Source organism: Aulonocara stuartgranti (genome assembly GCF_965226115.1).
Source record: "Aulonocara stuartgranti genome assembly, chromosome: 2".
Taxonomy (NCBI): domain Eukaryota; kingdom Metazoa; phylum Chordata; class Actinopteri; order Cichliformes; family Cichlidae; genus Aulonocara; species Aulonocara stuartgranti.
In genome coordinates this window covers 35,280,969-35,341,720 of record NC_138940.1, presented here as the reverse complement: position 1 = coordinate 35,341,720, position 60,752 = coordinate 35,280,969, and the positions used below count along the sequence as shown (strand labels likewise).

The window sequence follows — 60,752 nt, the reverse complement described above, 5'->3', positions numbered from 1 at the left end:
GTTTGAGCACCAGCTTCCAAAATAAATCATTTTAAATCCACCCCTCTCAGCTTGTAACTTCCAGCAATTGTTCATCAGGAGACTTATCTGTTGCACTGCTAGCCCAAAGGGAATGTCTCCCTTTTTAAAAGCTTAAATATGGAAACAAACTAAGAAAATTAGAGTTGCAATTTTATACACTTTACAAGTTATTGCTCTCTTACAATGCATGAGCTAATAGTTTATCATCTAATAATAAAATGTTCAATTCTTGCTTCCCAAATTTCCCAAAGTGAAATTCCCACAGTCATAATCTAAAAATTGGTAGAAATAAATCAGTGCAGCCTTCAATATGATGTTTCCTTTTCGAAAGAAATCACGAGAGAGAGCAATAACTTGTCTGTAGCTTCTCTTTCTTTGGCTGTTTGTGACTTAAAGTACTGATAGTGGGCAGGAAATTGCTGAATTCTTTAGTTGTGACAGTGTGGTCTCAAACTCCCAGTTAGCATAAGGATTACCAGCATTGGAATGGCCAAGTTTCCCATGCTCTCATGTGCCACATCACAGTTCTCCTGCTATAGGTCGGAAAATTGGTTTACATTACATTTCAATTTGCCTCGTGTATCACCTTTAGCACACAACACTACTTCCGATCCAGAGCCAAAATGGTAGCTGTGGATTCCTGTTGTGGGCGGAAAGGTGAGGGCAGGATGTTCTTATTTACAATGCCTGCTAGTATGACCTGCAACAGCAAAGTGATTGTTGTTGTGATAAAAAGAAAACAGTCTGCAGCATATCCACACACTGCAGGGTACGGCCGGACAAAAGAAGATTATTTACATTGATATAAAAAGAAGTGCATCCTGTTTCTGACGTTAAAAATAAATCCAACAAATGTTTATTCTGCAAACCTGGGCAGATAGATTCAAGCTGATATCACAGTGATTGTTTGCACTGCATTGTTTTGTTTTTCTCTCCAGTCAAGATAAATGCAATTACCTTTAACCTCAGGTACACAGGTTGATTTTTATCAGTGTTGCACACAAAGGTCAGTTAAGTAAATAAATACATAGCGTGCTAATTTATTTTATAATTAAAAATTGCAAAAATATGTAATGAATCAATGTTAACAAGAGCTTTAACTAAAGCAGACTGCTTTTAATCAACAACATTTGGGCACAACAGCCTTTCAGTTATGGCAGTTGGGATGTGGAAAATTCCTTAACACTAAGAGAGTACAGTGTGATAGTGGATAAAAAGTCAAAGATAAGAGACTTCGTGCACCAGAAGATTTTATTTCAGAAAGAAATTGAGACGGTTTATGCTTCTGAAGAGCATCTGCTCCCTACTAATAGGTGATTGAAGAACTCCCTTTATAGGTTTGTGAATTTAATTTGAAAACATACTCATTAAGACTCTAAGGTAGCTCAGTATCTCTAGTGTCTAAGGGAGCTTCTGCCAGGTATGAAAAACTGAGTGGAGTTTCCTAAATGATAAGATACGTGCAATGACTGCGTTTCTGTTCCATCTTTTTTCCCCCCTGCACAGTTATAGTGGGAATAACTCAGAACAATGACTTACTGTTCCCCCTCAGTAGCTAAAATGAAGAAGTCGTCCCCTCCTCCCCCATCCTCCCCCTCCTCAACAAAAGTGACGTCGCGTCCTCCGTCTGTGTGTGGCTCCATTAAACGTGTCACGTCTGGACGGCACTGTAAGTGTTGCACAGAGGCGATAGGGAGGAGATACAGTGGGTACAAGGCGCAGGAGCTCATTCATCTCGTTCTTGAGTCCAAACACAGCACCAGAGCTGAAGTACTTTTCACTTCAACTTTTTTATTTTTTACCGCCGATTTAATTTCCTTTATTTAACTTTTTTTTTCTCCTTTTACTACTTTTGCACCTGCCCAGAGGATAGTGCGCCGGTGCCGGGAGTTGGACTGCCGAGCAGCGCAGGAGAGCTCCCCCGCGAATCGCGTGCAGGCATATGGGGAAATTACTGCTGCTTTGTCCTTGCGCACCTGAACCTTTTGGGGATTCATGAAAGGCGTTTTATAGGCCAATTAAGACTCGCAGTCAGCCGGAATTTAAAGAGACAAACAGGGACTCGATTGCATTTATTTTTATCACAAGGTTTGCACTTTGGGGAAGTTCGCAGCATGGCACCACCTGACTGCTTCAACCGGGTCGCAGTCATCTTGTGTTTTTTATCTCTAACATTAGGTGAGTCATTCATGTTTACATACACTATATATTTACGAGTGAAAGAACAGACTTTCTGATTGATTGTTAATTCCCTTCAGTGAATGAAAGACTGATTGCATAATATTTAAAAACACGAGATATGGTAAATGGCCTGCATTTGTATAGCGCTTTTCTAGTCCCTAAGGACCCCAAAGCGCTACACTACATTCAGTCATTCACCCATTCACACACTGGCGATGGCAAGCTACGTTGTAGCCACAGCTGCCCTGGGGCGCACTGACAGAGGCGAGGCTGCCGGACACCACCAGTAGGCAAACATGGGGTTAGTATCTTGCCCAAGGATATTTGGCATGCAGCTAGGAGGCAGCCTGGGATCGAACCACCGACCTTCTGATTACTGGCTGACCTGCTCTGCCACCTGAGCTGCCAATTTTTACAATAATTTTTTTTTAGCATTATTTTTCTTTTTCTTTTTTATAGTAATTTAAATTTCTCCGGTGTTTAATTGACCTGCAACCAAGAGCTGATTTTGTTGGCGGGTTATTCTTTGATCCCAGCTGCGGTGTAAAATGATTTCTGTGTATGGATATGACCGCAGATTATTTGCACATTTTCGAAGATCATGCGCCAACAGAAAAAAATCATCATTCTGCTATTGAGTTTGCAATTTTCACACAAGCCCCTAGAGGTCGTCTGTCATTGGGAGATTGTTAGTACGGTAAAATGCGTTGATTCATAACAGGCGATTAGTCGGGCTCTATATTTTAATATGACTGGATTTACTGAGATGAGTCTGTCAGAATGGTCTATTTTTGTGTGCTTTCTTAGATACTTTGAATATTTTGCATGTCAGTACTTTGTTATAAATTATGAAAGGAAAGGTTCCTGCAATTGGTATGTGTGCGTGGACAGGATTAAACATTGTGTCATGTTTTATCTGACAGTCCTGTCAACTCCATTGTCTCAGTCTCACGCCACAAAACCTGAGTAAATCTGGCATGTTCCTTCACCTTGTGCCAGGTCCAGTCCAGTGTGTAACAGAGATACAAACTGAGGCTTCCTCACCACTTCAAAACAAACAGCCCATCCAAACAAAGGAAATAGTGTTCACATTCAACCTCTTTTACTGAACACACACACACACTGTTTTTTTGAGTAGGTTTCCTTCACTGTCCACTCACAAAGCGTGGGAAAGACGCAAAGAGGAGGAAGCGGATGTAGGGACAAGAGAGGCAGCCTGGAATTGTTCTGGCTAGTAAAGGTCACGGAAATGTGACACGCTACCTGAGCAAAGGTTTCTTCCCGGAGCTCCTTGTGCTCACGTTCAACTATGTCAAACTTCATCCACAAGACAATAGCAAGGAGGAAAGGGGCTATTGTTTCAGTACAGGAGCCACTGACTGGTAGAGACATTAGTTACTGATGGTCGTCAAGGTGTCTCTGTTTATTCAGAGATGTGTAAGATGTTTTTTTCTGGTGAATAGTTGTGAGAATGTCACGGTGTCATCCTTAACTAAGCAAAGTTATAAGTCACTGAGTGATGCGCAAGCATTCGACTGGGTTATTGTTACACAACAGCCACCTATATCCCAGTAATTTTAAAGATGGCTTAGAGTGAAAAGGGAAAAAAACTGTATTTGCTGATTTCTTAATTTTTGACTTGCAGCTGCTTCTTATTCAAAATGAGCACAGGTTACATATGTTCGTTCTGACCTTTTGACACCAATTTAACTGAAGCGCAACAGCTCACACAAATGTCAGCAAGATAATCTTTTTTCAGTGGACCCTTCTGGATGTCACTTGAGATATGATGCCTGTAGGAATACTCATACAATGGAGTTTTCCTTTAAATGTAATGATATATATATATAATTGAAATGATCACTTGTGTTGGACTGATTCTTTTATTCTGGGTTCTGAGTTACATTTAGTCAGATGACACCCCTGAGTTTAGGAAAGAAAATTGCCATGAAAGTTATAACTGACACATCAGTGACTAAGGAGATGGGTGAAATGGAAAGTGGAAGCTGTCCTTTTATTGTTGCTTATCATATACAACACTCTCTTTGTCAGTTCTTTCTTTTTCCTGCAGTGTAGACAGTCTTGTGATGAGAGGGGTTGATGTTGTGTCCAGAGTATTTTTTTGTTTCCTGTGTGGACACTTGAAGACTGGAAAATGGGAGTGATGACGTGTCAGCCAAGTGCAGTGGGGGCTCATTGCTCACTGGCAGTACATCTGGCTCCATGCAGGCAGCACAAGAAAAACACATCCTAAACACACAAACACACTAACCTGGAGTGAGAGATTTACCAGCAGAGCAGAAAACGTCATTCCCCTACACTGGGAAATTCAGCTTTACAAATTGAACTGTGTTGCTTTTCTGGATTATTCCAGCATCTGTTCCATGCTAGACCTATCCACCTCGAACCAGCAATATATTTTCTTTGAATCCTGCATGGGATTTCGATTTCAAGGAGCTTCTGTCTGCCTCTTAGTCTTAATCATACATTATAAAACAGGAATCCTCTGGGTTTACTATTTAGGAGTCTCATGCAGGAGAACCCTCTTTGTTGGCTCTACACAGCTTCATATAACCTAGAGTGGCCGCCCATCACGGCCAGATGTTCCTTTATTTTGTTTTGTTTTTTGTTTTTTTTAGAGGAGTCTGGGGCATTTTGCCTCCAAACCTCTAAAGGCTTATACACGGCTAATAAAAAAGGCTTTCTCTGTAACTGTTGTCTTAACCTTGCAGTTGGCAAAGTGTAGGGTTTTTGTAGGACTCTGCATGTGAGAATGTTCCAGGACACAAGTAGCACAGCCAGAGCACTGTTAGCTGGTTCTTATTATGGCAGGTGGTCAAGTCTTGTCAAAGGTTTGATAAAGTTTGTCTTGAATATTTTGTCAGTCTAACTTGCAGTGAACTGTCACGGACACTTTTGCAGCAGGACAGCAGCGTGACCCCGAGAAGGTGCGATGTTTAGACCGCCCAAACTCAGATTTGAAGGATACAGATCAAGCTTAGCTTTTAAGTCTAGCTTCTTAACAGATGACAGTAGGATCGTATCCCCCTGGAAGGTAATTTCAGTATATTGTTGAGAGAAAATGCAAAAACGGGTTATAGTGAGTGGTGTATTGCATTTGTTTTACAATAGCTACCATAGCACTATCCATGACAGACTATTCACTACTGTTTCACTCTGTTTGCCAGGGTCACAGTATGGCAAAGCTGTACTCTAGCGGTAAATCCGTCCTCTCCCCCTTCCACTTTTTGTTTGGATATTGATCAGGTTTAGCCTTTTAGTCTGGCTTCATAGCAGATGACAGAGTAGTATCATATACCATTTAAAGTACTTTTAACATATAATTGAGAGAAAATATAAAAATAAGTTAGTGTGTAGTACGTTTGTTTACATAAACTACCAGTGCGCTATCGTGAAATCTCATCGCAGAGACTGTTCACTATTGTTTCAGTCCATCGTCAAGGTCACAGTACAGCAAAGCTGGCTCATTTACTTCGTAATTCTCACTTCTCCCCCCATCTAATTTTGTGACAGCAGAAGAGCAAAGGATAAAGTGGCAATGATACGCAAAGGAATCGTTGGGCCCTATTCCCAAAAATGATTTTCTCCCTCGACTCTCAAGACATTCGTGCCGTCTGATGATGGGAGGGGAAGTACAGGGAGGTGAAGTGTGCCCTCTGCAAAAGAGAAGGGAATTCCGCACATTATTCCTTGCGCTTTAGGGGCCGTGACTTGGAGTTTCCTTTTCGGTTCAGTGACAGTACAGTCATCTGATACAGTAATTTTTTTTTTTAAATTATTACACAACATCACCAATGAGCTACTGGCAGCATGCTGGTGGCATTTATATCACTTTTCTATTTAGCTTTATGTATTTTTTTTTAAATTTATAGTTATGTAGTGTTTTAAGGTGTTTGTAGTCACTGAATTTTTTTAGGAGTTGTGCTCAAAGTATCTTCTTAAACACAAAGAGTATATGCTTTCTCTCAGGTCAGGAACATAACTAACAAGTATTATTCAAGATCCTTTGACAAAATATGGCTAAGCAGAGCATACATAGGCCATTATTTTCCATTGCAATGCTGAAAATCTGAATCATTTAGTCTCAGTCTCAGCCATTGTTTGGCCGTTCTTCCAGACTAAATATTTAATTATTTTCTTGACCACAGACATTTCTATTGAAAAAATCCTGAAATCCATGCTGTTCAAAATTTTTGTCTGTATTTCCTGACCATTTGTCTTTTCCAAACACAGTGTCCTGTGCCATTTCCTCTAATCAATGCCAACCGAGGACAAAGACACAAAAATGTGATTCTGGTCTAATCTTAGCTAACATGGCTCTGTGTCAGCAACCAGCTTGATGCTGTGTGAGTCAATTGAGATCATGCAAGTGAAAAAAGCAGAAGTCAGTCGGCCTCTCGCACCCTCCCTGACTCCCTCTCTGTTTGTTCCATGCCTGTCCTCTTTGTAATGCCTTTTAATGAGAACCAGCTTTGGGGCTCTTTGAACCAACTCAATATGAACAATTTCTGGCATTTTTCAGGCGATCTCCTGAAGGAACGCAGGGCACAGCTGTTGCAGGGGGTTAGGGTTGTCAGGATGCCAGCTAAGGTCAGTTCTGGGCAGATGGGAGTTTTGAGGATGGGTGTGTAGACAAGACAATGTTTTTTTCCTCTCTTCTCTTGTCTTTTTTTAATGGGCTGCTGGGGGCCCCTGCTGGTTCACCCATCTGTAGTGCATTACTGAAGAGAAGGACATAAAAAATGTGCTAGTTTTAAAAGATAAGCGTTTTGCCCGTGCAATTCAAGGTCAAGATGATGATTCTGGGTATGCTGTGGGACTTAAGCATTTATGCATGGGATGTATTTGTAACCGAGTCAAAGATTCAAGAAGTTGAAAATGCCATAATTAGTCTCAGTGGACTCTTTTAATCTGGACGAAGTGTTTTCATTGGGGTAAAACGTCTCATTACTCATCCAAGTCTTCAGTCTCTGCCCTGATTTAGACTTTTGCGGTGAACCTTTGCGGTGAGCCTTCGACACAACCGACGCAAGTGGCCGATGTTGCTGGCACTTATGCTTGTGGAGGTGCATATGTGTTCATTATTATGTGGTTGTGTCCTGCCTTTTTATATGCATGCCAGCTGATAGAAACAAAATGTTGACTCTTTGTTGTGGTCATTTTTGGGAGGTGGCAAGCATATTTGTCCCCCAGGTTTTTCCACTTCTTTGGAAATTCCCTCATTGGAATTTCCAATAGGTTTAGCAAGCTCTTTCCAGGAATTTTCAGCGATTTTAAGTCCTCATCTTAAGCCAATGATTGTTCTTCTCTCACTGATCTTTTTTTTTTTTTTTAATAACTGCAAAGGCACAGGAGGACTTAACGGTAATGATCAGACCAATCACAATATTTGTAGCCTGCATTGATTCAATGTGCAGTTACATTTCTTGGCAGGTTATGCATAACAACAGTGCAGTATATGCAGTATAGTTGCATAATGACCGAAACTGGCACCATTGCCTAACAATAGCCCAGAAGCTCAGTTTCGTTATTGTTCATTGTCATGACCTCTGGACAATGGACATGCCCATATGGAAAAGAAATAGTAAAAACTTATATGTGATTACTCATGAAAGTGGCCACTTTCATGAGTAAGTCATGTAAGGCTTACATGACTTACTCATGAAAGTGGCCACTTTCTCATTACTTTCATATATTGTTTTAGTAAGTATCCAAAACATACAAGTTTCATTATATAATTTTTCAAGGGATCTTGTATCTGTTTTCACTCTTATATGCTTTTCATACAAGTTTCACACAAGACAGATACAAATTTTATAAGATTTATATATATCTTTTCCATATGGGTGAGCACGTTTCACAGAAAGTTGCATTATAAGCATTATAAGTCTGTGAAAGATGGCAGTGGTTGTTCTTCTGTCCTGGATCACCTCTGACAAATGTCCAGGTGCAATAATTGCATTTACTCAGGGAATTCCCTGACTACAGTGGGGATAGTACTACCTCTGTGTTGCAGATTCCTGACAGCCATGAACTTGTCACATAGTGGTGCTAATTTTGGACATTTTGAAACTGGAAGAAACCTATTGTCAGCTGAGACTGAAGAAGTCAGTTGACTTAGTAATGAAGCATTTCTCCCACTGAAAACGCTGCATCTAGATGAACTGAGTCAACTTTATGGGATTTTCTTACCTGAATTCATGAGCATGTGTCAAGGCAGTAATAAGTATGGCTGAAAAAACATGATACATAGTGGGTTTGTTTATATTTGTTTTATTTGTCTTTGATTGATTACATTGCGATTGATGGTATTCTTGTTTCTTGTTATGTATCAAGGCATAAAAAATGCAAAGTAGAATGCCCTTAAGAAATTTGTCTGGCAGCTATAAATAAAAGCCATACAATTATGAACTGCAGATTATGTGGTTGTTTATTGAGGCCAGGGCTCTTGATTTGTGTTCACATGCAGCCAAAAGTGTGTGGTTTTACGACATGAAAGAGTGCAAGCCACAACCCTTCCCCTCTGCTTAACCTTGGACAATAAAACAATGATGTTATAACATTTTGTGAGGAAGTGAATATTGAGTCCCCCTGCCAACACTGGCAGCGTCAGCTCATTCTTGCCACAACAGCTGTTCTGAATAATACACAAATGCTAGGAGAACGTGTGTGAGTGATTGTTTTTCTGTATTTCTGTGTGTAAATGCAGGTTTCCAGGTGTGTGGTTAACACATAAAATAGGCCATTATCGCCCCTTAAGCCAGTATATGCATCAAACACATAAACCAACATTATCCTTAACAACAGATCAAGGGTAAACTTAATATACTTGTTTTGTGTCCACAGTGACAGGCTGTTTAGGGATCTTAGTGAAAAGAAAGAAACAACATCTGGGACTGGGACTCTTTCTGGACAGCAGGCAGAACTACACTGTTTCCTATGTTAACTGTTGTTAGAGAGACCTCTCAACAGATTCTGCTGGCTCCACACGAGATATGTCCACCTCTGAATCAAACATCTCCACCCTCTTGATATTATAAGCACAGCATTCAGAGTAAAAAGTCACTAGTAAATGAACAAAAAAAAGTATTTGGTTCCTGCTAAATCGGACTGTGTTGACCTTTTTGGCATCGAGGCACAGCTGCTCCATGTATCATCCTCTTCCTCCCTTTATTCTATCTTTGATCACCTAGGACCCCGATCCATTCAACAACCTGCTCTCCAGCTCCCAAAAGTCCCCACAGTGTGCTCTCAGTGGACAATCACTTACACAAGAGGCAGGAGTAGAACTGGACAAAGTGAACCCACGCGCACAGCACTAAAGGCACATTACACAGCAGTTGTGCAATGGGGACTTCCCGCTGTGCTTTTCATTTTGTTTAGCATAACAATGATGAAAACATACCATTGAAGAGTTGGTGTAAATGTCTCTGTGTGTGTGTGTTTTGCAGGACATTTGGAGAGCGCAAACTCGCCTAGGATTCATCCCTCCGACAATCCAATCGTTCTTCATAAAGGCAATTTGTTAAACCTCACCTGCAGGTATGCAGTTGAAAGCACCTACTTTTGTTGGTTTCACTTGAAATGTAATCAAACATTTATGATGGTGGTGTATAACTCTTCTTAACCACTTTGCATTACAATACAACTTCATTTACTTTACCTTTGCTCTTCTAATTGCTGGACTTCAGACTCTGCGCTCACTATATGGCAGAAATTTTAAGGGAGAATTAGCAGGACGTCCCTGGTTCTGTGGACTCTTACTAGCTACAAAGAAGCTGGGACAGTCCCTGACCGGAACCAGCGATAGTGGTCAACGTTTATCAGTCTTCTGCCACTTCCTTTATGGAATTTAGAACCCAAGTACATTCACATTTCTTAGGAATTTAGGGTATTGCATCATTTTTTAGGCCTTCAAAGAATGCTTAGGAACTCATGTTGGTTTAATGTAATGCTTCCTTACAAGGCCACATTGTAAGAAGCCTGATGCGTAGAGCACTGTCTTGTTTTTTGGATGTGGATGAGAACTAGAGGTTCTGCTTGACCCAAAATTCTGCAGGCAAAGGGAAAGGAATGTGAGAAATGCTAGATGTTCCTCTGGGATCTCTTTAATGAGCATTTTAAACTGAATTCTGCGTGGAAAGAATGTGTTAGTTAAGCACATCATTGAAGAGAAACATGTTCCCATGTGAAAGTTCAAACTTTTGGATGACTCAAGATGAACTTGAAATAAACTTAAAATGGAAATGAAGCCCAAAAGCCCCCAGGGATAAGCTACTAAATTTAGTAGCTTTTGTGGTTACTGCCAGATGTGACACCTTCTCTAAAAATAGATCCACTTTTAATAGAATTAATGGTTTGCTTTTTCTAATACCATTTGCCTCGCCCAAGATCTAATCTCATTTAACATTCTCTCTCATTTTCAATAATGTCAGAGGTCACGGTGTCTTCAGCTGGACACTTGCCAAGCGGTCGATCTCATCGCAGGGAGTGAAGGTGGAGAAGTGTGATTCAAGACCTCACCGTCAGTCTCACTGCAGCAGACTGATAGTCACACACCTGATTGCCAATGACACTGGGACTTACACCTGTAAATACACCAAGGATGGTTCAGACCAAATCAAATCCACCTATGTGTATGTAAAAGGTGAGAGCTAGAAACCGTTTTGGATGTATAATGCTCAAATTATGAGGTTCATAATTTAAGAAATTACCCAATGGTAGAAAAACTGAACTCTAAAACTGAAAATTGTTCTTACATTTTGAACCAAATGTTTTTTTTCATTCAGAAATTTAAAATGCACGGAAGATTTGTGTTTAAAAAAAGATTTCAAAGGATAATTGTTATCTCCTGATGGCAGCTGCAGGATTTAATATTGAACTGATCTCACAGACGGTGATATTGACAGTATTGAACTGACAAAGAACAGTGTGGTATTTGCAAGACATAAGACACAAGACACATCCTTTATAGAAGGAAGAAAGAGTGAGTTAGGCAGAAGGATGTAAAGGACCATGGTGTTCAGGGTGTACCCTACCTTTTTCACTATGTCAGCTCCAAAAGGCAGGATTTTTTTAATGACATGGGAAGAATGTGCAAAAAAGAAAACAAGCAAGACCTGCTTACTAAAATCTGTAGTTGTATGCATTAGATATAAATATAGAGGCGGTTATTGCTACCTTTTTTTCAACTGGAATCCTGACTGAGGTGCCACAGGTCTCCATCTGAGAGAAAAAAATAGAGAAAGGAAGTGGTTTCTGTGGTGCCGCTTATCCTCTCACCTCTTCTGGAGGTGAGAGGATAAGCTAATTGCTCGGGAAACCCTGGTCATTGACCATTTCCTGCTTCTGCTACTGTTTTCCTTGTAACAACGCTTCCCTAAACCTCACATGGCACTACATACACTTATATGACTGGATATTGTACTGGGAAGCAGAGAGTAAATTCCAATATCAGCCAATGTGACCAAAGTGGTTTTATATTTTGAAAAATGTTGGTATAAAGTTGCTTAATATTGGTCTACAACTATTATAAATATAAAGCTAGCTTTAATTCTTCTTGTGCTTTTTAAATGACTTCCACAGTTTACCTTCTGTGTCCTATTTCAAAAATCTTCAGCTGTTTGTTAATTTTTGTAACTTTTTCACACCACTAATGTTCGACCTTCCTTCAATCACAGACTATTTATGTAGCCACAGCGTTCCCACAGACTGACTGTCCTTATATGGCCAGAATTAACCAATCTGAGATTTGATCTCTTTTCTGGATCTCTGTTGAATACCCTGACATGCTCTTTTTCACTTGGTAAACCTCCTTTTCCTAGTGGGTCAAAGGTTCTGGAGCCTGTCTCAGCAGACGTAAGGGGTGGGGTACACCCTGGTTATGTTGCAAGTGAATCACAGTGACAGAGAGCCAGAGACTGGGAGAAAACACATGCACTTCTAAAACAAAATATGCACAAACCACACTGGAGGATCACAGCCAGCTGGCAGCTATGAACCCATTATCCTCCTGCTGTGATGCAACAATGCTAACCACTGCACTTTTAAATTAAGTTGGCTTATTTTACCAGAATCTGAATAATTTTACTAGAAAACATGGTTTCCCCAAAAAACAACTTGTGATGGGCCACATTTAATTTGAAATGGTGTTTCTGCCTGACTTGTGTTTAAGATGTTGAATTCTTTTTTTCAGATCCCGACCAGCCATTTGTGGAGCCTGTTAAAAATTATGTTCTTGGCATCTACAGGCACGAGACCAGCCTTGTTGTCCCGTGTCGGACATCCTCACCTGATATTGATGTAACACTGACAGGGGTAGGGTCTTAAGCACCATCATGCTTTTATAAATGCCTTCATAGTACTGCATATTATAGTAATACACAGTATTCTATAGACACTGCTTAACATGAACTTCCAGGAAACTCACACAGCACGTCTCCTGAGAGCAAGATTACTATTAATACCACAGCAGGGTATCCTTACCTGTTTTGAAAAAAATGTCCTTCCACTCCTTGCATAGGGCATCACAGTGGTTCTCACACCCTCTGTGTGTTAAATCATTCCAGCACACAGAAGCAGACCGGGGACAGTGGCTTAGCTATGGGAAGCTCAGGGGCGGCAAAGCGAGTCATCCTGTCTGCTTCCTCTAAGAGCAGGAAGGTGTTCCAAGAGTGCTTTTCTCAGAATAGATCATCAGGCTAAATTTAGTCTCTCTGCTCTTACAAACATCAGGAAACAGCAGAAAAGTTGTGTCCAGTCTTAGAAAACAACAGGTAACAGCATAAGACTGTTTGATCTTAGTAGGCAGCGGTTGAGTACTCCCTTGTTTTCCAGTGCACTTATCTATACAACTTAAGACCCTGTTAGTACTTGATGATGTGCCTTTGTGGCCTTTTTGTGCTTTTTTGTGACATTTTGTTTCATTGTTTGCGATTAATATATGACTGTGTCATAGTGCCAACTGTGCATAATCACTTCTGACTCTAATGCCACAGATAGTACTGGTGTGACCTTCCTGTTATTAATAAATGCACGACACTCCTCCTTCCTCTTCACCTTCCTTCCTTCTCTTCCATTGCCTCCAATCCCAGTCCTTCTTCTGCTATGAGAACAAACAGCAGCAGGCAAGGACATCCTTTCCAAATGTTATTTCCCTAATTGCATAAATTAATGCAGCAGTCACATTCACAGTGCTTGTTACTGGGAATACTGGTTAAAACGGCAGGATACATGACTGACAGTTCACTGCACTGTTACCTGTGCTATTAAGCAGGTGCAAAACATCACACAGACTTTGTACCCTGGAGCTCTCATTAACACTGCTTAATGTCATATCTGATTGCACTGGACATTTACGTTCTTCTACATTCATCTCCTTCTGGTAATGTCTAGAAAAGTTCAGGGCTGTCATGCATGTGTTATAAAACAGCTTAACAGATGTGTCCCCAGCTGAGCCCGGTGGAGCATGAGTTACGTGTTAAATGAAGTCATGCAGCTTCCTCTTTAGTCAGTCTGGCTCAGTGACCTATATTTGGCATCACAAGTGTCATCAAATTAGTTTTGCCTTTTTCATTACAGGCGCCAAGTTTAACTGAGAAGGTTACAAAGGAAATGGTGTGGGATCCAATGGTTGGGTTCAGGATCCCCTACGGTGCCTACGATTCATACAACATGCTGGCATGTCATGCCAAAGTCAACAGTCAAGTGTTCAAGTCAGAATACCTTCCAAGTAGACTGAGTGAGTCTGTTGCTTTCCTGGTGACATGACTTTTAATTGTTTTTAACTTTCTGATTGTTTAAGGTTTCATAACATTTCATTATGTTTGTTCCAATTTTACAGCTGATGTCCTTAAAAATGTGAGGATTACTCCAGATAACAACCGTGTTAAAATCTTGGCTGGAGACACCCTCATCCTCAACTGTAGTGGGGAGACCACCTATAATGGAAGAATCAATTTCACCTGGCATTTTCCAAAGGACAAAGTAAGTTAATGGTTTATCATTGATTTTACAATATTATGGAACAGCCTGCATAAGTAGGACTGGAATTTATGGTGCTTTCTTTGTCTTCAGGAAAAACGGCATAGTATAATCAAGTCCCTACTCAAACCTTCTAAGGTCCTTATAATGAGTAACACTTTAGTGTTGCCAAACATTACCATGGAGGATAAGGGAATCTATCATTGCAAAGCTGAGCTGAATCCCAGAGTAAATGATACTGTCACGGCAAAAGTTGTTGTCTATGGTGAGAATGCTTTTAATGCTTTATTATTACAAGTGAAATTAAAAGAATTTTAGGCTGTGAATTATTGTAATATTGGGGCGATCCTGTAAAGTAATAATGATAACCTTATTTAATCTATACTCTTTGGTTGCAGAGCATCCATTTCTTAACATTTCCTCTAAGAATGGACAGCATAGAACAGTCACTGAAGGTGTAAGGAAGATTGTGTTTGAACCCAGGGTCATCGCTTTGCCACCACCAGACGTGATAGCATGGTAGGCAATGGTTTCGAGCCACTATAAATAAACCTTTTGTTATGAGTGTTGGGCACCTCTATTATTGCATATGCACAACAAACAAACTTTTATGTGCCTCTAATATTCAGGTACAAGGATGGGGTTCCTATCCAGAAGAATTCCACTTGCTACAGGATGTCTGATTTTAGCTTGGCCATCACTGATGTGCAGGAGAAGAATTCTGGCGTGTTCACCATAAGCCTGGGCAACAGAGCAAAGGGGCTGTACAGGAATCTCAGCTACGTTCTGGAAGTCACAGGTAAGCCATTACCACAAACCTGATAATCTTCACTGATCCTGACGAAATGAAGCAGCGCCTTGGCTGTGGACAGAGGCTGCCCCCAGCACGTCTGCTGCTGCTCTCAGTCTAGATCACTGGACGGCAGGTAGCAGCTCTAGTGTGAGAGGAACTTGGGAGCTTGTTGATTCCAGGGCTGGATTGACGTAGCAGGAGCAGCTGTTGTTGATTATTGGGGCTCTTTGAAAGGGGCTTGGTGGAGTGTGTAAAAGGCCCGAGTTCTATTCTGCACACGGGCTCCAGCTGCCCCAGACCCCTCCAATCCTTACACCCTGTGTGCATACAGTACGGCTCATATAACCAGCATGTTCTATACATTATGTATTTAGCTGGAGAAAGATCAGCTTGCAATTCATTGTTATGACAACTCTTTTAATATACTGATAAGTGTCAACACTAGGATATAAATATTTTAGCATGTTGAGTAGATACATGAATGGAGTCTGCTTGCTATAAAGAACAAAAAGGAGACTGTATATCCCTTACTTCACACTTAGCATGTGGCGGGAACACATGCTAAGTGTGAAGTAGCATTCTTTAAACATTTTTCAGGAATCCCAGTAGTGTGCCAAAAAGTGTAAAAATCAGGCCCCTCTAGCCTCTTATAAACTTTATTTATGATCCTTGACCGGCCCACTTCACAAAACTTTTATTTATTGGAATGAATTTTTTTTTACAAACACAACAAAGTGGAGAGAAAATCCTGGCACCAGTTAGAGAACTATTTTAAATCTTGTTCATATGTTGTTTACAGTCGTCAGAGTGCTCTGGATTACTACGTGATGTGCAGGTGTGCATGAGCTGGGGCACTGAATGCAACACAACTATTTCTGTTGTCCAAAATTCAGATAGTGCTGAGATAAGTACATCTCCCGAGGTGGGAGAAGCATTTTTGTCTGTTGTTCATTGCAGCACAAATGGTTGACTCAGTGACCCAGGCATGGACTGCGGTGAGATTGTTCTTTGACCTAGAGCCCTGGGCTAGGCAGGCATCCCCCCACTCTTCTCCCTACACAGTCTAAAGGAGAGCTAATGTCGACGGCCCGCCTTTCATAGCTGCACATCAAGACTGTCTTTCTTTTTGAGACATTTTGAGATTCCACAGCAGGCGGGGCCGGTACGGTCGATTCTTTTAGCTAACCCAGTGGGACAGAGAGTGGGGTGTGGACAGCCAGGGTGAACATAAGGTGCAAAACTAAGCTGAATGAATACGATTCAGAAAAAAAATAATGAAAGGAGAAATTCCTGATCCTATCATGGTGAATGCTGCTTCCCTAAAAAATATCTTGAATTCTTTTTTTATTTGCTCATAATTGATTTTTTTAAAAAAATGTGTAATGTGGGAGTGGGAGCTTTTTTTTGGCTTCTTAAAGGAGGCAATCATGACCTCTGATCTAACATGTTGTCTTTCTCTTCCAATTTCTCTCCATGTTTGTGCGTGTATGTGGTTACTGTGTACTTGTGTGTGTATGTAGTGAAGCCAAGTATTTCAGAGGCGGAGATTGCTACTGTGGACGTGCAACCTTACATGTCGGGCAAACAGCATCATCTAACCTGCACTGCTTTTGGCCTGCCGTTGCCAACCATCACTTGGCACTGGCAACCATTTCACTCAGAACCGAAGTTTAAAAAGTGAGTCACCCTCATGTTATGCTCAGTCTGTCACGGTTGAGCAATACCATAAGAAATTCAAAGTATTTCAACAGTGTAAGTAACTAATTTCAAGCAGGCCACTTAACCTAAGTGTAGGCTCAAAAACAATTCCATGCTTTGAATTGTTTGAATTGAATTATAAAGTTACCAAGTCATGAGCTCTATCTGTATACCAGTTTCAGTTTTGGTTTTCCAGAAAGTTACCGCCTGATGTTTCTCTCTGCATAAAAAACTGTCGCATTTTCTCAGCCTGAATAACTGTTGCAATGATGCAATTGAGTCCACCTGCTGTGGATATAATCTCCATGTTTTGGAAACCATGCACAGGGTGTCTATGGAATCATACAAAGTCTTAAAAGGTTCACAATTAATGGTTAATCATATAATTTTTAGACACTTATGTTTTTGGAATTTTTAAGGACAAAATTGCTATTCCCACATCTGTTAAGCTGTTTCAAACTTGGGACAATGGGATACTAACATCAGTTATATCATTTTCTGGTCACATTAATAAACATATGACTAAATACTTTCTTGTTCATTCTGAACATCTGAAAGAGGATATTTCACCTTTTTCTGTCTCTCTTTTGTATGTTTAGTCTAAAATCTGTTTTTAAGTTGGTATTAAAAAGTCTTTAACTAGTTTGTACCTTTAGACGGAAACTCCACAATACTGAATCAAAATCACCAACAGCAACACGCAGTGAAGAGATACCTTCGCAGGATTCAGAGCCACCAGTCCGACCCGGAGATCCCTCTATAAAGCAGACCTACTTTGATTCAATTGACTCTGTCCCAGAACATGACCCATTAATCAAAGGAACAAAGCCGCGGAGAGCTGCCCTCTCATTAGTGGTCAGTGGTTCTGTAGGCTAAGAGGGAGACACGGGGGAGTTAAATCTCAGATTCCCCGAGTTATTGCAGCGCTGAAGAGAACTGAGAGTGCTGTATATGTGTGACTGTGCATGGATACCAGCCTGGCGGTGAACCCGTACACAAAATGAACGTTTGAACAGTCACTCAGATCGTGGTTTGGAGGGCCTGTGAATTGTAAGATCAGGAAAACAATAGGCCATTAGCTGCGTGTTATCAGTCTCCACATCCAGTGGCAAAGAAAACAATGCAGACTGAAAGCGACTAATTATGTTACATACTAGATGGTGTTAAACCACCAGTTTCCCATTGGTTTCTTCACTAAATTATCGCATAAAACCAGCTGCTGCTTACCAGATTCGTGATAAAATATTGCAGAGGTTTAGTAAGGTCAAAGCAACTCTTTCTGCTGGGCCAAAGATAATCAGGGCTGGCACCAGGAACTGTGGCTGGGCTGTGGCAGGCGGCTAATGAGACAGAGGAACAGCTATAGCCTGGTGGGAAGCCAATTGTGCAAAATGTTTGTTTTATAGTGCCCTGAGCCTGCAGAGTAGCTGTCACTGTAAATCCAACTTGCATCCCTTAATCTTTTGGGAGCAAAGGAAATGTCACTTTTGGGGAGGGTTTGAATTTGAGAGAAGCTTTTTAAGAAGGCAGAAATATAGGGTTGTCTTTATCACCAGGTTGAGAAGTTATCAGCTGTCCTTTGCTGACCACCAAGGTCTCAGGATCTGCCTTATCTCCTCTGGCCAGAACGTGGAGGGGTGTTCCTGTATGAGGTGACGCACAGCACAACCCTTCCTGTTGCTGCTGCTGTTTCCTTCAGTGCCTCTCCACTCATCAAACTAATTGTTCACCACCAGCGGGGCCTAAATCAAGGCTTTCTCTGGGTTTAAGAAGTAGGACACCCCATGCTAGAGGGTTCAGAGAACCCTCAGGAGAGGGCCTTCACAATGAGATAGCAGGGTATACATTATTATCGTGTGATCTGGACAGGGTGTGTTTTGATATTACACTAAAGTTCTCAAATACAAAAGACTGTTACATTGTTCGTTGTTCAGAATGATTGATTTTATTGCATTTTCTCCCTCCTGTAGTGATTTGGAGCCTGTCTTTGTCAGAGTGGATGAAAGGAAAAATGATTCCTACAACTGGATTAAAAACATAAACACGAATTCTCAACTAGTTAAAGGAAAAAACAAGGTATGTAGATTAAAGTTATATGTAGTATATGTTTTTAAACAATGGATGCACTTTATAATATGCATTTCCTCATGAATTGAGTCTAATAAATAGCTGTCGCCAGTATAAAGAACTGGAAGAGAGATGGTATGGAGAAATGTGCGATAAGAGATGGGATTTGTTCCTGGAATTAAGCTACCTGGGAATTAGGGACAAATAACTTGGTTTTATTACACATTTAATGAGCCGCATCTGAAAAGAAAGGATTTATATTTACAAGAAAAAAATAGCGGTAAAGACACTGCTTTACCTACACTGGCTTTCCTCTTGTACAAAAGCTTTTGCTCTTTGAGGCCCGCAGTTTGGAAATGGTGCAACCACAACTGACAGACATAGTTCCTTTCCCATTACTAAAGTGAAATACACCCCAGGTTTTCAGAGTCTTTGTAGTAGATGTAAGCACATGAAACAGCTACACTATGAAGGCAGGCTTAGGTTTAGCTTTAAGGCAGACATATTAATTTAGAGAGATTTTATTTCCTAAAAAATCAACGCTTAAGGCATCAATAGTTAGATAGTTTGAAGGTAAGAATCCCTTAGTTTTCCTTAAAAGACATCAAAGACGTATTGCCATGCAAACCCCAAACATCCCACACAGACTTTGGTTCAAATCTCCCGTGGAAGCTTGATGCTAAAATTGTTCATGCCATACCTAACTGAGAACAGGCCTTCGCTGCCATGCCCCTTGTCTGTATAGGATTTGGTTCAAGAAATCCATTACAGCTGTTTTAGGGCAGGAGAAAGCATCATTGACCTTTCTGAATCGATTCTTTGTTTTGAGCTGAATTTGTAGTCCATAAATTGCTGGTGCGCTCATTAATTGTGAAACGGATGTCGATGCCATGTAAATGCGAATGACTAAGTGACTGTTTACCATTACTAACTGTGAAATACATGACAACAAGAACTATCCAGTCATTTGCACACCACGTAACTGTAAATTTGGCCTTCTTTACAGGTCATCGATTTTTATACGTGTCTGACATAGATATTGAGGCACCTCTTATTTACAAGTACCTGTGGCCAGTCGCCGGTGCTTTATGAGGGTCAGGGCTAAGGTTCAACGATAACAAGCAGCAGTTTAAACGAAGAGGGATTTGGTGGAGGTAAATTCCTCTCTGTCACCTCATATAAATCGTTTTGGCCCGTGAATGAGAACACAGTCATGACTGGGCCTCCTCAGAAAGCCCAGCAAAAAAGGAGAGTCATAATATAAGGAAACACTAAGGGAAGACTTTGGCACAGAGGTCATAGTGTGTTTGGTCAGGTCACGTCTTCGGGACAGGCACAATCGTCTCAGTGAGTGCTTTCAATCTCATGTTACATAATGGTAAGTAATAGGTGTAACATAATATCATAAGGTCACTCAGTGTTTTGACAAATGTTCTATCAGCAAGGTTTGGACGTTATGATACTTAATTTTGATGCCTGTATGTTTGTAAAGTGAACAGTTTAAGTAAAGGCACGCTGATGTGGTTTTGTAGCTGCAGCTGGGTCTCTCACAGCCAACACAATAGTTCCTACCAGCCCAGGAAGTTTAGGCCAGCATACCCCAGACAATGTACCCACATCATTCACTCTCTTTGATGTAGCCGACTGACCCCAAAAACAGATGTCCCCATGAACACTAAACAGAACCCCATGCAGTCTGGCCTTCACCCAAGTGTCTCACTTATTATTTTGTCTATTTAAGCCATTAAAATATTGTGCTAACCTTAAAATCGAGCATGGCGTTGGAGGTGCTCTCCAGGAAATGGACATGGAGGCCCAGGTCTAGATCTATAGCACCAGTATGAAGGAGACTCTTTGGCCTTTATAACTCCAGCTGTATCCTTTCATTAATGTCAAGCACTGCAGACTATAAAGCACACCAGGCTGTGTCTAGACCTCCCACTTGTTTATTAAGAGCGACTCGGTGCTCTGATGGTGATTGAAACCGCTAGAATCGATCACACTGACAGCAGAAAGTGAATTATGATATCAAGCATTTGTGTCTGTTATTATTATATTTATTATGTTTTATCTGATTTTAAGAATTAATCACAATCGCTTTATTGATTCCAATCAGACTGTGAGTACCCTGGTGATCGGAGATGCACGAGTTTCAGGACAATTTTACTGTAAGGCTGAGAACGACATTGGCAGCGCCCACATTACAGTGCCTTTCTATGTTGATGGTAAGTAGGTCACCAGAATACAACAAGTAAAATGTAATAAAAACAAAACAAAACATTATAATCACACAGCTGCATGCAGAAACACATTAGTTCAATTACAAAGCACACTATACCATGAGCTCTATGCTTTACAAATGATCTGTGTGCACATCGCACGCTGTAATGAACTGCAAGAACAGGAAAGGAATTCACAGATTGCATTGTGCAATAAAGAAACCAGAGGGGGGCATTAATTAAAAACATCTTCCACTGTAGTTGAACAGCTTCGGGGCGGAAGAGAGGCAAACAAGTCCTGAGGCATATGGAGTGCTGTACATGGCATGCATTTAAAAACATCATTGAATAACCGCATTCCTGCTCCTGCACCAGCAGGTCATTGCTCTTTCTTCATGAGCCTGTGTGTGCAATAAGGATTTACTTTTTATGTGCATGTGAGCAGTTCCAAATGTTCCCAAAATGAAAATCAACTGAGACAGGTATGTAATAACAGTGGGGACGAGGTGTCACCGTGCACAAGCAGAGCTCACTTTGCAATAAAGTGCATCAAATTTCCTAAAAAGTTGCATGAATCACATGTCCTGAAGGGTGGAGGACTTCTTTTGGAGTGGATGCCAAGTACCAAAAAATTATTCTCCCAGGGTGGGAGAATTCCCAAGAGGAATCCCACTCTCTTTCAAAGGTGAGGAAAGCAGAGAATGATGGAATGCTGCTAAAAAAAGAGGACAGGATTGTAAAAACAGCTGTCTTCTCTTACGGAACAGAGAATGCTTCCCAGCAAACTGAATAAACAAGCGCATTCTGTATCCCCTGGGGCACATAGTCAGCCTCGCTCGAGTTGGATCACTGCAGAAGCACCATCAACATGCTTCTAATTAATAGTGATGAAACAGGAAATAACAGGGAATTTGACATTCTGGGTCTTCTGATAAGTACCTTTGTGTCAAAAACTGTTGTCCTAATTAGTTTCTCTGGCAATTTGGATAATTGCACGCATGTAAACGGATGTAGATGCCATGTAAATGTAAATGACTAAATATGTTGTTTTCCATGTTCCTTGTCACACTAGATCAACCTGAGAAAATAACCACTGAACCTCAGAAAGCGATTGAAGGGAACAACGTCAACCTGACCTGTCGGGCAACCCGTTATCTCTACACAGATCTACAGTGGTTGGATTCCAGGAATCAAACAGTCACTTCCAGCGTGTCTAGCCTCCAGTTCAGTCGCTACTCCATTTCCCTTTCTCTCTATTTGCACAATGTGTCTCAAAACAGCACTGCAGGTTACAAGTGCCGAGCCTACAAGCTCAACAAGAAGGCTGAACTCAAGGAGGCTGTACTTATTTTGGATGGTAAGTTAGAGCTATATATGATTCCACTTTTTCCTCTACGAAACAGTGATAGCGCCAATAATCCAAACTTTTTTTTATTTTCCTACAGCCAGGAGAAGACCGTGGCTGAATCAAAATCTGACTAGCCAAGATGTGAACAATACCAGCACCCTGAGGCTGGTTTGTAACGCTTCAGCAGTTCCTCCTCCAAAAATCATGTGGCTGAAAAATGGTGTTCCACTAGAAGAAAATCCAGGTACCACTGAGAAAAGTATCTCATATGTTATGGCTTTCATAAAGAATCTTTTTGTTGTTGTTTTTACAGTTTTTGTGACCGGGTTGACATATTAGAAGAAGATGAATTAAGTGCAGTCTACTGACAAATTAAAGGTTTTATCCTGTTAAAATTGTGTAGTCATTAAACTTGCCTTTGCACTGCCACGAGTTTTCAAAAAACTTCCAAAGTTAAAATTCTGCACTTCTTTTCAGCTGTTTAACTAATAGTTTGTGCGTTTCAGGTATCACACTGGGCGAGGACGGTACCCTGATCATTGAGAGGGTCAAGAAAGATGATGAGGGTCTGTACGAGTGTATAGCCAGCAACACTGAGGGTGTCCTGAAAACAAGCGCTGTGGTTACTGTGTTTGGTGAGTCAGTCATGGAATATTAACAATTAAACATAAAGAAATTTCCAAACAATCTGACCTGCTATGTTTACAGCACTGGATTGTCAGCATAAAATGAAACTTGCAGATCAAAATAAGAGCATTGCTCATCAGGGGAGTCAAGCATTTTCTGCATGCCCTGTCAAAACATCTCTGAGACCCTCTTGGCCTCTTGTTTTCTTGTCATCACTACAAATAGCTCTGGTCAGACTTTAGTGAGAGAATTCTCCCCTGACAGAAAATCTGTGGCTGCGAGGAATGCCAAATGAATTCCTTCTTGAGTTTTATGATCATAGCTTTGGCTTGGAGCCATCATGTAGAGGACACAACCCTTGTAAAGTGTTAAGAGGGCCACTAATGAGTTGAAAATGATTGACTGCTACAACCACCAAGGCACTGGAAACACGTAGTAGATAATTGGAGTAGAAGGTCATTAGAAAATGTAAAAAAGTGGGCCATCATGCAAGTCATTCCATCCATATCTGTGCACTTTAGAATTAGCTTAATCGGCTGTTCATATATATATATATATATATATATATTTCAGCTACAAGCTACATGTGTGCACTGCCATGATTGTTTAGTCAAGGATGGCTTGAAATAAGAGCCGGAAAAATTTTGTGTAGATTTGAGAGACGTGAGTCTGTAGTGTGGACATGGATGGTTAGAAAAGCCGTGTTTAGATGAAAACACTACAGGAAAAAAGTGTGGTATGCATTCTCCAAGCAAACCACCAATGCTAAGCGTGTTTCCACTTCCTTTTTATATACAATCCCTGAAAGAGAAGTTGGGAAGAAACAAATAAACAAGAGTGAAAGAGGTTGAGATGATATAAAGGTTTTAGTCAAAAGCCGTAGTCTTTATTTGGTAATTTGTTACAGATTGTTTCTTTTTGGTCATAAATCACCAGACCCTGCCAATATAATATGACGCATGTGAGATCACAAGAAGGCCACAGTTTCACTTTTGCAAAGGAGGTCTGGTATTTGACAACAATTCTTCTCTTTCCAGGTGATGAGGCGAAGCCAAATATTGAGGTCATAATTTTGGTGTGTACTGGAGCTGCAGCAACGTTCCTCTGGATCATGCTTATTCTTTTCATTCGCAAGCTAAGGAAGGTAAAGGACTACATTATGCTTTTTCTTACAAGCAGAGTGAATCACTCCACAAAATCAGGGGAGTGGCATTGCACTTGTGGTATTTTACACTTCCTCCTTTGTGTTCTTGAAGGCACAAGAAATGACTGACTCATGTGTGTTGTAAATGCTTTTTAAGTGAATTATCCTTTTAGCTGGTATTGAAGATTTTTCTTTGTCATGATCGTTGGGAAATAGTAACCTTTTAGCTTAGATAAAAGAAATAATTAGAACATATTGTACTTGACTAAAGAAAAAAGACTAGAGGAAGAATTTGTATTATTTACTACTTATTTGCCGCTTAAAATAACCTAAAACATAATGTTAATGATAACATTAATTTTTCAGCAACCAGCACATTATAAGATGGGTCCATCGATCATCATTGATCCCGATGAGTATCCACTCGAGGAGCAGAATGATTTTCTTCAGTATGATGGCAGCAAGTGGGAGTTTCCTCGTGATCGCCTACAACTAGGTGAGTAATCCTTAGTGTCATCAGTGTTTTGAAAGAAGTTTCATCATTAAATATGCACCATCTGGACACTTCATTAGGTATAACTTGCTAGTGCTAGGTTGGACCCCTTTCCTGTCCATACATGCCTTTATTCTTTGGTTCATATTGACATTTTGGCATCACACAGTTGCTGCAGATTTGTCGGATACTCTAGTGGCACTGTTGTAATCAGCTCAGTGGGCCTGAGATCTGGTGACGGTGATCTGACTATTCCCATCTGATCTCCGACATCAACAAGGCATTTTCTCCCAGAGAACTGCTGCTCACTGGATATTTTCTATTTGTCAGACTATTCTCCATAAACCCTAAAGATAAAATCCCAATAAATCAGCAGTTTCTGAAATATCCATCTGAGACCAACAACCACGCCACATTGAGAATTGCTTAAATCCCCTTTCTTCCTCATTCTGTTGCAGAGTTATGAACTTCAGCCGGTCATCTTGACCATGTCTAGATGCCTAAATGCACTGAGTTGCTGCCATGTGATTGACTGATTAGATACTTGTATTAACAAGTAATTAAATTTGTACCTAACAAAGAGTCCAGTAAGTGTAGATACAGCAGATCATAACAAAGCAGCAAATTTATACATAGCCCGTCACCTCAGGATTTTTGAATATGTTGTTTTGCTTTCTGGAAGTTTTATGTATGCAGGTTTGGGGCCAAACTGGAAATCTTCCACAGTCTACTCATCAAAATGACATTTAAACAAAGACAGAGCATCAGTATTAAGTCTCAGTTAAACATCACTGTTTGTGTAACATCTTGCCTTTAAGATTTTAGATTGAATTTTAATGATGACAAAAATGTATATAAAGGTTATCAGTTAGTATTAAATCATAGACAGAGCTACATAAGGTACAATGAATAGGTGTAACCCCTCTCTGCAGCTGGTATGTAGGGTTATCAGTGAACCTGGCTATCATCCGGTCTCAAGTGAACCACAAATCCTCACAGAAAAACTGTCATAGCTTCAGCAGGTTGCTTTAATTATAGAGCCTGACAGAAAGTTCTAATGCCTTTCCACTTATCAAAAACCTTCTTCCTTTGCCAGGCAAAACACTCGGCCATGGAGCTTTTGGAAAAGTGGTCGAGGCTTCTGCTTTTGGGATCGACAAGCTCTCAACCTGCAAGACTGTTGCAGTCAAAATGCTGAAAGGTAGGATGTCCAAAAACTTCACTGACCTTTTATGTTGTGCACATTCTTACATAATTTGGCCAATCTACCAATAGTGGTGCAATGGTCGTAGTACTTGCACAGGCCGGCAGTAAAGTCATCGTTTAATGTGTAGCAGATGAATGTTGAATATCTGCCACTTCTGCATAAGATTTATTTCACATGCATTACACAGACTCATAAACTACATCACCATACACAGAGTTAATGTTTGCATGGTGTTATAGCTCAAAGCAAAAAACATCCAATGCCGGTTTCTTGCAAAGTGCATGTATAGTAAAACCTCTCACGCTGACGGGAATTGGGAATTGGATTTGATCAGAAGTGTCCAAGTTATTCGTGTGAATTTTTTTTTTAAAGTATAAGAGACAAGCCCAACATGAGCAACAAAAATATGCTCATGTGTTTATTTGACACATTTTAGAGAGTCAAACATGTGGAAATCCTCCTGTGTTCAGTCTTTATTTGAAGCATTTACAATCTCATTCCGACATCTTTCCAAATGTTCACTGTAAATATTCAAAATGAAAACAGGAAGCTAAACAATTTTGGCTGTTATTGCAAAGCTATTTCATTCACCGCAGCGAATGCATGAATGGCACATGTAATTCCCTAAAATTCTTTCTTTTTGGCAACGCTATAGAAGCAATTTGCAGACCTATCAGTGAGTAGAGATTTGGGGAAGATGTGTTTGCAAGAAGGAAAAAATAGGACCACTGGGTAGATGTTTTGCTCTTTCTTATCATTAATCACTACTCTTCATAAATCACAGGTTCACTGAAAGGAACTAATGCTCTGGCTGTTGTTAGTCATAGGTCAAAGTTAATGGAAAGCAGCAGGTTTTCTCAGATTGGCCATGATTTAGTCAGAGAATCTGGCGGCTTTGGTTTTGTGGTTGGTCATTGGAAAAAAAAGCATGGTCTAAATCTCAATTCTCATAATTCAATGTAAACTCATATCACTGAATAAACTTCTCAAACTCAGGTGTGTAATGTGAACACTTCCCCTCTTATCTCTGTAATTATTTTGGTATTTATCTTTCAAGATGTCGTCCAACAAAAGCTGTTTGATATAACTGGGCCTAAAAAACCCTCCACATAGCTTTCTCTCTTGTTTCAATACTTAAATTGAATTAAATTAAATTGCTCCTGTAATCCCAGTTTTTTAGCCTTTTCCCCATAGTAAAAAACTGTGAACATAAACTTTCTGCTTGCAATGTATTGTGCAAAACAATGCAGTTAATATTTCTGTATACCACATTAGATTTTAGAGTAGTCTTAGGTCTCAGAAATTAAAAAGTAAAATAGATTTCACTGTTAATATATAAATACAGATAATAAGTTGAATGCACTTAAAAAAAACTCTCCACTCTCTGTTTTAGTTAAAAAACATGTGTATGCTTACTTGTTTTTCACATGAATTTAGTCAAGCTGGAAGTTTCTAAAATTAAAAGGCTTACGAGACCATTTACTTTGGATGTTGAAGCACCAGCTGATGTTTACACTCGTTACAGGAGGCGCTACATCAAACGAGCGAAAGGCTCTGATGTCAGAGTTAAAGATCCTGATCCACATTGGCCATCACCTCAATGTGGTTAACCTGCTGGGAGCCTGCACGAAACCTGGCGGTGAGCATTATTACTGTGATTATAAAATATATAGAAGCATTGTCTTTTTAAAGGATACTAAAATACTGCCAGCTTCGTTAAGTTTAGGATTAAGTTGGCATCTGTTTTTGACCCTTGTTTTTATTCCCGTAAATAATAATCAGAGGAATGATTCCATCTTTAACAGGACCGTTGATGATGATAGTGGAGTTCTGCAAATATGGAAATTTGTCCAACTATTTGAGGGGCAAGAGAGACGACTTTCTCGTCTACAAAGTGAGTCTCCATCTGTACAGTATCGTCATTTTTGTACAGAGAGTAACTGTTTTTGCAACGCTCTTGGAATGTCTCCTATTTTGTAAAGATAAATTCATTGTACCTTAATGCAGTGTGATTATATTCCACAAAAATCTGATGCGTGTAAAACTTATAATTGAATTTCCTATTTATAATGAAACCTGTGTGTCGATCAGAGCCCGGATGGTAAAGTGGTTTCATCCGGATTGGGCTGCGAACTCAGCGAGCTGATGAAGCGCCGCTTGGAGAGCGTGGCCAGCACCGGAAGCTCCGCGAGCTCTGGTTTTATCGAAGATAAGAGCTACTGTGACTCAGAGGAAGAGGAAGAAGGTAAAAGCCAAGCACGTCTTGCTTCCCTTCAACCCCCGCACTCCTCTCTCCTCCCCACTTGTCCCTCCTGCTGTCCCCCTTCTTCTCCCCCTCCTCCTCTCACCTCTGCTCCACCCCTTCTGCCCAGGAATGAAAGCTCCCATCAGATTGTTTTTCAGTCTGAGTCTGATGGGACATTTCCTCCTCCTGTTCAGCAGTACAATCAGTGCAGCAGGAGCGACTGTCACCCCACTGAGTCTGGGGAGGCGTCTGTTTATTTCCTCTCCTGACCCCGACTATTGCACAGCTCTCTGCCTTGAGCTCAGCACGTCAGCCTTGTTGTTTCTAATGTGTTATTTTGGGTTTGATTAGCTGTTTACTCAGGTGGAAGTGGAAGAGCTCCTTGTGAGTTCCTCTTGCAGCATGCTGCGTCCATAACTACACGTTTCACCTGACATCTGAAAAATAGGAGGGCGTGTAATATTTTTTTCTATCACTCGTCTATAAAGAATGTTTCAAAGACAGAGTGTGGAGGAGACATGTATGTGTCAGGATGGATTCTTAAGATGGCGTGTTGTAGTCCAGGGCCTTTGCAGTTTCTCCCTTGAGAGACGTTAGTGCTTCATCTTATCTGATTTATTTGACAGGTGTGGAGGGCTGCTGATAACATTTCAAAACACTAAGCAGAGGAATAGGATTGTCTTAAAGTTAAAGGCCAGAATGAATAATCACTCTGACTGGGACTTGTTGTTTTCTTTCACAGAACCTGAGGATTTATATAAGAGAGTTCTGACACTGGAAGATTTAATTTGCTACAGTTTCCAAGTTGCAAAAGGCATGGAGTTCTTGGCTTCACGAAAGGTATTTTCTCCCTCACAACAGAAGTCAATGCATTTCATTGTTAACTTAACGGTTTTATTTTTAAGCGTGCCCACTGATGTTTAAAGGATGTACGTGTAGAACTCGTTTATTTTTCAGCTCATTCATAGTTTTGGAGAACAGGATGACACTGATTAGAGAATGAAGCCATTGTTATAAATAATCTACAGAAGGAGTCTGTATATAGAAAAAAGAATTTCCTATTGTAATATCACTGATGGCTTGACCATATGTTTCCCCAAATGCAGCGTAGCAGTGAATTCAAACTTGCAATGTGCAGAAAACACAGTTTTGCAGTAAAAATCTCACTACGTTTTTTGCTGTTTTTTTAATAGTGCATTCATCGTGATCTGGCTGCACGTAATATCCTGCTTTCTGAGAATAATGTTGTGAAGATCTGTGATTTTGGACTCGCAAGGGATGTCTACAAGGACCCAGATTACGTGCGCAAAGGAGATGTAAGTTTATTAGGTTATTAGTATCATTATTAGACCACACCAAAACAGTGAACTACTGCTACTACTGAGAACTACTGAGAAACAAGAAGACTTGATACATTTAGGAGTTGTTTGAAATGTGTGTTTATACTCCCTAGTTTTCCCAGTGATGTAATAGTGTGGTGTAATCAGTGTTCACATTAATTTTGGAGATATCCACAGATGATAGAAGGTAGTATATAATCTCTTTTCTAAATACTTGTGCACAGGCTAGACTGCCGCTTAAGTGGATGGCACCTGAGGCCATTTTTGACAAGATCTACACAACTCAGAGTGATGTTTGGTCCTTCGGTGTTCTCATGTGGGAGATCTTCTCTCTGGGTAAGTGTCACGAGTCTCTTACACAGACATGATAGCTGTTTTACAGTACAAGAAAACCAAACCCAAAGCTTCTTTGTGGGAGAGACTGTTACAAATGATTATTTTTAAACTCAAAATGAAACTGTGAAGAGGAATTTGTATTTTGACGACTTGCAAATAACAGATCACAGTTGGTGGTTCTGAGTAACGCGTGAGTTGCATAAAACTTCTCTCTGGAAACATAAGTCACCATATATCCTTAAAGTCAACCTATTATATTAAACATGGCCAGAGTTTAAAATTATAAAGTCATATGTACATTTAACCCCTGTAAACCTAAATCTTGGGCTTCAGACTGCTCTAAATGCTCAGTTTCAGATAAAAGTTGATTTACAGGGATGTTGGCCTTGAAGAAAGTAGAGCTTAAAAAAACATGTTGGAGATAGTGGATGAACTGAGTGACTGCACCTAGGCACCGGCATAGGATAAGTAAAGATTTTCTTGAACTCTGAATCCTGCAAAGTTACCCGAGTGCAGTCCAAAGGCAAAAGTATTTAGACAGAATTAGTACAAAAGGTCAACTTTAGGCAAAAAATCTACAAACAAGGTAAAATGGATTTGACTGGATGCCAGACAGGTTTTAAATAGGCCTGACAACGAGTGTCTTGATGGGTCAGATTTTAAGCAAGAGGTGCAACCTAACCTAAGGCCTAATTGATATGTACTCAAACTGTATTTTATTTAGTCAAAACCAAAAAGATATTTATTGGTCACTAGCAAAAACATTTCAAAGGCAAACACAACAAAGATAAATATCAGGAACAAGTTGAATTCAGCATTTAAACAGTATTGAAGTGTTGGCAGTATTTATAGCTGTATGTCATTGTTTGCAACATTTTATGAAACTTATAGCTAAAAAAATAGATTTAAAAGGCTATTAAAAGGCTGAGTTATTATTTGTATTTCACATTTACACTTTATGTATCTAATTTAGTCTCGTAATCCTCACATATTCAGGGCTGGCAGGCCAATAAAGCATTCGTCTCTGTCATAAGTCAAAACTGTATATGAGCAGTCCTGCACATACACATGGATGGATGGATGGATGGATGGATGGATGGACGTTTAGCATGATGTTCATCTTGATAATGGACTTGATTAGTGCCCCTAGCTTTTACAGCCTCACCAGATGTCCTGGGTAATAGCTGTCTTATTCCACTGTGTAATTGTGCCTTTGGGACAAAGGCGTCTGGACTTGCATTGCCAGCCTGGACTTGCATTACAGTTTTCCTGGCACTCATGCAAAAAACAATCAGGGCCTGTGAATATTATCACAGGCATGGGACATTAAAACAAGTGAGCGCCCCTTATTCAAGCAGTCTGTTTCAACCCAGCTGGCAACATAAACTCACAGTAACCAAGCAGCCAGATCAGTGTAAAAGTGTGCCCCTGCTGTGACCACTCCAGCCTTTAAGGCAGCGTTGTGCGTTGGTCCGTGATTGTATGAGAAACCTAGTGCTAGGTGTATATTTGTATCTTTTCAGTGGAAAGCATGCCGATGTCACAATGACACAGTTTTCTTCCCTTTATTTATTTTTGTCTTTCTTACTCTTCCTCTTTCACCACCTTATCGCCACACTTTCCAAGAAACACTCGCACATCTGGGTAGTGTTAGCTGAGCCTTACAAAAATAAATCAAGAAACAGGGACACAAAGTGAGCAACAACAAAAGAAAGTCAGAGAAATAGATCTTTGCAATAGTGCAACTTGATGTCTGGGGGTTAAATTTGACAAATTGGAGCTCTACAGTATACTCTCTGTTATTTTATGAACCAAAAGTTTGTCAGTTCAGTTTTCTGAGTTCATGTATCCAGATTGTTAGTACAGTATTGATGCCAAACAATGTACTAGGTCTCTCATACTACAGGGTGGGCCATTTATACGGATACACTGTAATAAAATGGGAATGGTTGGTGATATTAAAGTCCTGTTTGTGGCACATTAGTATATGTGAGGGGGCAAACTCCTCAAGATGGGTGGTGACCATGGTGGCCATTTAGAAGTCGGCCATCTTGGATACAACTTTTGTTTTTTCAATAGGAAGAGGGCCATGCGACACATCAAACTTATTGGTAATGTCACAAGAAAAACAATGGTGTGCTTGGTGTATAAAAATCTACAGAATAAAGTTACGTTGAAACCAAGCACACCATTGTTTTTCTTGTGACATTACCAATAAGTTTGATATGTCACATGGCCCTCTTCCTATCCGGTTGTTCAGTGATGACACGACGAATCCTACTTCCGGGTCTAAAGTAGTCTGCGTTTAATATGGCTTTTGTGTTGTTAACATGTTTAATGTTATGTATTTTCTTCTATTTGATCTCAAAAAGCTCCTAAAACAGTCAGTGATCACTGCTGACCTCCCTCGGCTTTTATTACCGCTAATCATTTATTTAAGCTGTTTTTAAAACCTTAGGATGTAGCTACAGCCCAGCCCATGCAGCAGTATATGAATGACTAACCTCGTATTATGGATGGATTATCTCAGTTGTTCTCCTGGCTGAAGTTTGGTCCTTTTACAGCATCCTGCCATGTGATTACATTTGATCCTGACCACCGAGAACACTCACGTTAACTTTTATCGAGTGGAAAAAAAGTTAGCTTGTTTATATTATGCTAACATAGCTGTGTCGCTAGCGGTCACGTAGCACATCATTATATACCAGCTAGCCCAACTTCAGTCACCCTACAAACGTCACTGCTGTTTAGTTTTCTGTCTTCATTTATGTTGGAAGTGATAACAGAGCTGTACGTTTTAATTTGTTTCCAAAACCCCGCAGTCAGGACATGCTATATTGTATTTAGATGGAAGCTAGCGAGCTAACTCCCTGCTAACTTCTAACTCCGTTAAATGTCATAAATTCCGTTTTCATGGATGCCTGGATGTTAAACTCAATTGTTACACCTGGTAGAGCAGAACGCTGATCATTTTATTAAAGATGAAAGACTTTAGACAGTTTTTCAACTCTCAGTAATGCCATAGTGATCGTTTGATATATGGACCTGCAGCGGAGTTTAGGTCCAGACACGGCTAGTGACGTCAGACTGAACAACCAGATTGAAAAAACAAAGGTGGTATCCAAGATGGCCGACTTCTAAATGGCCACTATGGTCACCACCCATCTTGAGGTGTTTGCCCCCTCACATATACTAATGTGCCACAAAAAGGACTTTAATATCACCAACCATTCCCATGTTATTACGGGGTATCCATATAAATGGCCCACCCTATAGATTAGACCGATAAATGCTGATTAAAATTTTAAAGAATATAAAAATACCAAAGTATACTTTTTTCGTAATAAAACCAACTAAATATAACTTAGAAGGCAAGAGCAGTTTACAGTATGATATAATGAAATGGGTATTTTATTGCAAACTTTGCACATTAACGATACGTATTACACATGAATCAAATGTGAAATTCCTTCTATTTTACTTTGTAAATACTATAACAAAAATCCAGTCATGTACACTAAAAATATTTAGGTTAAAATTGTGCCATATGCATTAAAATTACATAGTGGATTAGTGCATCCATTTAAGTCCACGTTCAGGTTCTTGCTTTGTTTACACACAAATCCACACGTCAGGAAACACTGAATGGACATGAGCCGCATCTAGAAATATGATGACAGCTGGAGCTGACGTTGGGTATTTTACTTTCTGTGCAAAGCCGAATCTGTCGCTCTGTGTAAATCTGGGGAGCTGCAAAGATGATTTGTTGTATTATTCACTGGGATTGGAGCAAAGAAAAATATTACTTGATAATTCAGAAAACGGGCATTACTACCCTAAACCAGCAGACTGGGAATCTGATACCCATTAGTATTTCATGCTATGTTTTCATAGTAAACCAAGCATTAGAATTTTATACCCAACATTATAGTTCAAAGGTAAATAAAATGTCCGATTTGGTTGGTGAGTGATCCATTAGACAGTTTAACGAGTCTAAAAACATTACGGTTTGGCTGTATATCATTTTTAGCCAGAAGTCATTTATATTTCATTTAAATTGGTTTGAACACAGTTCTTATTACACTATCCAAATCTGAGAGAGATTTTTATGTGACAAAGCAAAGACCAGTAATTTATCTGTTTGGCTTGTGTTCACTTGAGTTATGTTAATATTGTGTCACTGCATATTATTTTTAATGTTTCAGTTAAAATAAGAAGTAGAATAAACTATTTTAGGTTTTCCTTTTCTTTAAATAATAAATGTAGATGTTTCATACTTTAATTAATCCAAAGGGATCATTTTCTCACATCTAAAATTCAGATGTAGTTATTTAATTGAACTGTGTTTGCGCCTTTATGTAAATAACAAATAACAAACCACGTTGTCTGTCTGTCAGGTGCCTCCCCATACCCGGGCGTCCAGATCGATGAAGACTTTTGCTGCAAACTCAAAGAGGGAACCAGGATGAGAGCGCCAGAATATGCTTCCTCTGAAATGTAAGAATTCAGGGTATCATCTTTCTTTAAAAACAAAAGAGGAGGTGTTTCTACCAAATGGGATGAAACGGTGAAGAAGGCAGTGTTCCTAAGAAATAACTTGAACTAAAGTGCTGAATATTGGTCTTATCCTGTAGGTCTGATTGGAAAAATCCAAGACTTATTTCATGAAACAAAAATACACCATATAGTTTGAAGGTGTGTTTATGTCTCAGGCAGTAACCTCCACATCACCGGCCATATGTTCTCCTTTCAAAGAAAATAAGCCCTGTCATATCAGTCTGCAGCTAAGAGGAGGTCTTGTTTCCTTCTCCCTCTTTGCACTGCACCAGCAGGTCAGGGGTGCTGGATAAAAATTCTGCTCTCGGAGTTGCAGGAGGAAATATTAGCTGGTGATTCACTACAGCGGCATGCTTGGAGCTGTGAAGCGTTTTCTGACTGACAGCGGTGCAGAGGAAATTTAGCACTTAATTCAAATGCCTACTTTGGAGGCCTGACGAGGAGGTTTTTTTTTAATTCTTTTTCGAAAGGATTGGAGGATTCAGATAGACATAAATATGTGCAGGAGAACACAGAGCCCCCTCTTTGGTGTCAGTTCTGTCAGTTCGTAAAGCAGCAAGTGAAACTTTTTTTTGTGATACGCCTCGTGTAGTCGCTCTGCAACTGATCCGAACCCTGCAGAGCTCTGCAGCTCTCGCTGAACACGTGTGCATATGTTGTGTCTGGATTTCATTTAACACGCCTCACTTACTTAAAATTCACAAGTTGCATTTTTTTTGAAAGAATAATGCTGCACGTCCGCTTAGTAATGATATGCTATCAAAAGCTTCAGAATGTTGCCAAGTAAAGGTAACTGGATTAATCTATCAGCTCTGCCTGGCCATGATTGGAAACGATTCACTCAATCTAATCCAGACCGTAGATTTCAGTTAGGGCACATGATCTGTAGATGCAGACCTACTGGTGCCAAAAATCCCTCATATTTTCCATCTCAGTTCAGTTAGCTCATTGTCTAAAATAGTGTAGGGTTGACAAATTACATATTTTGCATTTTTATGGCTGTGGGGCCTGCATGTAATTTAAAGTTAAGATAAAAAAAAACCCAGTTAATATCACTTTAAATAGGATGCACAGGAATTCATGCAGAGTCATTGGGGTGAATTATGGTGATCCCCGTGAGATTTTTACAGTTGATCTCTAATCCCAGGTTATGACACCTTGACCTTCGTCCCAAACTCAGAATATAAGAATGATTAAAACCACATGAGGTTTCAGGGAGCGCCATTTAATTTGTGTTCTCACAGCCCTGATTCATCAGGAATGTTGTCTCCCGCCTGCTAATAAGATCCCCCGTCCTGATGCATTGCGCAAGAATTTAAACAGAGTGGGAGCACAATAAATAGGATGCTCATTTCCCATCCTACTGCATTTGCCCAACCGGATGAAGTAGTTCACTTCTTCAGAATCTTTCCCCCTCAGAAACACCAGACTCCCTCAAGACCTCTAAACATGTGGGCCTATGCTATTTATTCTCATTACGGACCAGCCAGGAAATGTGGTTTAAATTGTGCAGTCATACAATGTGTCTACTTCCTCCTCAATGATATGCATGAGGGCTGTGATCATGCTCCCTACATCCTGTCACTGTTAAGAGGGCTAGCACCTGGTAGAGTGCACTCTGTATTAATCAAGGTGGGAATCCCAGTATCTCTGCTTCTTCGATGCGAGGATATTGGGTTGATATACCAACAGACCAACTGCTTTTCCAACTCCTAAGACCTGAGATTGACTAAATATAATGGCAAAATGTAATAACAATGGCTATGTTTACATAAAACGTAAGATCTCTGGAGGGAATGTGGTAGCTGCTGTAGCTGAAAGCAGAAAAGGGTCTGCCATTGATTGATCCCAATCAGTAGTGTGCTGTGAATATAATTTAAACAGGAGCTGAGGTGCTCTGTTTCAAAATTCCTTCACGAAATGTAGCTGGACATTGCAATGGAAAATCACATTAAAGCTCTGAGTTTTCCCACATGGGCAGAGAGGTTGACAGCTTTTCAGAGACCTGAGCGAGGCTGTGTGTTTTTCACACCCAAAACCAGAACAGAGACTGATACAGTCCCAGAGGCTCGAGATTTACTGACAATACAGAAGCGTATGTGTGGCAGTTGGTTTAGAGGTGGACCACATGTGGTTGCTCAGTGAAAAGAGGTTTGTTTATAAGTGGTGAAAGAGACAAAGAGCCACGACTCTGGAGGTCGATGTTTTTCTTCCTGAAGGTGCTACATTTTACAATACATCAACCCAAATATACCGAATGTTGTTCTTGGCTTTGACATTAAGTGTATCCATCCAGTATTTATCTTTGCTCTTTCCTCACAGATATCAGACCATGCTGGACTGCTGGCAGGGTGAGCCACAGCAGAGGCCGACCTTCACTGAGCTGGTGGAAAGGCTGGGAGACTTGCTTCAGGCTAGTGTGCAACAGGTATGATGGGCAAAACTTAACCAATTAAACACTGCAAATTATAGAGTTCACGTCTCACTGTTTAAACACCAGACTGTTCTGATCTGCCATCAGGCTTGGGCGTGAACTGAAACTGCGAGTTTATGAGGATATACCAGAGATTTATTGAAGTGTTTTTACTGAGAAGTGTGGATATATTTCAAATTAAAATCCCCACATCAGGGAGGATTTCTGACCATGTTGCGGTTTTATACAAGAACAGTTTTACCAATATTAGTTACCAGATTTACAGGATGAGTCACAAGCACTGCTGGTGATTAACAGGGGGGGGAAAAAACAAAAGTTGAAGTGTTTTGCTCGCTGTAACTGAGAAGGGAAACAAAAGTCAGCACAAACACTTGGCTCTCCTTGAAATGGCACCATCGGTTGTGTAGAGGAACAACACTTCAAAACACGTGGGAAAAAAACAATGTAATTGTTAGTGTGACACATGATAACATTGTCTGGTGTCAAATGACACAGACTGTTACAAAGCTGAACAGCTCTTTGTTATGACTGGGTCAACAAAGACAAGAACAAGTCGTAATGTTTAGTTTTTTGGGCAAATATTTGACACCGAAATGAGATGAAACACACCTGAGAGTCCAGAAAACCTTTTTACTTGCAGATATTTTGACTTGACAGAACAGTGGCTATGCTTGCATTAACATTGCCTTCACTCTGTTAAAGCACAAAGGGGAAATTAGCATGAGGCTAACGGTCTGTGGCTGATCTACTGACAATGCATAATTTACCAACAAAGACAAAGCCAATTTGTTTGGATAATAACCAGCTTATTACCAAGAGAACACGAAACATTATTTACCAATAGAGCCTGAACTGTATTATTAAAGTTATTGTTACTATCCATTGTGCATAAATATGAAAAAGCAATTTTTTCCACATTGCTATGTGATGTTGCAGCTTTTTAATTAAAATCAGCGCTGTGCACACAAGTATACTGGCAGGTATGTAAGAGATGTGACACATAGAGAAATCAAGTTTTCATTGTGACTTAAAAACCTGAAACACTGCAAAACTGCTCATCCCACTGTAAAAAGTAATTTTACTCAGTTGACACCACACTGCTTTAAATCCCAACAGTAGCTTCATAATGCCAAAAGAAGGCTTTGCACTGCCACAGACCATTAGTAAATCAGGCCAAAAGTGTCCCATTAGAGCGTGATTGGCGCTGAAACTGAAGCAGCTAAGTGAAATTTTACACCTGAGTTCCCGTGCTGCTAAAAAGGCTTGGAAGACTAAATTACACTCACTCTTAATAAAGTCGCTTTCTATGGCTTGCATGCCTGCATGTGTCAAAAAGACTAAAACCAGAGTGGATCCATGCAGACTCTGATGAAGGCAGTCTGCTCGCCTGCCGTGTACGTTAAGTGCACTTGAAGGCTGTTTGTCTTCTTAACCTTACAGCCTACGTTTAAAATTGACGTTTAAAACAAAAGGCCTCATTTTTTGATGGAAGAGTAGCAGCGACTGAAGCTGATGAATGTATATTTAAGAAAGACGATTGCTTATCAGCTGTCAATGTGGATAGAAAACTGGTTAAAACCTGAACAAAACCGGACCACTTACAGTCATCAGGAACCACAAGGCATCTTTCTTTCACAGAAGTAAACAGGCCTTTTTCCATAATGTACATTACTGCAGACAGATAGCTACACAGAGGAATTACATTTCACGTCTTTGGAGGACTGTAGATTGTCCAGTTAAGTAATAAGAGACACAGATGAGGCCACATATCACATCACATCAAATGAAAACTGTTGCATTACAAATGAGTCTGTGAACGTTACTTTCATGAGAAACAGAACAGAAAGAACAGACTTTCATTACTAAAGCTTGTGTAACAAGAAGCTCGGTCATGAACTCTTCTGCTACTTGTTCCAGCTTCATGAATATGGTTATGGATTTTGGAGCCATGAGCCTGGTTTCTTTGGCAGCTCACCACAACCTATGGAAGTTTGTGTTTGTGCAGAGCGCATAGCATCAATCATAAACCTTCTTGTTTCGTTGATTTAGGAGGGTAAGCACTACATACCCATCAACACAGCCTTGCTGGCAAAGGTGGGAGACCAGACTGTTCCAGTATCGTCAGAGGAGACACGGCCAACCTCCCACCGCGACTCAGGGAGCAACTGGTAAGAAGATGGAGTATTTTTCATGGACTAGTTTTCATAAATCACACTAAAATACTCACGGACACATGTGCTTTCCTCCCTGCTATGGTACTGACAATACACAAGCACTGGCACTGGTGCTGTAAAGAGTTTAATTGACCCCTACAGGTCTGCAGACTGCAAATTTGCAGGAGTTGCCATGAAATTTTGTGCAGATTTAAATCTACTTTAATCTTGCACATGAAAAATAACATATACTTCACCCTCCACCCAACACTACACCTGCACCAATATTATTATAATATATCATAAAACAAAAAACTAACACTAAAAATAAGCAAATATAAACAAAATAAGCAAATGCAATCAAGAAGCTGAGCATAATCTAAATTTTAAATGAAAACTTAATAAATCCTAAACTATTAATGTCCTAGTACAGAAATTGGTGGACTAATCCTTTTACTTTTGAGATTTCTTTTTATTTTCTTTCTATTTTTATATGAATTTTTAACTTGAAGATGCCCCGCTGTTTCTATTCTCTGAATTATTGAGGTTTAGTAGCAATGCAAATAGATAAATACTCACTCACTCAAGATGGAAAAGCCACCTGCATCACGATGGAGTTTGTTGGCCAAATGGCGGTGGGGTTTTTATATATCAGAATGTGTTCAGTAAACTACAAATTTCTGAAAACGTTTTAAGAGATATTAAATGTAAAAAAAAATACTGCATTCTTTTTTAAGTGGCTAGCAGCGGGCGACTCCACTGGTTCCATTAAAAAAAAAAGTCAACTTGCACAGAAGCTTTATTGTGTTTGAATATTGAACACAGTAAACATTTCTTGATGAATTTATGCACTTGACCACTAGTTTCAGTTAGTGTGCAATGTCCCTTAATTTTAATAGTCCAATCCAAACACAGTGATTTGAGCTGAAGCTCTAAAACTGGAAACCAAATCACAGTGGCTTTGTCCCTCTTTCATTTCCAGTCTGTGATAGACATTCAGGGTCTAGAAATGTTGTTGTTCCCCAGAATTCCCGTCTGTCACCCCTGTGAGTTTTAATGTCTTCCATTGAAATTTAGAAGAAACATTAATTCCTCCTTCAGGATTACATGTGATAACTTTCCCTCTCTTATCTACTAATGCAGAACTGTCATCAAGTCAAACTTTATATTTGTCCAATATTCGGTTTTATGAATTACAGCCCCACAGGGCTGCTAGATTGGCTGCAGTCTCTTTTAGTCTTCTTGGCTCAAGTCTGTTGCACTCCCCAGTGAACTTGTTAAGTCATTCAAAGGAAATCCATCACCTTGTCCTACGTACATGTAAACCAATCCTCAGACTGTACAGGCAAACAGCGCAGAGTCTGTTTTGCGAAGGAAATACCTCAATCGTTTTTTTAACTGAAAAATATCTAAAACAATTATTGTTCCCATAACGTTCAGACTAAACTCAACCAGGAGAACGTTTAGGTCCAACCTGAGGACAATGAGAGACCCGATTGGCATGTGATAAGAAATACACAGACGTCAGCTCGATGGTCTGCGAGCCTTCAGTGTTGTGGCTCCTGCGAGGTATTTCCTCAGAAACTATAAAGCGAGGCTTCAGGATTTATGTCCACTTAAAATAATATTTGTTGAGCTGTTGGATTTTCTCAAGTCCCCCAAGTGTGTTTTTGGAAGAGGTGCTGAAACACAGTAATGACAGCTACCCTTTAAGTTAAATTAAGCTGCTGTTTTAGCCTCTGAGCATTGAAATGCAAAGCAAACAAGGTGTGTTTTCAAAGTACAATGTCATAGATGCACCACATTGTTGACGCAAGTGATTAAATTCCTCTGGTTTTGTTGCTGAACTTGGCCTTTCAGCTCCAGTGTAATCAAAGGACTCTCTGAACTGAATGTTTAAAGGTGGGTTGGAGTCTTAACCCAAGATTTGTTTTTGTTTTTTTCTTCCAGGAATATTAAGATCCGTCCCGCCAGCGTAAAAACCTTTGATGAGGTTATGATGGAGGACGGAACAAGTGAGAACCACGAGGTAAATTATTAGGCATGAAATTAAACCTGAAACACACAAAATATGCACATCATTCAGTACAACTTATCCTTTATTTGATTTCAGCTCCACATTTGACTGTTACATACAGTGACAGCTAAACCTTAATGATATGTTTCAGATTTTTGACTCATAAATCCTCCTCTTACCTACTTTAGCTACATTTGGTTAGTTATAACAGAGCCAGGTTTCCTGCAGCAGTTAGATGCTATTGCTTTTATTTGCTAAAGTTAGCTGGAATTTGTTATAAGTTATAATAATTAAAATGTAAATGCATTAAATTGAGTCACATGTTTTAATTTCTATGTACAGCATTGGTTTTAAGTATTCAATCTCTGCTTGTCGATCAATCTTCATTAGGGTCATTCAGACAGCGGGATGGGCCTTTTGTCTGACAACATGAAGACACTAATGCGCTTTGAGTCGTTGGCAGGCCGACCTCTGAGCATCATGGCTCTGGCGTACGTATGCTGCACCCCTCCTCATGCCCCCGTCAGTGACAGATCAGCACACACAAACACACTGTGAGAGACTCAGAGTACCTGCTTGGAAACCTCCCCGCTGTGCAGGAATGTAGACGCTATAACTGTCTTCGGCCTAAGTTTCTTCAGCCTAAAAAAATAAGTAATTGGCCAGTTTTCCCTTTTGTCTGGAGAACCCATGCGTGAGGAATAGGAGCACAAAGGAAAAGTGGTGGGGAAAAAAGCTTGAAGGTGACAATCTGAAGGACTGACCACAAAAGCAGGCCGACGTTTGGCTGTTTTTAAGAGCGAGTACTAAAATCTCTTTGTTTCCAAAGAGTCCTGAATGAGATACCTCCCAGCCTGATTTAAGTTGTGACTCATGGCTGTCTGCTACAATCCAACACCAGGCAACAAATACAAATAATCTCAAAGGAGTGACGTAGACAAACTGCAAAATCCAGCTGATCGTTTGATGATTTAAAGATGTTGTTCTTCTAAACTGCTGTAAAGACCCGGAGACAATATGTTCTCACTTTAGAGTTTATTCTAGGAAAAACATCTGATATTGCCGAGATTTTCTCATGCAGCTCTCTGCCGGCATCTTAAGGTTTACATGTGAAGCTTGGTGACAGGGCTAATTTACAGGGTCACACCTCTGAGCTCAGTAATTACACTTTAAACCTTTTCCTATTATTCTGCTGCTCCCTGCACAGTAGCGACTATTAATACTCCTTCAAAGTCCTGTGGCTTACACAAGAGCAACAATGGTAAAGTAAACTGTTCTAGAGCAAATCTAGAACAGTTTATTGGACAAATATAAAGTTTGACTTGATGACAGTTCTGCATTAGTAGATAAGAGAGGGAAAGTTATCACATCTTTCCAATCTCTCTTAAGCTCAAGCAAAAAGCAGGCTAAAGTTGTGAAAGCAACATAAAAGCACTTATAAATTATTAAGAGAGACTGTGTAAAAAAAACTGAGACACTCTTAGCAGAGTTAATGACACTCTGAAGCCCTGTAACCTGTAACTGATTTAGAGCTTGCCAGACTTCGACAAACACCCACTCAGAGTCTCCTCTAGATTTCAAAACCTGAAGTCGAGGAGTCATTGCAGGCCTGCTTGTCCCATCAGGGCCTCGGCATGGTAGGAAAAATGAGTCCAGGCATCCAGAGAATGACTTTTATTTTAAGGGGAGGACTTCCTTGCTGGGCAACCACTCAATCACTGCCACCTTTGAACTCAGGAGGGTTTTACATGGCTCTCCCCCGCTGTAGTGCTTTGTATGACGGTCCACCTGACACTCACCCAGGCCTCACCATTCCTCCAGCCTCACTTCCCTCTGCTTATGATTGGTGCTGATTATGCAGAGAATGTTGCCTCAGCACAATGTGGTATATTATTAAGAGACACCCCAGCTCATATTCAAGCAACTTTGATTTAAACATGTGAACAGCTGGGAAACAGTCTGCTGATGGCTTTAGCACAGCTTAAAGTGACTTTTATTTCCTTTGGTCCAACTGGACCTCCTCCCTGCCCTTGGCACTGCCTAAACAACAACTCTGTACTATTGTTTTCTTTACTTTTGATGTCTAATTTAACAGGTAGTTTATTCATCAGCATAAAATTCCAGTACAGGGTTGTCACTTCCCCCCACTGGGCACTGACCCTTTAGCCCTGAGAGAGGAGGTCCGGGAACCCCTAGCAACACCAAGACAATAAGAGGCAATTACTCATATTGTAGTCAAGCAGAAAAGCTCAAGATGATTGATTGCATCATACGATTGGTTGATGGTAGCTTCACAGGGGGGATTTTTTTTTTTAATCTTAATCAAGGAATATCACAAGAGCCTCCTACTGTGAGAGCAATCAAATGAAGTTGTCATGAGGGAAGGCAACCTTGATATTAAGCACAGAGCATTTAAGTGCATAGGCTATTGTGTAGCAATCCCCACGCATGGAAACAAATTACACACCATTTAAACTTGTCTTTAATTTTTAAAAAAATTTAATCTTCTTGCTACTTCCCACTTTTCCAAATTTGCCTGATGAGGTGTCCCATTATTCACTGATATGACTATGTTTTCTGTAAAAGGTCATAAATGTTTGTCACCATTTTCCAAAGCCAAAACCAACCTTAGTAATAGGAAATGTACGGAAAATCTGATTTCTTAAATAGTTGATTAAAACTCATATCGTGGTTAAAAATGCGGTTTTAAGGAGCGGTCCTCGCCAACAGCGAAGAGAAGATGCTGTTAAGAATACATGCAAGCAAGAAAAGCTTTATTCTTATAGCAAAATTTAGTACAGTGCACTGCACAAAGTAAAAGCTACCATGGAGATGTAAGGCACAAAACTGTATAGATAGATGTACACAAGTAACCAAATACAAACAAGTGAAAAAAACATCCGGTTTTTTGGGGCAAACGTTTCCGGCCACGTTCATTTTTTTTCATTCATGTATGAACACAGATAAGAAGAACCACGCCCAATCGTAGAGGTTTAAATTTAATCAGTAACTTTGAGTTGAAAAACATATTTAGAGGTGTAAGCTTATGACAATAAGTATGTGTAACTAACGAGGTATATCTCTGTGTGGCTTCAGGATGAAGGCAGCGAGTAAGAGTAAAGAGTCCATGCTGTGTGACGCAGAGAAGGAGAAATACCAGCCCATCGTCCCCCCTCTGGACTTCAGTCTGGACGACTCGTCTCTAGACGCCAGCCTCGAGTGTCACAGCCCGCCGCCTGACTATAACACCGTGGTGCGCTACTCCACCCCTCCTGTGTAACCTCCCGTTTTGTCCCTGGAGAATCTGAGAGTGACAACCTCAAGGCCTTTGGCTTTGCCCTCCTCTGTTTTGACTTGAGTGTGAAATACGAAAGGACGCTCATGAATCAGCTTGACCGTGATTTTTTTTTCTTCCTACTTCAAGGAAGGCTGTTAACTGGTGACTTCTCTCCAGTTTGAAGGCAACATTAAAGCTGCTGGTCCGGTCCACGTTCACTGTAATATGGCAAACAGCTAAAAACAGGCTCAGGTATTTCTTTGATCTACTGTGAAACAAACCGCAATGATTTCACTTTGAACAAGCTACAGCGTTTAGAGATGAAAAAGCCTTAAAAGAAAAGAGAGAGGATTCCTTAGACCTTTCAAATTCAGACCAAAAACCTTTTTAAAAAAAAAAAAAAAAATATATATATATATATATATATATATATATATATATATATATATATATATATATAGGTTAACTTTATTGGAAAAAATAAAAACTGTAATTTGTGAAACTGTTTTTGTAATCCGGCTCCGTTGTCTCATACGAATTTCGTTTTTGCTCAAAACAAAAAGCAGAGAGTGGAGCGCATTAATTATGAACAGTCTCTTTTGAGGTCATGGCTCCTGTGATCTCATCAAATATTCAGCTCAACTAACTCAGGTTGACCAAGAGTGATAGAGAAGAAGGGTACTCTGGATCTCTCTTGGGTTTCAGAAAATCACAGGTTAATGGGGGAAACAGGGTAGAGCTGAGAGTAAGAACAGACAGCTTCAGATTTGACAGTCAGACTATGGAGCCATTAAAGTTACCTCCTTTTCCACCCAGGTATTAAAGAAATGATTTTTCATTTGAAGTTAGTCCAGCTAAAAACAAAAAAAAGCGTATTTTTCTTCTGTACAGACATAGTTAGAAACATCATAGGAACAGTTTATTCAAGAGACCACTAGTTAAACTAATAGAGTATTTATAGACTGAAGACACTGTAATCCAGCTCTGTTGTTTATATACATTCATATTTTAAGTTAACCAAAGAATTTTCCAGCTCAGTCTTCCTGATATCACCATGCAATATCCTGGTGTTGAATTCCAGACATTATATGCTGTTTGTGCTACTGTGTTCACTGATAATAACGCTGAGGGAACCTGCTTCTGCATCTTGTTGTAGTAAAGCTTGTGGTGCGGGCTATCAAAACTCTATGTGTGTGAGAGAGAGGTCAGCTCAGTGCGTAACATCACCAATGTTTAAAAGCACATTGAGCTTATTTTTATGTTGTGATACAGCACACACACCCCCAGTGGAAATGCAGCTAGCTCATGCCCATTAACCACTGCAGAAACAGTGTTTGTCAGCGAGTAAACTAAAGTGAATATTTTGATCCTTTCCTGATGCTGTTTTGTTTGTGTAAGAGGAGAGGAAGTTATTATGCACTGATGCTTTATATCAAGTATATGGTTTTGTATTTTTAAAGGTGTATTATTAGGAACATATGTTGAGAAACACATGTTTAAAATTATTTTTTTCTTTTTTGTTTGTTTTTGTTTAAGTATGAATTAACACTTCTGTTATTTGTTGCATTATTTCATGCCAGTCTAACATCATCATTGCCGTTGATTATGGAAATAGCTATCTATGTCAAGCTTAGCCTCTACTTTAACAGTATTAATTATCTCAATATCTGATCAGTTTGGGTAAATGTTGTATTTTATCTAATGTCTTTGGAAAAGTCATGACTAATGCTTGCAGCAGCTCAAAGCTCCTTCCAAGCTGCTTCTGTGTTGTAGCGTAACAAGTTGTATTTTAGAAAATTATGTTCCCCAACACTGTTAACTGAGTGTATGAAGTGAATAAATAAAGATCTATATATTTATACATTACTTGAGGCTTGGTTCATATTTGCTTGAAATATGTGGAAAAATGAATTATGAATCCCTCCTCTGCACATGTCCAAACTGTCTCAGTCTTGCGTCTCTATCTTTGTCTGAGCTATCACACTTATATACTCATGTCTAATCCTCTACCTCTGCTACTTGCAGCTTCACTATCACACTTCACTATGCCTCCCTTTCATTCACACACATGTATTCTGTTTTGTGTCTAGTGACTCTTCTCTCCAGATCATTGCATCACCCTATGTGAAATGACTCATGATGCGAGTGGGCGTTAGGGAGCCTGGGAAGGGATCTCCAAAGTGGATTGTTGGTGGCACAGCTTTTCTTTCCCTTCTGCCTTGGATGGAACATTTTCTGTCTGGTGTTGCAGGGTCCTGATCCCGCTAAGGTCCAGAATAGGACTTAGGATACTGATTATGTTGTCATTTTACTGAAAATAACCTAAAAATTACAAAAACAGTCTGTTTACTTAGCCTGGCAGGCCGAAGGACACAGTCTCAGCTGAACTCTGGACACACATACACACACGGGGCAGATGGCGGGTCGACTGGACCAGCGCAGACATGCTGCAGGACCGGATGCGCTGTCTACACCGGCTCTCTCTTACCCTTTACCCGCCCCTGTTGCTTGTCTTGTGTTTCTACGGTGTATTGACAGTCATGTGCTTTTTGTGCTGGTTTTTTTTTCTGTTCTCAAACTGTTCTCCCATTAGGAGCTCAGTCTGAGTGGAGTTTTTTTCCTCCTCCTCTCACCTCATGTTATGTATTTTCGTTGTCTTTTCCTATCAGCCTACCTCTCTGACATGTCTTTCCAATGTGATGTTTGTGTAAAGTTTGGTCAGAAGGTTCCTTTGTAAGTGTGCATGCACAATTGGTGTGCTGCCTGCTGTAACCCATAATTTCCTTTGGGATTAATAAAGGATTCTGATTCTGATTTCAATGTGAGAAAAGCAGCAAAAAGCCTACCTGTACCCTTGCTACTGATGCTAACAGCAAGGAGTGATTTTGTTGTTTCACACTTAGGGTTGCCAACCGTCCCTTAAAATACGGAATCGTCCCGTATTTCGAAACAAAAGTACACGTCCCGTATTGAGCTAATAAGGGACGCACTTTGTCCCGTAATACAGTGAGAATCAAAAGTAGTCTATAAATGTTTATGGAATCAACGCTTTGTTTGAAAACATAATTCCCAGCCCCTCTCCTGCTTTGTGACCAATGAGCTGACAGCACACTTATGACAATTCGAGTATGACAATTCAGATTACCGCTCATCTCATTGGTCGAGGAAAGGTCGCTTGCGGAGAAAATACCGGAAGACAACAGATGACCACAACAAGAAGCATGGCCAACAGGGGAACAAACGCCGACTCTGCGGTGCAAGTCTCGGACGACAGTACACCTAAAGCTGGGCAGACACTGTGCGATTTTTTTCAGTCACGTTATTCAGCTCCTGCTCAAACTGCACGATTGACTCGCAGGGGTTAGAAGTTCGTATGTCACGATGTACTCTCACACTATACCGCCCGATGCTCTGATGCGACCTGAGTGCTCACACTGTGCCTCCATAACATGAAGGTTATAACAGAAAATCTGTCGCTCGCTCTCTCTGTCTTTCACTCACACAGACACAGCACCACCATCAACTTTGCTAAATTGCTAATGAAAAACATGATCAGGCAGCTGTGATTGAGCAGCGATGTAAATCCAACTATTTTCACGGTTGTTGTGGTCGTGATAATTTTGTGATGCCACATCGAAAAGGCTCGGATGAGCTTTCCAAAGTTCTACAAGTTGTGCCTCCATCGCTTGTGTCCAGATCACACGCTGCACAGCCGTGCTGCTCCGTCTTTTTCACCAACGTTTACGTTTGCGCGCGAGCAGTGTGAGCGGCTCACGAGCGATTGATGATCGGGAGCTGGTCGTGAGGTGTTAATCACTTCTCGTTACCCCACGTATACTACACGACGCACGATGAAGGCCAAAATCGGTCCGATCACTCAAAAATCGGCTCAAAATGGGCCAAAAATCGCACAGTGTGAGCCCAGCATTACACTCACACAGACACACACACCACCACCATCAACTTTGCTAAATTGCTAATGAAAAACATTGATCGGGCAGCTGTGATTGAGCAGCAATGTAAATCCAACTATTTTCACGGTTGTGTGCCTCCATCGCTTGTGTCCAGATCACACGCTGCACAGCCGTGCTGCTCCATCTTTTACACCAACGTTTACGTGTTTGCGCGCGAGCAGTGTGAGCGGCTGTGGTGAGACCCTCACGAGCGATTGATGATCGGGAGCTGGTCGTGAGGTGTTAATCACTTCTCGTTACCCCACGTATACTACACGATGCACGATGAAGGCCAAAATCGGTCCGATCACTCAAAAATCGGCTCAAAATGGGCCTAAAACCGCACAGTGTAAGCCCAGCATTAGAGCAGCAATGTTTGTTCCCCTCAGAGAAAGGGAAGAATGGGAAAAGGAAAACACCTGGCTGGAAAACGTTAATATGGGCATGTGCAGTGAATATCAGCACTATGTGGCCAGAAGTGTGATAATATAATTTATTTTGTGTAATAAACAACTGCAAGGATAGATGATTACAACAAATTGATGACTAATACATAAAAGTAATACATAGATGAATAATGATGATGAGTTAAGATGCGTAATCATGGGAACAAGCGGGTTTACAAACAGGAGCAGCTGATTAGCATTAGAAAAGCTGAAATAATACCTCAACTGAAGCCAACTGTACTAAATGCACTAAATGTGCACTGTTACAAGAATATTTTTCTTTCTATTGTTTTCTATTATTTTAAGTTAAGCAGGACAGAGTTCTTTTAAAGAAAGATTTACTTATATTCTCAAAAGTTAAGCATGACAGGCTTCTGTTTAAGAAAGAGACCTGTTTTATTGTGTTAATGTTGTCATTTTGAGCTAAAAATAAATGGCTAAATGATCATTTGTTTCACATGTGTTCATATCACAAAGAATAGAATATGCATCTACTTAAATCAACTTCAAGTCAAATGGTTAAAAAAATAATTTCACACACAAAAAAAGAGCTAGAAAATTCACCACACTGGGAAGGGTGAAGACAACTGGGTCGCCCGGCCCTGGCCACGAGGTGTCCCTTATTTATTTTTCAGGGAGTTGGCAACCCTATTCACACTGTTTATATAAATTTTAGGAGCAAAGTTATTTTAGTAATTCACAGGAAAACTAAAAACAGAAAGCACAGAACGTGTAGGAGAAATAAGTCTTTATCTTGATGAATGACCCCTTTGATTCAGATTTATCTACTTACTGCTTGGGCGGTTCCCAGTCTCTGCACTGGGAACACTTGATGTCATTGTTAGTCCTTACCCTGCGTATTTACTCAACAAATGGGAATAATTTCAACGGAAATGAAATCTGAGCTTGCAAACTTTAATGAAATGATTTATATTGAAATACTCATGCATCCTTCTGCCAGTCTTGTCCTCTTTGGATCGTGAAACACTCACTTCCTTCCAGGGACAAGGTGTCGGCAGCCTGTCTGTGCACCGGCACAATGCCCCTCTGAGCGGAAAAGGAAGGACCTTTTAATCATCCTGGTCACGACTGGAGGACGCCACGCACCGGCCTTCCTATGGGACCCTCTGGTTACCGGTAACTGGGCGTGTCTGACCACATGCCACAGGCCCTTCGCTGTCTCCTCGTAGGATTTGCTGTTTACCATAAGGTGAGTGAGTACCCAACGTCACACCCAAACACATATCAACAACCTCCGATGTGGACTATTTCCAGAGATTTCCCAGATACAAACAAACAAGGGAAGGATGTTGAAGGGGAGGGTATTCTTCACTGTCATGTTTTTTTTGTTTTTTGTATCTGCAAATTCACACAGTGTTTTTCCATACAGGGACAAGGATGAGACACTTTTCCTTTGAAGCCACTGTGCTGGGAGTAGAGCTCCACAGAGAGGCTGTTAAACAACTGACTCATTTACATTAAAAAACAAGGATTACTTAAAATGCTTACATTTCCTAGCAGTGGATACCACAACACCTGCGACGATTCGTCATATTTCTGCACATTTGGTGTCCAAAACAAACCCGGTCTAACCTTTTGTGCATATTACCACCCTGCAAGACAACAAGTCACACCCTTGCATTTAGGAATGAATAAATGATGAATCAAAGGGGGCTGACAAATGTTGCACTGAAGCAGAAAAGAATTCGAGTGAGATGTTTTTCCTCAAAAACCCATAAAGATAGAACATGTTAGAGCATAAATCAGATGGACTATAAAAAGTAATGCAAAGTGTTTTGGCTCTAACTAAACTCATTAAGAACCGAGTGAAGTCCTTGTTTGATTGGATTATTTTGAGTTGAAGTTTATGGATTTGAAATCTGCCTATCAGATGAGGAGAAAATTAAAAGTTAATAGATTAAAAAGGGAGAGCATCAGAGGGATTTCCTGCACCAGGTTTCTCAGTGAAGTCTTAGAAACCTTCTATATAGATTATTCATTTTCATTACTGTACAGTGTGGACTGTTTACGTTTCCTTCATTTAACAACTGCATTCATACTATCCATCCACCTTCCTTGACCATTCCCAACAGCCTCTTCCCAAAGCAAACACAGCAGCAAAAACTTTCCATTAATCACTGAAAAACGGCCATTAATGAGCCCAGGGAGCCTCTGAAACTTTGCCAAAAACATCTGTGATACAGCTTCAAATCCTATCATACACGATTACAGGCAGCTGACCAATCAGCAGGTTAAACCCCTTCCCACATGAATGCCATTCCCAGACCCCTGCTCGAGAAGGTGAAAGGTGGCGAGGCCTGTCCACGCCTCTCACCTAAATGCAGAACAATAAGCCGGATACTGTCCCCATTTGACACCCAACTTTAGTCTACCTTTAATGAGCAAAGTGAAAAAAACAAGCCATCGGCTAAATAAAGACTTGAGCTTCAGGTCCTCTGTGGTTCAGAGGGCAAAAGGAAAAAACAAACAAGAGATCAGCATCAGGTCAATATATGGCCATGTGCAGCAGGTATGGGAATGTTGAGATGTTGATGGTGCTGCATTGGAGATGAAGAGCGATTACAGCATAGGTGTGGACGTATTTCTCAGAAACTTCTCAAATTGACAAAAACAACAAACAGTGAGGCAAAAATAGAGCCACTTAGAAGGTTCTGTGTTTCCTCGCCCCGCTTCCTCTAACCACACATGGGCAAAAAGCAGCCAGAGAGCAGAACTGGATGTTCTGAAAACAAAACAACCTCCCCCCCAAAAAATCAAAAAAAAGTATTCTGTTTATGGGTCTGGGTGAATTGCTGGAATTAGTCTGCGTTGCTCCAAAGAGCCTGTTTTGCCTGGTCATGGACTGTCAGTCATGCTTTTGGAGGCTGATCCATCCTGCTAGTGTTTGAGTTTGTGTTTGTTCTATCCAGGTATGATTTTACTGCATGACAGTGTGTTTGGTATCATTGTCATGCTTGTGACTGTCATGCATTAAGCTGTTGCCCATCAGATGCTTTCCAGATGATATTGAATGGTGGATTAAACTCTGATGGTACTTTTCTATGTTCATAATTCCATCAATTTTGACAAAAATTGATGGAATTATAAATCATGACACAACCTCTACCATGTTTTACAAATGGCTTCCTTTTTTTTTTTTTTTTATATTCTTTATTTCTACAATATTACCTCATAAAGATGATTACAGGCATTAATTAACACAGTTTACAAGAGAAAAACGAAACAAAACAAGAAGAAAGAAAGACAGATAGAAAGAAAGAGAAAGAAAAAAAAAATGAAAAAAAAATTATATATATATAAAATAAAAGGAGAAAGCTCTGTCGGGAGTAAACAATTAACTAAATTGGTGGTTTCAAGCTTTAAAGAGAAAATTCGGTTTATAGGTATTAACGTATTGGACCCACTTATCCCAGCACAGATGGAACCAGGCCATCCTGTCATTAACATGAGCTGTTACTTCCTCCATCCTATATATCTCTAACGTAATTTCCCACCATAATGACAAAGTCGGTATGTCTTGCGAGGACCATTTCTTTGTTATACATTTCTTACTTGCAACCAATAAAGCTCTTAACAGACATATGTCATTTTTGGACCAGTTCTGCGGTATACAGCCAAAAAAAATTGTCTTCATATCCTGAGGGAATGTACAGTTAAAAATGCCTTGTAATATACCATGAATGTCTTTCCAGTAAGTCCGTAGCACAGGACAGTCCCACATAATATGGGTGTGATGGGCTCCTTGGTATCCACAGTTTCGCCAGCACACGGGAGGATTCCCATCATAGTGAGCCTTTTGACATGGAGTGATAAAGAACCTTATCAGAGTTTTCCATCCGAACTCCCTCCAGCTTTTGGAGGAAGTACTCCTCCATTGCCATTCCCACATCTGAGTCCATTCTTCCCTAGAAATACACATCCCTCCCTCCTTTTCCCATAGCATCTTCACATAATCAGTTGAGTGTGGAAGCTTATTCATAAAAAAATTGTACCAAAAAAAAATGAGTCTTGTGTCAACATCCCCACTGTACGCCTGTCTAAATAAAGTTACCAATTCCACGTTAGTATTTGACATCTGACCGATTGTTGTCTTTATATAGTGTCTTATTTGCAAGTATCGAAAAAAATCCTGTTTTTCTAGATTGTGTCTCTGTTTCAGCGTGTCAAAACTAATAAGGTTCCCATCCTTTATCAAACTATCATATGTAGATAACCCTTTAGCAGACCAGCTTTTAAAACGTGAGTCCAATTTATTCGGGGCAAAGTCAGAATCATATGCATACCATTTAAATAAAGCCAAATCCTGTTCAAGTTTGAATTCTTTCACGACTTTTCTCCATATATTAAGTGTGCACGACACCCAGGGGTTATGAATCTTGTCAATATATTTTCGAATATTCGAGTCCATCAGGACAGCTTGTATTGGGGAGGAAAACATATTCTCCTCTATAGTCTTCCAGTGTGCTTGGTAGCTTGTATCACACCAATTAACCACCGTTTTCAACTGAGCAGCCCGATAATAATTTTTTAGTGATGGCAACCCCCATCCTCCCACCTTCTTATGTAATTGTAAAGTTTTAAAACAAACCCTCGGCCGCTTCCCCCCCCATATAAACCGCGATATTATTTTATCCCATTCATTGAAACGACTTGGATCAATGGATATTGGTAGTGTTTGGAATAAATATAATATTCTTGGCAAGATGTTCATTTTAATAGATTCAACTCGTGAGTGTAAAGAAAGAAAGGGGATCATGTTCCATCGCCTAATATCACCCACTATTCTCCTTTGTAGAGGACCAAAATTCTCCTCAGATAGTTTAGTTAAATCCTTGGGAATAACAACTCCTAGATATTTCAATGATTGTGCTTGCCAATTCATTGGATATTGAACAACCATGTGAGCTGGGGGGTTGTAGTTATAGCTGAGAATTTGAGTTTTAGACATATTAATTTTATTTCCAGAGAGTTTCCCAAATTTTTGACACAGATTCATCAGCGAAGGCAAGGAGTTAGTGGGCTGATCTAAATAGATCAATATGTCATCCGCATAACAAGCGAGCTTGTGTTCCTGTCCTGCAATAGTGATCCCCTTAATGTCTTTATTTTGTCTAATTGATTGTGCCAAGGGTTCTAAGTACAATGCAAACAGGAGCGGGGACCAAGCACAGCCTTGTTTATTTCCTCTCTGCAGAACGAAGCTATTTGAGAGAGAACCATTAACTTTAATTCTTGCGGTGGGGTTAGTGTATAGTGTCCTCACCGTATCAACAATTCCCTTATGTAAGCCGAATTTATCCAGGACTTTATATAGAAAGTCCCAATTTACAGAATCAAAGGCTTTTTCTGCATCAATACTCATAAGCATGGCTGTACTCTTAGATGTCTGTATCTGATGTATTACATGAAGAGTTCTACGTATATTATCCTGAGTCTGTCGTCGTCTTATAAACCCCGTTTGATCATTGCTAATTAAGTCAGGTAAAAATTCTTCCATTCTCCTGGCCATTATCGAAGTAAACAATCTATAATCTATGTTAAGGACAGAAATAGGTCTATATGAGCCACACTCCATTTTGTCTTTCCCTTCTTTCGGAATAACCGAAATAATTGCCTCCTTCCAACTCGGTGGAATTTGCGCTGTTTTTAACACACAGTTAAAAGTAGTAAGTAGTGTAGGGATCAAGTCCTGTTTGAATTCCCGATACCACTCCGCGGTGTAACCATCGGAGCCTGGTGACTTATTTGATTTCAGCCTATTGATGGCATTCATAAGTTCAGCTTCCGTCACCTCCGCTATCATCGTTTTATTTTGTTCCTCGTTAAAGCTTGGTAGGCATAAAGAGTTCAGGAAGTTGTCCATTTCGTGTTCAGCCCCCCCCTGGGACTCCCGCATATAATGTTTTATAAAATGACTCAAATGGCTTCCTAAGGACATTCTGTCCATCTGCTGTGTGTGTGCATTGCAGAAGACCACTTTATAAAAAAAAAATCAAACAAAAGTCTGGCTCGTATCATTGGTCATTCACGATAGTGAATAAATAAGAGATTTTAAATGTTAATACAACATTTAGGTATGTTGTGTTATATAAGTAATCCTGCTTTTTGTAACCTCAAAGACAGACACAGTCTGAAAAAGTCAACAGAAGGTTCCTGTTTTTGTAAAATAAATAAATAAATTACACAGGTTTATTTTACAGAATAAACGTATTGCTCTTACCTTACTTTATACAAGCCAATATGGGCCTGTATGAAATGAAGGTAATGTAAAAAGCTGAACCATCACAATCAGCAGGATACATCCTCAGTGACTTGAAAGATTTTGGCACAGTGATGCAGTGGTTATCGCTGTGGCCTCACAGCAAAAGGTTCTGGGTTAAAAAAGTGTCTGGAGACTTTCTGTGTTGTGTTTGCATGTTCTTGCTGTGCCTGTATGAGTTCCTTCGGGGTACTCTGGCTCTCACAGGCCAAAGATATGCATGTTAGGTTATGGGACCCTCCCCATAACCCTGAATTTGACAAGTGGTTAAAAGGTAGATGGATAGATGGCCTGAAAACACAGAGATATGCAAAACTTGCATGACTGTACTTTCATACTGATACTAATATAAGAGGATAAGTCTAATTTTTTACCATTTGAGAGTGCAACAGGGTCATAATTTCCCGTCATTAGGACTGGTCTTCAGGGGAACGTTAGTATTTATACAAAATTTCATAACAACCCATTTACTTGTTATCTGGAAATTTCATCCTGGACCGTTACCGAAATCTCAAACTACAAAAGAGACAAAGGAACAGTTAAACATGTCAAACGTTTTAAACAAAACAAACTATCCATGTCCTCTGGGTGGAACATTTATGGTAATTTTACCCACATAACCCCAGTGCACATATGTAGTACGTGTATGAAAGGAGACCAGAGTTCAGTAAGAATAATAAGTTCATCAAAACCACCACAGAGCAACAGGGTGGCCAACAGAAGTCCAGAGAGAAAAGATTAAAACCACAAACATTCAACTGAGCTTCAAAATAAAAACCATCATGTTCACATTAATTATGCCACTCTGATCGCTGCATTTTTCTCAGGCCCCCCCTAGTGGTGGAGGACTCTATACAGCCGAAGGTGCTGAACAATGGGGGCAAGTGCGCTTCACTCCGAGGGTGGAAGGCTCAAGGAACAAGCTGATGCACTGGTGAACTCAGAACAAGACATAAGCTCTGCACGCCTCTTGTTTGCACTGAGTTACACAGAAGCATGAGATGCTCAGAATCCCGGTCCTATCTGATTTAGATCTGTTTTCTGTTTCCAATCAGTGAGCAGAATGACTGAAGGGGAACACATGCTGCGAATAAAGCAAACATTGTGCATTTTTTTTTCTCTTTTTTTCTTTTCTCCACTGCCAGGATGCCAGCCTGTCACATTCAAATTTAAACTTTCAAGCTTTCTGATGTTTTCCTAGAAATGTGTTTTTCAACTATTTAACTATTTTTACTTGATTTCCAAATGTTTTTAGTAATGCAGAACACATGAATTACTCAACCCGACACAAATGTATTTTTTTCGTCTTCTTTTCTTGTCCTTTTTTTTTTGTTTGTTAATTTCCTGAAGTTCTTGAAAATGTTTCCACATGACACATATTTCCCAGCAGTCCCAGTGGTGGCAGCAGGTGCAAACACCATCTTTCTCAATAAAAGGTCCTAGTAATATTTCTTCTTTAACATCAAGTGATCACCTAGTGAGTCGAAATCCTAGATAATGTGACAAAGGTTGTTAGCCATACAGTAGCACAGAGGTTTCTTCCTGTAAAAAGGGAGTTTTTCCTTCCCACTGTCGCCAAAGCGCTAAATCATAAGGGATCATATGATCGATGGGTTTTTCTCTGTATGTATTATTGTAAGATCTACCTTACAATATAAAGCGCCTTGAGGCGACTCTTTGAATTGATTTAGTACAGTTAGATCTACACATAAAAAACAGGTACTATATTTAGCAAATCACTTAATTTGAAATGTTTTGTAGAGTTCTGTGGGTACTGTGGTATCTTTGGTACTGAATATTGAATAATCCTGCTCTTTTACAGTTCCAGTCTCAAAGATCATTATGGGAAGAGATGAACAACTATTACTTAGGACTAACAGCTTCTACTAAAACAACAAATTGGTAGAGACTTAGTGAATATGCTAGCTCAAATACAAAAGCGACAGTTATTTCTTATTCACATAAAAACATTTTAGATGTGAAATATACTGTTTTGTTGTACTGTAATGGATTATATGACACAAACTAATGTATTTATGTATTATCAGGAATCCAGCAATGCATGTTGTAGCTTCTTCTAATTCTCAGAGTTTAATTTTGCGTGTTCTTGCGTAAGTAAAGGATGGCTAATTGTTACTGTTGCAAAAACAACTTGCAAGAACATTTTCGTCACGTTGCCAACATTCATTCTGTCGTATCCTGAGTACATTTACTGCAGAACATGATTTCGTGCTTCCCAGATGTTTTGCGTTATAAAGGACTCAGGATTGGTTAATTTGTTTAAAAACAAAAACAAACCATCTCTCAAAATAGTAACAAGTGGTTGTGTTTTATCCCCTGCGGAGATGTGCCGTGTTAAATTGAAGACATCAATAAATTCCTGGGCTGCTTCACCTCTGACTGCCATTGATCTGCTATATTTACATTATGCCGAGCTCAAAGAGAGAGATGTGACTTTTGTTTCTCAGTTTGAAGTCATTGCACATTTTTATTGGTGACTGAGGTCAACCGAAGCAGGAAACTGGCTTCCCTTCTCTCTACTGCCATATGCAAATCGAGCTCTATCAAACCAGTGAGTAAATATTTAATATGTGCATTCCTGAAAAAAAGACAAAAGACTCATCAGACAATGAGAACATTCAATTATTATGGGTTCATTTTTAACACTTCTGCATTTTTTCCCTGTCATTAGTCTTTTAATTATCATGAAAACTATCTAAGCCACCTTGTCAATGCTGTATAAAAGCTTTTACTGCCTTTTGCTGTATATTCTATTCTATTTATTTAATGATTATTAGTACAGGAACAAGTGGCAAGCATAAAACAATGCCAATTACAACAGCAATGAGAGTAAACAAGAGCGCTGTGAGGCGTAATACATAACACAAACACAATGAAATTAGTGATAGACATTTACCTGTGAGTTTTCATTGTGCACATGCAAGAGAAGCGTTAAGACTGGAGACGTTGCATAACTCAACTGCACCATCTAGTGTTTTTACTAGATAGTTGCAGGTGTTTATCGTGTCGCACTCAGAGGCAACAAACATTTGAATGCAAACACAGAATCAAAATGAACCTGAGCTGAGATTTTGATCATCAGCACTGTAATTTACAAAGAACTATAAGTACAAAAGTCATTTAAGGGCTTTATGATAGAAGTTCTGTGGTGAAGTGGTGTTTCAGTAACGATACTGAAATATCAGAATGTTTGCCAACTAATGCTCATACCAGAAGGATTGAAACATAAAGTTGTGGGTGAGAATAAAGGGCAGAAAATAGGTCACGTTTTGTTCCTGATGTGCTGAGAGTGAACTGTGTTGATGATGTCATCCAGAAATAATGCTCTGAGTCTGTAGGGCCAACACCATGTGACAGCAGCCATGATGATAAATGAGCAGATTTCCTTAAGATAAGTCAAACTAGAGTTCCCACAGAGTGGTTCACTTCATAAATGTCACCTAATGACATGTAATTACTTGACAGCAGGACTTTTCTCACAGATTTGCAAGAACCATCAGATGCAGAATGATGTGAACCCAGTCAGATGGACATTTAAAGAGAACAATTAGGAAATAGTACTTTTTTTAAAGGAAGAAAAGTCAGAGTGTTGAAGTTCAGTTGTTGAACCTGAGATAGACAGCTTCACAGAGATTTGAAATCCTTTCTTCAAGACTTCAGAAATAAAGTCTTTTATATTATTCCACAAGAACAGAAGCCGTTTGTGCCCCACGCTTTGTTGATGCCATCTGTGTATTATTATCAGTTGTACAAATGTATTATCCATGTCTTTGTACATTGCATTAATATTATGCAGACAAGACCTTCAGTCATAGCGAGATATATCCACAGCAAGCTCATCTACCCATCCTCTTTAATAGATTTTAAGCTCCTCCATCAATAAAAGTAGTTTGCAAACTTAGAATCAAGCTGATTTCATATTTAGACATGGAGGCACATGCTGAACTTCATAAGCAATATTGAAAATAAACTAGAAATTATCGCAAAGCTTATATTTATTAATAGCAGATTTCTAAAAATGTGTGGATCAGTTGGTTTTATTGGAAGGATGAGAGGAAGAGAATGGCTGGGTTGATGGTTTTATTGGCGGAGGCTGCCCTCTTGAGGTTGTCAAACTGAAAATCAGTCAAGTTACAGCAACAGCAGTAGTTCTGTGGAAATCAACAAGAGGGCGTCATTTGGTCTGATTATAATCCAGAAAGGCCGAAACTGAAGGACAGACCAGTGATTCCAGAGCAAACAGTGCAGTGATGTAGCAAAGTGGACGCGGGTTTATGGTAGTTTTGTATGAGTGTAATAAAACACGTAGTGAACAACTAGCAGATAGATTCTTATCTGTATTTTTTTAATGGCTGTTCCTGTCTGCTTCCAGCAGTTTCTTTTTCCTTACAGAAAAATCAAAAGTGGTTGTCACTGTGTACACCTTTATTATTTGAGTGCTTTACCTGAATCCCACTAAGTAATACGCATTAGAAAAGCACATATTGATTTTTAGTCATTTGTAATGTCATGGATCGGGAAAGCCAAGAAGCTTTCTCTTACTTCAAAGTGCCACGACACTGCAGTACGCTACCCCCCTTGCTGCCAAAATGCAGAGTTAAAGGATTTCCTGAAGCAGAGCCAGCTGACTGACAGCCAGGACGCTGCACTGTGTGCAAATCACAGGCGTGACTGGGCCGTGGAGTGTCAAGAAACGACTCGATCACTCAGTAGTATTTTCTCACCATTAACCAGATGAGATTTTCACCCCCAGTTATGTTTCTGCGCTGATTAAATTCCTGAGCGACGAATTTAATCAGGCAACAGAAGGCAAGCAGCAGTTCAGACGTGTGTGTGCACACGTCACGTCTGAACTGCTGCTTGCCTCCATAAACCCGCGTCCACTTTGCTACATTTGTTACTATTTCCTGTCCATTAATCTATGATATGGGATTTTATAGAGATCTGAGTTATACAAATGGGCTTTTTGTAATCGATTCATTGACACACTAACATTAAGCAAACTTACAGAAAAATGTATGCAGAGCAGTTTGAGGGGACAGCGTTGACTCATGTGTCGCAGGCCGCTGTTTGTCATGGAGGGGGTTGCAGGAGTTTCCTTGTAACCGGAATTAGCTGTGAAGTGCGACCTTGAGGTGTGAACACGGAATACTACTTGCTTAAAGAATTAAAGTCTCATACTTTGCACCTCGTTTGCAAGTGAATATCTTGACAAATAATTCGGGGTTTACGTGTGAAGCGTGGTTGGAAACTGCTGAATCCCTGCAGCTTTGAAATCTAAATTCGATCTAAACGTTGCGTAATTATAAGATGAAACTCTAGAAATGTTGGCATCGTTACTGCATTTTAATGTAGGCAATTGCTCAGTTGCCAATAGAAAATTAATTCTTGCAACAAATGTGAGAAATGTGCGCAATTACGCATAGGCCTTTTGAATTAATGCATTTGTGAACGTGTTGCCTCGGTTTATTGCAGCATGTGCAGCTGATAGGCCCTGGTGCTAATTTATTCACGGTGTGAGGAACTCATGTCCAGGATAGGCCCACTGTCCTGTGATGACGCGCTACAGGACAGGCGCAAGGGGACAGCTCGCTCTCATTTGGATGCAAATCTACAAGAGTTGAGGAGTTGGCTGATGTCAGGCAGGCCTTAGTGTACCTTTGGTCTCTTGTCAACAGAGCCACAGCATGTGAGGCTGGAGACAGGCTGGAACTACTTTGCATTTCTCTCTGGGAACCGATTTGGACTATAAACCACAAGGATTGCTTTTTAAACAGCTACAGGGAGACAATGTCGCCTTAAAATAGGCAACATAACCCCTCAGCTGTTTTGATATATTAAAGGTTTTTCACCAAATCATGTATGTTGGATACCTACTGGATAAAGAAAGCG

The 60,752-nt window shown here is 40.0% G+C and overlaps 2 protein-coding genes across 2 annotated transcripts in view; both read left to right on the top strand.

Moving 5' to 3' along the window:
• Nucleotides 1-1,663: 1,663 nt before the first annotated feature.
• On the top strand, nucleotides 1,664-44,232 carry kdrl (kinase insert domain receptor like). The gene is made up of 30 exons (XM_082506273.1): nucleotides 1,664-2,199; nucleotides 9,675-9,765; nucleotides 10,659-10,870; nucleotides 12,419-12,540; nucleotides 13,804-13,963; nucleotides 14,066-14,208; nucleotides 14,299-14,470; nucleotides 14,604-14,724; nucleotides 14,835-15,004; nucleotides 16,519-16,675; nucleotides 18,667-18,772; nucleotides 20,880-20,988; nucleotides 22,055-22,339; nucleotides 22,428-22,574; nucleotides 22,837-22,965; nucleotides 23,995-24,101; nucleotides 24,468-24,597; nucleotides 25,691-25,795; nucleotides 27,327-27,440; nucleotides 27,607-27,695; nucleotides 27,893-28,046; nucleotides 28,789-28,886; nucleotides 29,240-29,362; nucleotides 29,611-29,722; nucleotides 34,120-34,219; nucleotides 36,602-36,707; nucleotides 38,763-38,881; nucleotides 40,817-40,895; nucleotides 41,274-41,374; nucleotides 43,980-44,232. Exons 1-30 carry the CDS (start codon nucleotides 2,136-2,138, stop codon nucleotides 44,161-44,163), a joined length of 3,909 nt encoding a protein of 1,302 aa, XP_082362399.1. The 5' UTR covers nucleotides 1,664-2,135; the 3' UTR covers nucleotides 44,164-44,232.
• Nucleotides 44,233-60,480: 16,248 nt separating this feature from the next.
• Nucleotides 60,481-60,752, top strand: part of cdx4 (caudal type homeobox 4) — a 3,706-nt gene continuing 3,434 nt past the window's right edge. The window contains exon 1 of the mRNA XM_082507361.1: nucleotides 60,481-60,752. This exon is cut by the window's right edge and continues 402 nt beyond it. Coding sequence (XP_082363487.1) covers nucleotides 60,719-60,752 — 34 coding nt within the window. The 5' untranslated portion in view covers nucleotides 60,481-60,718.

Coding starts and splice junctions, on each gene's coding strand:
- kdrl (XM_082506273.1), top strand. CDS start 2,136: ATGGCACCACCTGACTGCTTCAACCGGGTCGCAGTCATCTTGTGTTTT. Junction 13,964..14,065: donor ATACCTTCCAAGTAGACTGA/GTGAGTCTGTTG, acceptor CCAATTTTACAG/CTGATGTCCTTAAAAATGTG. Junction 28,887..29,239: donor AGTTCTTGGCTTCACGAAAG/GTATTTTCTCCC, acceptor TTTTTTTAATAG/TGCATTCATCGTGATCTGGC.